The sequence below is a fragment of the Fistularia commersonii genome, chromosome 7 (genome assembly GCF_037954325.1).
Source record: "Fistularia commersonii isolate RoL2024-O1a breed Wild chromosome 7, RoL_Fcom_v1.0, whole genome shotgun sequence".
In the NCBI taxonomy this organism is placed as follows: Eukaryota; Metazoa; Chordata; class Actinopteri; order Syngnathiformes; family Fistulariidae; genus Fistularia; species Fistularia commersonii.
Window position 1 is genome coordinate 6,240,883 of NC_141290.1, and position 71,218 is coordinate 6,312,100.

The 71,218-nt window shown below is 52.1% G+C and overlaps 2 protein-coding genes and 1 long non-coding RNA gene across 4 annotated transcripts in view; 2 read left to right on the forward strand and 1 right to left on the reverse strand.

Annotated features, from left to right (window-relative positions):
* Window positions 1-3,198: 3,198 nt before the first annotated feature.
* wnt7bb (wingless-type MMTV integration site family, member 7Bb) lies at window positions 3,199-25,956 on the reverse strand. Of its 2 annotated transcripts, none has more exons than XM_086149359.1 (4): window positions 25,818-25,956; window positions 21,714-21,940; window positions 9,095-9,366; window positions 3,199-5,048 (listed from the first exon to the last, which is right to left on the reverse strand). In XM_086149359.1, the coding sequence occupies exons 1-4, from the start codon at window positions 25,871-25,873 to the stop codon at window positions 4,569-4,571; spliced, it is 1,035 nt and encodes a 344-aa protein (XP_086005485.1). In that variant the 5' UTR covers window positions 25,874-25,956; the 3' UTR covers window positions 3,199-4,568. The 2 variants fall into 2 exon arrangements, with proteins under 2 accessions (XP_086005485.1, XP_086005486.1); XM_086149360.1 differs by lacking the exon at window positions 25,818-25,956 and adding an exon at window positions 24,106-24,400.
* A 26,871-nt stretch (window positions 25,957-52,827) lies between these two features.
* Window positions 52,828-60,372, forward strand: LOC147232504 (uncharacterized). Its single transcript, XR_015106366.1, has 2 exons — window positions 52,828-53,379; window positions 59,482-60,372. It is a non-coding gene; the product is annotated as an uncharacterized LOC147232504 (long non-coding RNA).
* Window positions 60,373-66,217: 5,845 nt separating this feature from the next.
* pparab (peroxisome proliferator-activated receptor alpha b) overlaps window positions 66,218-71,218 on the forward strand; it is a 17,519-nt gene continuing 12,518 nt past the window's right edge. The window contains exon 1 of the mRNA XM_086149374.1: window positions 66,218-66,386. The gene's annotated coding sequence lies outside the window, so the exon portion shown is untranslated. The remainder of the gene's footprint in view (window positions 66,387-71,218) is intronic.

A 71,218-nucleotide genomic window follows, 5' to 3' on the forward strand; every position in this document is an offset into this window, starting at 1 on the left:
ATATATATATATCTGCATATATTTATATATATATATATATGTATATAGCCAGAGGTTTGACTGTGCTATCTGTGAATCAGAAGTTGTTTACAGTTTCTGTAATCGACATTTTTTGACCCTGTCTAGTTAGAACCATATGTGGGCTACGTGTTGCTTGTGTTTGAGTTGTATTGGTGTTTCGCTGAGGGTGGGGTGGGGCGGGGTGGGGATTCGCTTTAAAAAAAAAAAAAAAAAAAAAAAGAATGAAAAACATCCAGGATATCGGCGAGCGCCTCGGCGAGATACGTGAGCGCGTTTTTTTGCGAAACCTCAAAGAGCGCGGCGGGAGCGCGGAGCTGGCGCTGAGCGTTATTTGGACAATGCAGCGGCGGACGGATGGAGGCGGTCAGGTAGTGTTCCGAGTCCTCGGTCTAGGGGTCTTGACGATTCCCACTTTGCCTTGTGGTCTATGATGTCACGCGGGGCTCTGCCTTTGAATGGCCATGTGTTCCTCACCACTAATATCAAACAGATGATGAGAAACCTCCAAATGATGGTCTTTCACTAAGACAAGCAGTCAAAACAAAGTTAAAGGAACACAGAAAAACACCACTCTAGAGCCATCACGCGAAAGAAGGAGAGAGAGAGGGAGAAAAAAAAAAGACGATATGTTAGCTTAATTGCTGCAGGCTGTGTTGCGGGCGGCGTTTAACTCCATTGTGTGTGCCTTCCCCTTGTCCAAATCTTCAGAACGTAAACATTTTGAGCCCGCGTTTCGCCGATGTGAAGTTTCTTTCCCCCGACGGGTGTCGCGCGTCCGCGTCGTCCCGTCACCTCGACCTCAGCCTTCGCGTCCCGGGATAACAGACCGGACTCCGAGGGTCGCCCGGGAATTCGTCGTTTTCCTTTTCGGCGTGGCGTCCGGCGAGTCTCGGCTCGCGGCACCTTCCCCGACTTGCAGCTCTCGCCCTTCGTCGGCGCCTCCCGCACGCGTCGCCAGGTGAAGCCGGCGCAGCAGGATCTGATCTGGGGTCCGATCCGCTCTGCTAACACTTGCTTTTCCTCCCGGAGTCCCTCCCTGTGTGAATTAGACCAGAAGCATTAGCTTGCAGAGTATATCCCAATGAACTCATGATCCTGACACCCAAACAATAGCCGCTTTAGAAGAAGGCACACACAGCAGACTCTGTTTTTCTATCTCATATTTTTTAATGACAAAATGTTTGTCAGAAACAAATGGATTTATTTTTCCCAATCCGGGGGCCATAGTGCGGGGAGCTTATGTGGTTCCGGTCCCCGGGGCTTCAGACAACTAACAAAACACATCTTACTTCTGCTCTGCTGCTCGCCCACAATGCTTTTCACATGCGGGAGGACGAGTGGGAGCGTCGGGCGAATGAATTAAGTAGCGCCCGTTTCGTTTCCGCCGAGCGAGCCCCCTCGCGGCGAACTTCCGGAAACCGACGGCGGGGGAGAGCGAACCGTCCGAGGCGAATCGTCCGACCGTCCGACCGGAAGGCCTCCTCGAAGCGTACCGCTTCCGCCGTTGGGAAGAGACCCTCGTGCCGTGCTTTGCGCATAGCCCTTAGCTTAGCACAGCTGCCGCTCCCTGCTCCTCCACTGAATCCACTCTCAACTAGCTCCTCTCTTCTCCTCGCCTTCTCGTTGCTGCGCCCCCCCAAAGAAGGGAACTACGCTCTTGTGTGTCCGGAAACAAGAGGTGCACTGAGCCACTTTCTATTCAACGGCGAGCCATTCGCATTCAAAGTCCACGCCCCCCCCCCCCCCCCGTCGCGCCGGTTACCCCGCCAACCCCGCCGACGCCGCCCATGGCGCAGCGCCGCCGGTACCGTCTGCCGTTCCGACCACGACAGAAACAAACACCCCAAGCGATGAGGTGAGGCGGCGGTGTCGCGAGTCGCTGTGACCACCCAAGGTTAGCCGTTGCCCGACTCCTCTGGAAAAACCAATTCCAACTTGATGAATAATCACATTTCGCAGGGTTTTTCTGGGGGATTTATTTTGTGGGGGGTATTGAGATTTATTTTTAATGGGAAGAAAAAAGCCACTTTCCATAATCTTCGTTACTCCTCACCCCTCTCTCCTCTCCCTCTCCGATCACGTCTTTCTCGCGACGCGGAATACAGAGGAAGCTCCCTTTCCATGCCGAGCGAGGCGGTCGACTCCTGTTCCATGCATGCCACAATCAAGACGGGAGACCGCAGCGTAATACCAACGTGCACTGTGTACAAAATAAACGTCCAAATCAGCACATTGCTCAATTTATTTATTTTACCCTTCTAATGATTTACGCCACGCCAGTTTCTGTATCACGCGTTCACGGTGTCCGACCCGAGCGTTATCGGGAGGAGCGGTCGACGCAGGCGACCCGGATGCGCTCGCGCCGACGGACGATGAACGGTAAATCGACATCTTTGGCTTCCGAGGGAAGATTGATGATTAACTCTCGATCAGTAAAGCGACGGGATTGAATCGAGTCCAAAAGTTGAGTCATTTATCCAATCGAAAGCGTCCAATCGTGGAAATGTGTGGCGACGAGCCACATGCTAGCGTGGCGGTAAAGGTAGCTTTGCCACTATTGACCACTAAAGCGATAGGTCGGTGTTTTTACCTGTTATTGACGACTGATCTCTGAGGTACCTTCCTCCTTGTCGGGACAACAATGAAAAACAGCACCGACGGATCCTGTCGCGAGCACGTTTCGCCACTTCTGGATCACCGTTTCCTCTCTTTGGCTAATTTCAAGTAGCCGTGCCGTTGTCCCGGGCGGTTTGCTCCTCTCGCTCGATGGTCCTCGGCCGGATTCCCGCGTGGAGTCTCCCCGTGTCTGCGCGGGGTTCCTCGGGGTTCCCCAGGTTCCTCCCGCGGTCCAAACATGTGCAGGAGGTTCTTTGGAAGCCCAACTTTATCCAGATGTGTGAATGAGAGGATGAATGGTTGCACGTCCCTACATGAGGCCCTGTGATTGGCCGGTCCAATGAGTCCAAGGGTAAGCCAATGAATGAATGACATCATTGGTATGATAAGTTGTGACAACTATTGAAGTTTATTTGACTTCGGTATACGTATTCGGAGTCTTCTCCCGTGCGGATTCAGGAAATCGGGGTGTTTTTTAGAAGCCCCCGGTGAATTCCATCCGCGGGGTCTTCAAGTAACGAAGCGGCGTCGTGTCCTGCCCGATGGAAAGGACAACACAGTATAGACCATATTTATCTTTTAATGGTGTGGCAGTACAGAGCTAATATAGCCAGGAAATAAAATCACACCACAGACAAGATAAACTAAAAAGAACAAGCTGAAGTATGAAACCCCTCTCCCGTTTCCAAACGGAACCCGCGGTCGCTCCGCCGCCCGCCGCTCCGCGGGCGTTCACGATGAACCAAGTCGAACGGGAAGGAAATATCGGCGTGGCCGACAGCAGCACATCCGGCGTTAGCGTCGTGACCCTGCCTGCGGCGAAAAACACTCGGCGGCCCCGCGCCACCTAGAGTGCAACAAACACCCGCGTAGATGTTAACTTCCTGCGACTCCAAACACACACACACAAAAAAATAAAAAATAAAATAAAATAAAACGCTACAGTTAAATAGAACCGAGGTGTTGGAACGACAAAAAAAACGCGCCGCAGGCTAACGATAGCTTTACGTACACCAGTAGCAATGAAATCTTTTGTCTTAAAAGAAAGGATGAGGTTGAGAACGGGGCCGGGGGAGGGGCTACTCTAATAGAAACACAGCTTCAGTCAGAGTTTCTAAAAAGGATTTTCTTCTTTACACTTAGTACAAAAAAAAAAAAGACATCTCTACCCGTTAGTGCTTCGTTTTTAAGATACTATTACATAAATAGACAATTTATATTCAGTGTTCAGAACAGACGGTTCCAGTGTGACTGGAAAACTAACACGCTCCATATTCCAGTTGGCGGCGGAGAGCCGAACAAGAGTTCTCCGCTCCGATTTCGGCGCAAGTCGTCGCACCTTACTTACACAATGTTCTTCGTTTCTACGAGCCTCCCGCACGCGCCCCTCCGCCCCCGAACCTCCGGGTGGCCGCGGCGGTGCCGGTTCACTCGTGTCAAGATTCGTCCGACGATAAGTTTCCGCTCCGCGCCAAGTCCGTCACCCCTCTTCCGGCTGCTCCTTGTTTGAACCCGGGTTACCGCGGTCGGGTCGGCGGTGCTGGCGCCGGTGGCGGGCGGAGGGGGCCGCGGGCTCTCGCGATATTTCGTCGTCGTACCCACCGCCGGCGCGCGAAGCACAGTTCCCGCCGGGGGCGCCGTCGGTTACCCGCGGCCCCCGAAGTCGACGGCGAAGCGTCGGTATCTCTAGGTGATAGTTCGTATGTGGGGTATCGCCTACTGACAGTTAGCGTTTACTTTCCGAAAAAGCAATTAGATAGATTCTCCTGTGCAAAACAATGCCACGAAGAGGCGATCGCGTAAATGCCGTCCCTCCGTGTCGACGTCTCTTCGGTCCCGGACATTTATCTCTCTCTCTCTCTCTCTCTCTCTCTCTCTCTCTCTCTCTCTCTCTCTCGCTCTCTCTTGGGTCTTCCTCGTTCCTGGCGTCCTTATTTGCAGGTAAACACCTCCGTCCTCTCGCTGCACGTGTTACACTTGACGAAGCAGCACCACTGGAACTTGCAATTGCACTGCCACACTTTGGTATACTGGTGCGTGTTGTAGCCCCGGCCGCAGCACATGAGGTCGCAGCCGTCCGTGTGCGGCGACGTGCGGTTGCACAGCCGCCCCTGGGTGCCCACGCTTCCCGTGGCCGCGTCCTCCTCGCAGTAGTTGGGCGACCTCTCGATGTAGACGAGGTCCGTCTCCATGGGCTTACGGTAGCCCTGAGTCTGCTTCACTTTAAGGTGGGTGGGCTGTCGAAGTCTACCCGCGCGCATGACCTCCACGTGCACCGCCTCGTTGTACTTGTCCTTGAGTACGTAGCCTATCTCGCGGAACTTGGGAAGTGTAGTCCAACAGGTCTTGGTGGTGCAGGAGCCCGAGACGCCGTGGCACTTACACTCCAGCTTCATCCTTTCTTCCAGAACCTGCAGTTGGACACATGGAGAAGGCAGAGGGATAAAACCGCCGCTCGAAAGACGATAGTCTACCGAACGTTAGCGGACGGGACGGTTATCGGTACGAGGTCGTTGGCGCCCGTCCCTCCCAACCCTTGTTCCCCGCCCGCTTTGAACGGGGATCCGCCCAAGGTTCCCCGCCCGGCGAGCGCCAGCGTTTCCTCGACGCCGTCGCCAAGCGCTCGCTCATCTCAAAGCGGGTGGTCCGGACCTGATCTCCCGGGGAAAAGTGTCAGCAGCCATCTTTTTTTGGGATCCGGCCCCGTAGAAATACGAGTCGAGGCCGAAAGACGAGGCGGGTTTACTCGATCGCTCGATCGTTCTTCTGCCGGGAGACAAACGGGAACTCGTCCTGTTTCCCCTTCGAACGGGATCGGGGGATAACACTTTCCGTAATGTTCGGTATTTCTGAGGTCGGGAGTCGGCCGGCGCCGACAGCGCTGCCGACATCCCCGCCGCCGTCGCCGGCGAAGTGAAGATGAAGGAGGGCGGGAAGGGCGGCACGCCCTCGGTACGACTTGCGAGGCCGTTAACGCCGGCTGAAAGCGGTTATAGCTGTGTTTGTATCCGCTCGTGTCTTTCCTTCGCTTCCCAATTGGAATCGGTATTTTCAGTCTTCGCCCCGCCTGAGCGAGGATCCGAAGGCCTCTTTGTTTTCCGCTCGTCAAAGGCAAGCGAACAAAGGGAAAGGAGGGTGGGGTTCGAATGGCTCGCAGTAACCCGACTGTAAAAGTCCTGATGTGACCCCTCCAACCCAAATAGGGGCCTCTGACTTTTATTTATTTTTATTTTTTTTTTTTAGTATAAGATTAACATTTGCTTGGCGGGGTGTTTTCACAGCGCAGACGTTTTTTTTTTTTTCCTGGCAACGCGTCCCGCGGCGCATCGTGGCACGAGTCATCGCTTCGGTCGGGGGGGAGATGCGCGGGGATCGTCTTGTCTCGTGAACTGTCTCCTCGCATTGTCCTTGCGGTAACGATTTCCCGATTTGAGGACATGGGATCGAGAAATAATGACTTTTCCCAGCTTCGTAAAAGCTGGATTCGGTTGTCAATCTAGCCTCTGATGTTGATTAACAATGAGCATTTCCAAAAAATCTTCAACCACAAGGAATGCCTGGCATACGGGGTCTGACAAATAGATGGAAACATCTACTTTAACTGTGTCCATCAAAGCGTCCGATCTGTTAGTAATTAGCACAACAGGACTGGATTCACATCCCGAAGACCACTTGACAAAAACACATCCCGGTCGTACGTTCAAAAGGACCCGATGATTCAGTGTTGCCTGGGTCCAGACCCGGAACCCGCCCGTTCAACCCGCTTGAGTTGACTGTTTCTGGTCTGGCGTCGTGACACGAACCGGCGGTTTCTCGGTCGAGAAATCGATTATCCAATGAACTCCGTCGAGGGGGACTGACGATTAACCGGTCGGCGGTGCGGGCGGGACTGATGCGCCGTCGGTTTATAGAGGGAGACGGGCCGCGGGGAAACGGGTCGTCTCCGATATCCGTGCATCTTCATCGATTTATCCTTTCTTGAGAAACAACATGTCTGAACCCAACGGAGGTCCAGAAAATGTAGCAAAGTTTCCAGTCGTGAACTCTAAGTGTGTGAGTGTGTGTGTGTGTGTGTGTGCACGCTGTTATATATATTTCAGCTATTTGAGTTGTAAGCTTGGTTTAAGAAATCCAAGCATCCTTGATTCCTGATGTGGACGTCCCAACTTCCTGTACTCTGCTCCTTCGCAAGGACTACTTGAGTGCTTCTTTGGCTCGGTTGGTAGCGCAGGGAGTCCCTCCGATGGGACGGCTGGATCCCCGGCTCCTTCCGTCGGCATGCCGAAGGACACCAAAGACCCCCTCCGGTGGTCTGAGCAGCGCCTTGCACGGAAGCCCTGCCGCCATGGCCTCGCAAGTGTCCCTGTGAACTTACTCCAGCGCCCTAACAAGCGGGTAGACGTGACCCGTCGCCTTGTCGTACCCCCGATGCCGTGACATTGCGCGACGGAACGCGGCGACACGTTTCGTTTCAGCGGGAGCCGAAAGGCCGAGAGCAAAAGCACAGAAGTTTTATCCGTGGGGAAATGTCCCCGTTCCATATGGGGTTTAGTCGTTCCTACCGTTTCAGCAAAAAAGGGAAAAGGGACTTCCACCTCCTCCTCCTCCTCCTCCTCCTCCTCCTCCCCCCTGGTTCCCAAAAGCCGGCGACAAAAGTGCCGATCCCGACAGTCCGTCGTGCCAACGGCCCGGCGCGCCACACGGGGCGCTTGCCACTCGGCTGCACTCGCACCTGAATCGCCAGCTTGCTTTCACATCCAGAATAGACACGCTGGATTTGCGGTGACGTGCTTCGCTCTTGTCCAGAGAGCTGTGACTCCGTCCTCCTCTGGTGTCTCTTCTTTGTTTGCTGACTTCATTCTGCCCTCCGTCAAACTCTCCCTTCAGAAAGCCTCCCTCTCAAGAAGGATAATAAAATAACCCCAAGCCAAACATGGGAAGTGAACGGGGTTTATCAATCAGCGGTTTAGTTAATCCTGAACTTGAGCTTCCTGTCTGTTTAATCTCCAGATAAGAATATATTGATAAGAACGTGCCCCAAGAGGGCACCTGCTGGCACTCCTGTTGAGTCGGTCGCCAGCTCGGCTGAATATCGAGTTAAACCTGTGCTCGACGTGCGATACGTGCCAATCAAACGCTACGACTTCCAAACCAGATCGATTGCGGCCCGGGTTAACGGCGACCGCCATCGGCGCTGAAAAGCTACAGGCCACCGGTGACAAAAGGACTACCGTGGGCCGAAGAAGGAGAGGAGGAAGGCGTGTTCAGAAGCAGAAAGACAAAAGGAAAGGAGAGTCTAGGGACTTTGAATATCGGGACTGTGACAGGAAAAGGTAGAGAGTTGGTCGACACGATGCAGAGAAGGAAAGTGAATATACTGTGTGTCCAGGAGACCTGGTGGAAAGGTAGTAAAGCTAGAAGCTTAGGAGCAGCCTTTAAGTTGCACTATCATGGTACTGACAAGAAGGGAAATGGAGTAGGAGTTATCTCGAAGGAGAAGTTTGTTAGGAATATTCTGGAGGTGAAAAGAATGTCAGATAGACTTATAAGTCTGAAACAGGAAATCGAAGGTGTGATGCTCAATGTTGTTAGCGGCTATGCCCCGCAGGTGGGATGTGAATCTGAGGAGAAGGAGAAGTTCTGGAATGAGTTTGATGAAGTGATGCAGAATATCCCCAGAGATGCGAGAGTGGTCATTGGTGCAGACTTCAATGGACATGTCGGTGAAGGCAGTAGAGGGGATGAAGAAGTGATGGACAGACTTGGTATCCAGGATAGGAATGCCGAGGGACAGATGGTGGTAGATTTTGCAAAAAGGATGGAAAAGGCTGTAGTGAACACCTTTTTCCAGAAAAAACAGGAACATAGGGTAACTTATAAGAGCGGAGGTAGGAGCACGCAGGTAGACTACATCTTGTATAGACGAGATAACCTGAAAGAGATCAGTGACTGCAAAGTCGTTGTAGGTGAGAGTGTAGCCGGACGGGATGCTGATAGGATGGCGGTTTGTAGGACGACTCTGGTGACAAGGACAAAGAGGACAAAGGCAGAGCAGGGGGTGACGAAGTGATGGGAGGTTAATTGGAACGCTGCGGTTTTCTGGGAGGAGTTGAGGAAGAATCTAGGTGGTCAAGAGGTGCTTGCAGATCAGGGAGACGGTTAGGAGAGGACTTGGTGTGTCGTCTGGAAGGAAAGTAGATAAGGAGACTTGGTGGTGGAAGGGCAGTTAAGAAGTAGTGGGACACCGAGGGGACTAAAGAGAGTCGACAGGAGTCCAGGGAGATGCAGCAGAAGATGAAGGTGGGGGTGGCCACCTGTATCCCAGATAATATGAGCCACTTTTTACTTGTTACTCGGTATTCTTTTGGAGAGCAACAGCCAGGAATATTACTTGCAAGGTAAACATTCAAATAACATCTCTGGAAGTGACTTGCACGTGCTTAGGAACTCTCTTTACCTTTCTCCCTGCCTCATTGTTGTGCAAGTTCATCAGGCGTCGGGGCGTCTTCTTGATCTCGCGGGCGTCGACGAAGCGGCGCGAGAAGTCGATCCCGTACTTGATGTCGGCGGAGCATCCTCCCCACTTCCAGCCTTCCTCCTGGTTGTAATAACCCTGCTTCTCTCGGTCGCAGCCGCACTGGCTCAGGTTGCCCTGGCTGCACGCTGCCGTGATGGCGTGGGCCACCCCTGCCGCCGTGATGGCGTAGGTGAATGCCGCTTCCCGGCTGCCTGGAAGAGAGAGAATAGATGAACGCGTTTTGTTTCTCTGTTAGGAATCGGACAAGAGGTGAGGAAGGTGAAGGTCATTTCTGAAACCTCCTCCCAGGTTGTCTGGTATTAAGCTAGGTCATAGCCTCCCCGTTCCCGGTAACACTGACATCGCCTAAGGGACGGGCACGTCGCCGTGACAACCAGAGCAAACGCTCAACCTCGGCGACGTAGCCTGTGAGTCACAAATAGATGACTCGAGGCGTCTACGAACTCCCGGGTCTGCGACAAGAAGAGCAAAGCTCTCCGGCTGTGACATTTTGTACTTCGCAAGAAACTCAGGTGCTAATCTGCAGGGAAGTCCTCACAGGCTCCGCCCACATGCGACATCTGACAGAGTCCGACTCGCTTGGGCTTCGGCGACTCTCTTACGGAGGTGTCGCCATCTTTGGAGACATACCGACCATTTGTGCGTCTTTATAGAAAGCCGTGCCCCATCACTGTACGACTGGGGAAAGCGCGAATGACAACACTTCCACTTCTCCGCATTGACCACGCCTACTTCGGGTGTCTGGCCAATCACATACCGGTTCTGGGACGCTCCGCGCGAAAGAGTACCGCCCGGGTGATGCGTCAAGGACGGGCTGCGAGAGCTCCCGAATCGAGGCCGCGCGAACAGATTGTCGTCATACACTCGGGCCGTGATCCCTCGCCTTTCTGCTCGAGAACTTTTCAACCTGACGTTATTTAAGACCGGACGCTTTGATATTTAAAAAAAAAAAAAAAAAAAACAGTCACAGTCGTTTCCATTGTCTGGGTGAAGCGGCCGCATTTTCCTCACCCCCGCTCCACCACTTCCCTCCTGCACCTTTATAGAAATGTGGTCTCGTTTCTGACCGCAAAGCCCTTGGGCCCAGCCAGCGAGAGTGCAGCGTTGGAATGTTGGTGTGGGGAGAGCCGGCCTAGGTGCTGTCCAAAGTGCTGAATTCCTCCGGCGGGAGCACCTTGTGCTGCTTCCCGCGCTGGGAAAAACAACCAGGGGTCTGGAGGTCTCGCTACCTCGGCCGCCGGACGGGACCGGGCGCGGCGACGACGGCGGCGACGACGGCGGCAAAAACGGGACGGCGGCGGGTTCGGCCGAGCGGGAGGGAGTCGGTCGAGCGATTCGCTTTCCTTCCGTCGTTCATACGTTCACTCGTTCATCCATTCATTATCTAAACCGCTTGACCGGAGTCAATACCAGCTGACACAAGGCAAGAGGAGGAGCCGGTCCTGGACCAGCGGATCGCACCACCACATACAGAGACGACCGACAATTCACCCTCTCATTCTCAAGTCCGGACTATTCGGGGTTTCCGGTGAACCTCCTGCATGTGTTTAGAACCCTGAGGAACCCTGAGGAACCCTGAGGAACCCTGAGGAACCCCGCCGCAGACACGGTATCCAACCGGCTACCTCGTTGCTCTCGTCGAGTCGTATCTAAACCGAAGTCTGATTCCGCTTATGTATCCGTTCCATAAGCGGATACCGCATAATCTTTAGCGGGCTGCGCCAAGGACATCGGAAACTCCCGATGTATTGCGTCTCGTCATTCCCACAAGCTTTTCTCTTGTAAATCGGGATTCGGTTTTCGCATATGAACCCCGGATCACCGTGTGCTCGTCGGCGGGAACCAAATTTAGCCAAAGATCACTGGCCCGTTGTCGATCACGATGCAATACCACCCCCCCCACCCCCATCCTAAATATCTCCCGACTACTCTCCTAATGGCCGTGGAGGGATCTTCCCTAAAAAGCCTCTCCCGGCCTAAAACAGACCGTGGGCTAGTCTCCCTTCAACTGGCAGTAATCCGGAAGGGGCAGCGCAGCAGAAGCACTGCCAGTGTTTCAGGCCCTTTCAGCCTTCGGAGAGAAATGTTTCGTAAGTCTTTTGATGCAGTTGTGTAATGCAATTACACGAATCCCCGAGAAGCATTTTTTTAACCCCCGCCGCACCGCTTCGGAGAGGCCGAGGCATCCCGCGGTGGCGCTCCCGACGTTAGCGGCCGAGACCAGTCGGGTTTCAAAACCGAGATAACACCGGCAGGGGAGTCCAGGCCGTTACGCTAACGGAGTTAGCCGTTCTGGAGAAGCGACGGCGCTAAACTGATACGGAGACGCTGAAAATCCCCCCAAAGTCCGGCTTGCGTCGGGTCTAATCTTTGCTCTCCAGAGCGAACAATCCCGGGGTCACTCCCTGAACTCTCGGAGACTTTTTCACCCCAAAGCCGCCGTTAATTTCCTATCCTGGCACCGGCGCTGCAGAACTAATACCGCGGCCACAGGTTTGCCCGACGGGGCCTGACTCACCACCGCCGGCTGCTCTGGTTTAGCAGCCCTAGCTGCGCCCCGGCAGCCTGCGGTAACATTCTGCTACCCCCACCCCACACACATCCAGGCACACGACCATAGTGTAAGTGCATACACAGGCACGCACATACTCAGTGACCGGCCACATAATAAAAATACACAACCCTCACACACACATCCACTGTTAGAAACAATTTTGCACATAGGCGCACAAACAGAACGCCACTGTAATGTCTAAAAGAGGATACGGCGGCTTTCCAGAGAAAGGGTGGTTTCCAGCGCTACAGACGTCTGCCCGCGAGCTTCGCCGCTCACGGGGGAAAACGATGACGACGGGGCTCGTCGCCGGCCGTCGCCCCCCCCCCCCCCCCCCCCCCCCCTCGCCCGTCCGGCACCGCCGCCCCCCGATTTAAACGCCTCCGATGAGGCCTTTTTATTCCCGGCGAAGCGGCCAGCGGTACGTCGGATGTTTTCCCCCCTCGAAAAAATGTGTTGCCTGGCGGGTTTAAACGGCCAATTTAATTTGGACGTAAAAATAATTACAGATGCCGATGTGTCTTTTAATGCGGTGCGCCGGCTTGGGGTTTAAACAGCTATTTGGGAACCCCTAATTGGAAACGAGGAGAGTACGGCTAATTTTTTGGCCTTTTCTTCCCCTCGCCTCTACCCTATCATCCAAACACCCGTTGCTTGACATGTTTTTTTTTTTTTTTTTTTTTTGCGGTCGTTTGGCGTCGTGCCCCGGTGCGATTTCTTCAAAAAAAAAAAAAAAAAAAAAAACTTTTCGTGCTCAGCAAGTACCGAACGTACTTCGAACGTCCTTCCGGCGCTTCGATGGATTCGATGCGATCGGCCGCGGGACGTCGACCTTTAACGGACGGCCGGAAAGTCCCGAATCTCTCCGGCGTACGTCGCGCGGCGGCGACGCCGACGATGCCGACGGGGGAGGAATAAGAAACAAGCCGCTCGGAGAAAAATCACCCATAACAGCAGCAGAGAGCTCTGAAGAGGCTGGCCCCAGAGTTCTGACAGCCCTCCAAAAAGGAACCACCCTGGGATTGCCTCTCGAGCTGCCAGTGGAAAATTGGAGTGACCAGAAAAACCTCAATGAACTTGGAAACGTCGAGGAGAGAAGAATGGGGGGAATATTAAACCAGATGTCTAATGGAGTTTAGTGGCAAGTGTCTGCTACACCATCCAAGCGGGAACAAAGACGGGAAGGGGGCTGCCCTCGCCGCGCTCCGAGCAGGTACGGGGACGACGGACCGGCGCGGGACGTGAAACGCCGAGCGGACGGCGGAGAAGAACGCGACGGGAGCTACTGACTCAGTGAGCCTTGGCCTTCACATGAGACCACACCGCTTTGGACACCAGCCTGTGCTGCAATGCCCAATGTGTCTTTTGATGATCTACAGAAACTGAGACGCAAAAAGAAATCTCTGGATGTAGCGGCTCGCCACTAAAACGGCACTCTGTGTTTAGAGCCGGAGGCAGGCGCACCGCTAGACAAATTTCACATGACACAGCACGGGAGATTTACAACCGACGACACCGTACGGGCAGCGCTGGTGTAGTATAGGTTAGCTGATGTAGTAACTGACTGACCTCAACAGGCCTCGCTGACCTCACCGCTAACAGGCCACGGTTAGGCTAGGCTGCTGACAAGAGAGGAAACAGAGTAGATATACAGGAGCCCGCTGCACAGTCCGTTCCTGGAGGTTCCAGAGAAAAAAATAAATGCATTCGCTCGCTTCGGATTTTATTTTTAAAGGCAAACACAACACGCTTAACAAACTGTATAATTTGGACCTGCAAAAAAAAAAAAAAAAAAAAAAAAACACGCGATATGTGGAGCGAGGTCAGGGCCGTCGGCCGCCGCTCCCCAAGATGTCGGGACATTAGCGCGCCCGTTATTTATGAATGAGCCGGGCGGACGAATCGGGCGCTCCCGTTTGGGCGTTGAACGCGACCCGTACATTTTGCGAATCCTAAAGCGGGACGGCGGCGGAGCGGTGAGCACCTCACCGCCAGGAGGTCCGCGTCCGGATCCAGGAGGTCCACTGGGGACCTTACAGGGTCCGGACGTGTGAATGAGAGGCCGATCGTACGGATGACGGCTCCAGGGTGCGGTTAAGCGGCAAAGATAACCGATCGATCGATCGATCGATCGGTCGCGTATTTCCTGGTTCCTTTTGTCCAGCAGAGCATAGAACCGTTGAGCTCTTGTTTGTAACAAATCATTCAACCCCGATGCCCCGGGGCTTCGGCGGGAAATCGGCCGGCGGTGTTTTTCGGTTTCCTGTTCTGGAATTTTCAACGAACCGGAAAAAAATAAACCGAATCGATAAATCAGGAATATAAACAACACATTCATCCAAATGGAAAATGGCAGGCAGAGCGAACCCGGACGACGGCTTTTGATTGGCTCTCCAACGCCGCCGGGTCGCGACCATGGGAATGATAGCGGCTCGGCGTGGCGCCGGAGAAGCCTGTTATTGGGAGTTGATAAAATCCAGACTTTTTTCCCAAAACACACGAAGGAACCAATTAGGAACCAATGAAACACCTCCGTTCAGATTATTCCGGATTATTGGAATGAAAGGTTACATGTCTTCCTCTGCTTGGCAGAGCGTCTGACAGTCACTCATTTGGCAGAAACTTTCTATCCCAGCAAAAACACAGTAAAGTATTCTCTCTCTCTTGCTCTCACACACACACACACACACACACACACACACACACCGCCCGAGCCCCGACGGTGCGGCTGAATGGCCTCTCCACACAAGCCGAGCCTGATGGGTGGAGCAGTGGAGGGGAAAGCTTTTTAAAGGCCTTGTCATCCCGGATGTGCACTCACCCCCCCCCCCCTCCCGGTCCCCCCACCCCCACCCCTGGGATGGGGGGGGGGGGCATATGTCTGGATTGCATAAGAAATCACATTTTGACGAGCCGCATTTTGGAGCCTCGGAAATCCATTAGGCGCGACACGAGGACACCCCCGGCGTGACGTGGCGGCGGCAGAACCCCTAGCATACCACGTGAGCGACCCTATTTTTAGCCATTTGGAACCCTATGCTAACGTAGCGCAACCCTCCCCAAAAACTAGGGCGAAGCCACGTTGTCGGCGTGGATACGTCTCCAGGGTCCCCCCTCCCCTCCCGCGCCAGACTACTGTTTTCCGTTCCGCTTTATGTCCCGTTGCTATGAACGCCCCCCCTGCAAATTAGAGTCGGGGCTGCGGTCCGTGAGGTCCGCAGGAATTAGCGCCGCCGTGTTCCTGCACGATAACATAATATTGTTTTTACCAGAAAAGCGGGGGCCCTCGCGTCGCAGAGGCGGGGGAAGGGCTGAGGAGTCGACCCCCCCTCCGGGTAAACAGTGAGCAGGGAGGAAGGTGGAAATCACCCTGGAGGTAAACGGGCGAGGCTTGCTAAACCTCCGCAACGCCCTCGCATCCATCGGAGGGGTTGTCCGAGGACGCCGCGGATATAAGACTCGTTCATTCATTGATTATCCGAATCCAGGATCCATCGCAAAACCGTAGCTTAGCATCCGCACGTCTGGACCGCGCACATTCTTCGCTGAACCTCCCTGCATGTGTTCGGCCTGAGGGAGGAACCTGGAAAAACCGGACGGCTAACCGGCGCGCCGCCGCCGCATTTTGTTTTCGTGACCCGCCACATCATCGTCTCACTGGTTCATCTCCACGGAAACACGCTCCGCCCGACATCCGGCGCCACTGAGCGCGGCCCGGGCCGGCGCCCGCCCCTCTAGCGCCGCACATCAGCCTGTGATTGTTGGCACATGCGAGCTGTCCGGCGGCCTGGAGCGCACAAAGCGGCCCGTGAGATTACAGTTGATCCTTTCGCATCCTGCTTCCCCCTGTGTCCGGCGGCGCTGGCGGACACAGTCGGGCGCAGATCGACGGCGATAACACACACCGACGGGGACGGGACAGCTAGCGGGCGGAGGGCGGAGGGCGGGGGGGGGGACCGGGGATCCCCGCACGCCCACGCCGTCTGAGGCGGCGCCCGTGAACGCGCCTTCGCACGAGAGGCGGCGCCCTGGACACAGATACAGAAGTGGGCGAGGGTGGAGAGGAGGGTGACCTTTTCCAAAGCCCACACACACACACACACACACACACACACATATACTGTGGAACAACACGGCATCAGACTCCCCTATCTGATAAAGTCGGGGGAAAGATTCCCCGCCACACACACACACACACACACACACACACACACACAGGCGTGGATGTACGGCCTTTCTGTTTTCTCTGGACGAGCACAGAGGATTACGACTAACCACATGATGACGGGCTGAAAGATAGGCCTTTTATCCGCCGCCGTTCCGCCGTAACACAATGCACGCGTCATTTCCACACGTTTAGCCGCGTGCTAGCGAGGATTTAGCTGAGGGGGGGCGGGGGGGGGTCGGGCGCCGCGTTTCTCATCGCCGGGTTGCAACTTTTATCAAGCTAGCAGCCACGCCGCGGGGTAATTCTTCACAAGCCGACCCGACGTGATAACACAGCTGCGAAGATAACCGCGGATTCACATGAAGGGTGTGCAAACCGGAGAAGCTAATCCCGCCGGGGGAGGAACCTCGGCGGCGGCGTGATTGATGGCGAGTTCGCCGGCGTCCAAGTGTGCACAAGAGAGCTTTTGAACACCCACCCGCCAGCCGGGTTTGAAGAACGGCTTCTGATGAGCTGGTCTTTTGGGAGGGAGCGAGGAATTTCCACTTTGAAGCTCGACTCCCGGATGGCGCTAGCGGGTATTTAAGAACCCGACCTCGGTTCGCGGAGTCACACCGACGGCGCGATGAGATCGCACGGCGGCTCGGACTCGTCGGCGTTCGCGCCCGCCGACTCGCAGAGTCTATTTTTAAGGGCGCAGCTTGTCGGGGGAGCGTTTCAGCCGGGGGCCTAATTCAATATTTCAACTCACATTTCCTTCGACGTCGTCGAAACGAGAAAATAAAGCATGAACGGAACCACATGGTCATTTGAACGGGTTTTTTTTTTTTTCGGGGTCCTTTCATTATTAGCCCTCGGTTGGACTGCGACGTCGTACTCGGCATTCTGCGGGGATATGATTTCACCACAAATGACCATCAACTGATTCCGAGAAGGGGAAGGAGCTCCGCCAGTGCACTTAGAAGCTGCACTTATTTAGTTGTCCTCGAGTCGCAGAGAACGCCGGGAAACGCGGATGAACGACCCTGAACGTCATCGGAACGCGGGGACGTCATTAATTATTCGGACGCCCGAGCTGTTTGCGCTGTAATTAGCCTGTGATGCTAAACGCTTTGCGCGAAAACTTACAAATCGTCCCGGACGGGGGGGGTTTCCGCTCCGGACGAGAACGTAAAACAATCGGCGAGGTTCACTTCCCACCGGGGGGCCTACAGGTGCGGAGTCTCCGTGTTCTTTCCGCCGTCCGGTACGTCTCCGAATGAGCGATGCGAGCCCGACTGCGGGAAAAGCGCTACAAATAATGAATGAATGAATGAATGAAGCCGTCTCGGCGGCGCAGACGTTCTCAGATATGCTCCCGGATTTCTTTCCACGGGGGTGTGTTGTCTTCGCTTATCTTGGACACGCCGGTGCGGCCCGGCGGCGCCCCGGCAGGTGGACGGCCCGACGCTTCCGTCCGACCCGGCGGATGAAAGGCAGAGGCGGGGAGCTGGAAGCTGGTATTATCAGGGAGGATGGGAAAAACACCGAGGCGAACACACCCGCCATTGTGTGACCGTGCTCCCGGTCCCACGTTCCCACGGGGAACACCTTCGCTGATATTCTTAGGAAGTTAAAAGTCTCGCCGCCACGCTGGAAAAAGATAATAAACGGGCACCTGAGCGACATCCATGGGGTGTTTTTTACCGCGCTTTAAAACAGGAAGCAAGTCGTCAATTTGAAAAGAAAGACAAGACAGAAGAGAGACTCCAGCGCTCCGAGTGCTTCGAGTCCGTTCTTGCGCAACCGGCTGAGTGACGACAACAACAACAACAACAAAAATCACCCCTTCGGTTGCAGACCGTGACTCAGGATGGTGACAAACTGGCTGGAAAGGCGAGCGGTGAGTAACCGGAGCAACTTTATGAGCGGGGATGTTTGAGGCCGGTCGTTGATGCCTAGCGTAGCCGCCGAGAGGTGACCGTTTTGCTCCGATCGCAGACGCTGCTATTTTCCCGCCTTTAAAAGGGCAAGGCTTCAGGTCGGACCCGCCTGCATCATCGCACAGGAGGTCCCCTGGCGTGCGAGAAGGGGTTCCGAAACTCCGACGATGCGAGCGGGATCCACAGGAGTCCGAGGTTGAGCTCATCGGCGTGGATCTCCGAGAGGCTCCCGCTTAGCGACATGCTAACGCGCGAGAAATAGAACGGCGGCAGAACCGAGAGGCAGAATCCGTCCCGAGACGACGACCGTCGCCCTCCCTGTCCTCCGCTCGCCGACGGATCCCTCGCTCACGTTATTACCGCTCCTTAACAAGCCGTTGCATAACACCGGTTTGTGTTAGCGCCCGCTAATCCGTCCCATAATGGACTGGCCAGGGAGAGGAGCGCTACGTCTGCTTCCGTAAAGACAAACTTAATTAGTCGGTTGAGAAATCCCACCCCGCAGGTTTTCGGCGTTGTTAGCGCGAGGAAGCCGGAGGAGAGAGAAGCGTTTGTTTCTCCATCCGGCGCCGAATCTCGAATTCAGCGCACTTACGTCAGACAACAAAGAAGGTGGCGAGCGGAGCCCTTCCTGAAAGCGCCCGTTTGTTTGCGCCGCGGAGGTCGGAAGAATTCCGCAGCTTAAAAGAGTCGCCCCTCTCGACCGAAGACATACCGGGGGCTCTCCGATGCTCAATAACCCAGCTATTAATGTGCGCTCTCTTGGAAAGCAAATGTAATACCGTGGAGCCGCTCCAGAGCAGAGGCTCCGGGAGCAGCCGGCACACAGAGGGTGCATTAGGCTTGCGGTCGACTGATCTTTAGCTCTTGAAAAAATGCCGACATCTCCTCCTCGCAGTCCAAAACTAAGACTGGATCACAGGGAGGGGGGAAAGGTTTAGTGTTCATAATTTGAGGGATTTGAGTGTAAAACTCGGAGCGGAGCGGGAATAGCTGCTCCCTTGTACTTGATTATGATGATGTGGGAATTCGCGAATTCGCGGAAGGGGTCGGAACATTCTTTTTGAAGAGGTGTATTCCATGATTTCATATGCCATGTCCGAGAGTACCGTAACGCGTAGAGACGTTGTCAAATCACGAGCAGTAAACACTGGAAACTATCGCAACTGAGGATGCTGTGTGTTACTTCATGGCAGGTGTTGAGAGAAAAACGCTAAATGGCCACTTTTCCACAGCGTCCGCCTGCCGAGGGGATTCTCCAGTGGCTGCGGCGGCGGCGGCGGCCTGCGATGACCCGCCGCCGGCAACCGACGGGATCCAAGACTGCATCGCGCATTCCCCGTAGAGCGTTCAGGGAACCCAGGAAAAACCGACCCTCTGTCCTTTCCCAGAACTAAAACCGTCAACGTGAAACATGGTTTTCAACCAAGGTGTCACGGCGACCAGGAGATCCGAAAAGACGCCGTCGGACAGAGAGTATCTTGGAAAATGGCCGACAGGGTCGCCGGGGGTGACGACGTGAAAATGAAACGAGACGCAAACGGATGATTTTGAGACAATAAACATAAAGCTGGAGTCTCCACGTTCTTCTGAAAGAGCGAACGATGGCCGAGCGCAGGCTTCCCAGAGGCGGACGCAGGATGTTAGCCGGCCTCAAGCTAGCACGCCGATGCCTGGACGACCTAAACGGCGGCCAAACGGGGGCCAACCAGCAGGGAGTTCTAGCCTCGGCTCTCCGCGCTAAACTTTGTAGCGGCGTGAGCGTCGTTGAATTTCGAGCGTGCACAACCTCTATTTGATGTGTTTGAATCGTGTTTAATGAGCACGTGAACAGGAAACACAGCCAAATCCGAGAGAAATGACCGCTGGATAGTTCCATGAATATCAACCCAAAGACCCGTCGGATGTCACTGAGGGGCCGCAGCCTATCCCGGCTGTGATTGAATGAGAGGCGGGTTCACCCTGGACCAATCACAGAGCCGCATGTAGAGACATCCGACTATTCACGTGTCCGGACAATGTAGGGTCTCCAAGAAACCTCCTGCGCGGGAGGAACAGTTTGGACGCGGGGAGAACATGCCAACGGAAAGGCTCCTGTCGGAATCGAACCCGGGACTCCCCTCGCTGAGATTTGGAAACACCGACGACCGCGCCACGTGCCGCCCGAGCCACAAGTAGCGGCGGTGAAAAGACGGTGAAGTGAACTCTCTGCTGTCATCCCCGTATCGCAAAAATCATCAGTGAAGAAGGAAAACATCGACTCTGAGAAAGAAACCGAATTTTCCTTCGGCGAGACCGTCGGGGAAAAATCATCGCCGTCGTCCTCGCGAGCCGGCGGGCGTCAGCCGTGAACCGGCGCTGTTTGCCGACTCATCATGGAAAGAGGAAAAGCAAAGTGAGCGCGACACTCAGGTGAGGCCATTACTGAATTAACGGAGATGGAGCAGAAAAACGGCCTGTTTGCTTTTTGCAAGAAACACACCGGCGCACACACACACACACACACACACACACACACACGGGGTCGGACTTCACTCGTGTGCAAGGCATGAAGAAATAATTGACGACGGAGATCACTAGCATTAGCGACCCAAACTCTCCATTCCATAAACCCTAACGTACGTTAGCTTAAGAGCAATTCCGGCCGGACGACTCCACGGGAGCTCCGCGGATGCTTTGAAACGAGACATTGTAGGAATCCTCCTTTTCCACGCGGCCGGGGGGACGGATCCAGGCGGCTGGGGGGGGTCGGACGCGGACCTCGAGCTAACTCCGCTACTTCTTCGGTAGAGTGATTGCTAGCGGGGCTACCGGATTAGACGGTGGCTAGCGACCGCAACGTGACGGCAAGCTTCCAAATGAGAAGGAACGTACGAAAGTCGGCGTCGGACCGAGCGATGCGGGCGGGGGGGGGGGGTCGTGGACCGCGGCATCACCGGCTCGGATGCGCCTGGTCTTCCTCCGCGGGTTTGCGCTCCCTCAACAGGATTTTCGCGCAATGGAGACCAGATGTTCCGGCCGGCGAAAACGAGTTGCCGGTAGCTCTCCTCCCGCAAAAACACTGGCGCGTCGCTAACCGAGTAGCTCGCCGCGGGACGCTTCTGCCGGGGAAACACGACCCCCGTCGGTTTGAAATGAGACGGGCCGGGATCGGCTTTGGAAGCCCTCCCGAGCGAAGCCAACAGCGACGGTTACACAATAGGAGAGCGAAAAAGAGGCCGCGTTGCTGGTTTGAGTTTTGACCGTGTGATGTGTGCAGCTCGGGTTTGGCTTGCGAGGAGCCATATTTCATGGGGCCGGGAGGGACTGGTACCAATTTTTAAACTCCTCCCGTTGTGTTTGAAGGAAAGAAAACGGAGACAATGGGATGGCTTGAAACGCGCGTTACGTAACTCCGGCGTGGAAGCCGGCGGTATGGCCGCGTTGCCGGGTTCATTATCGTAACCGAACGGCAAGCGAGCGGCGGTCGCAGACGCCGAACGAACGCGCCTCCCGACGTCTGTTTCGCGTCTGAAATGTGTTAAATTAGCGGTGGAGGAAGCGGGGAGGCAAGTTCACGACCGGAGACGGCTCAGGCGTCATCGTTTGCCTCTTGGTGCGTTGGATTGGAACCAAAAAAGACAGGAATTGAACAAGGAAGTCAACGCTGTCGTCACGGAAGACGAGAAACTCCACTTTTAAAGGGAAACCCAGTGTGTGGCGGGTGAGACCGGAAAGTCGCCGCTAACAAAAGGGCGCGTTAGCTTAGCTCCAGCGCTGGCCGGAGCGAAACATCACGTCGCGCTCAGAGAAGGATCGTCCCCGACCGGTCGAAGGAAACGCGAGCTTCTTCGTGGTCAAGATCCTCCTTACAGGACCTCCTACGCGCTCGGCGAGGGTAGAAGTCGGACTAACCTACACGCAGCTCCTGGCCGAAGACCGTCCTCTCTCCCAGCGCCGAGCAGTTCCAGCGTCCGTATCGAAATTGGTACTGGCACTCATTGATGCCCATCTGAGCGCCTTCGCCCACCACGATGATGGCGTCCGGGCGGCTCTGGCAGATGGCCCGCTGGCGTGGAGCCAGCCCGGGAATCTTGTTGCAGATGATGTTGGCGCCCAGAGCCACTACCGAGGACAAGGCCCTGCCAGGGGGAGCACACACACACACACACACACACACACACACACAAGAAGAAAGTCGGTTAAACTTCCAAAGTGACGGTCAAACTGACTCACTTGCGTGAAGCTCTCCAGAGCCGGATCCATTTCAACCAGTGATTGATGCGCGTTCTGTCGTGAGGTGAAGTATCGCATATGGCGGGGAGGGGGAGGCAAACGGTTGACCACGCGTGCACAAACGCATGGACCGCATTTTTAACCCGCGCTTCTGGATTTCAAAACAAGAGCCACATCCAGAGGGATGCATCATGAGGATCTCATGTCTGGGTCACCTATTTTATTTTTTTTTAATTTTATTTTATTTTATTTTATTTTATTTTATTTTTCAATTTAATTTAAATAAATATCATTTTATTTTATTTTATTTTCAAACCTAAACATGCCTTCTTTCTAGTTAAATTATTTTTATTGGGAAAAAATATCAACATATATACATGTATATGTGTACTGTACATATATTTGTATATATAAATACAAATAGATAAAAAAATTGTGTTTCTCTGAAAAGGTCAGGTGCATCTGGATGCGACGAAGGAAAAGAAAACACGCACGCTTCTAAAATTGAACTTCTCTGACCGACTGTGACCTCGAGTGTGTACGTCTGGTCGCTCGTGGCAACGGCACACACACACACAGACACACACACACTTTGTGCAGTAATATGGGCAGGTGTGGATCTGGTTCCCTAAATAATTCGATCCGTGTGATATTGTATTATTGATTTTCAAGCGTGTCACACTCCTACACACACACACACACACACACACACACGCGCGCACACACACACACGCACACACACACGTCAGAATTAACCACAGGAAGTGCAATGGGTCCTCGTTGCTTTTAGTTTCCCTTAAAGCCTCTCGTATTTGTGGAGGGCGGCCTTGGCGCAGTAAAAAAACACAGTACTCTTTAAATACTGCAGTTTTATACCCTATCTAAAAATAAAAAATCTATATAATCTGATATCTCGATACTCGAACCCCCCAACCGAACAGCAGCTCCAGAAAATATTACAGGGCTCAACACTTGAAATGAGGGCTGAAACGCTATTGCACTACCTTCCCAAATACTACAGTGTAATAACAGTGTAATAACACACATCCTGGAACCTTCTGTGCACGCTGCCGCCATACTATCAGGGTAGTACCGGCATTGGAGCACTTTCTGATGTACTACAACTAATAACAGTTTAATAACAGCTAAATAACATCTATATTTTGATCATTTGAACCTAGATGTACCATCCATCACTATGCTCAGACACCCCCCTCCCACACACACACACACACACACACACACACACACACACACGCACACTGCTGAGCAGCACAAAGTATCATATTTGAAATTGGACAGTATAGCAGTATTTCCTGGAATGCAGTAGTGTAATAACAGTGTAATAACTGTGTAATAGCAGTGTAATAACGTATATAAGCGGTAATGCGCAGACCGTCAGTGACCGCGTCTGTTTCGGACGCGGGTTCGGGCCGTCCGTGCGGGAGGCGGAACCGGGGAACCCCGCACCGGTGTCGGTTCCGGGGTTCAGCTGCAGGAGAAGCCCGAGGTCCTCCCGGGTGAGTGGGTGATTCACGCCACGGTGACAGGTTGAGCGTGGGGAGGGAGGAATGGTGGGGGGGGGGGGGCTCCTTGCGGGGAGAAACCCCGCAAGAGCGCCGGCATCCGATTGCCTTGCACGCCTCTGCCGCTCCGTGGCCGAACCGGAGTCCCGCCGCCGGACCGCTTCGCCTCTTTTCCGGTCCCGTCAAAAAGACGCGTCTCGTGTCCGTGTGGTCACACGCACGGAACCACCGCCTCTCACGCGTGGGAGAGGAAGGAAGGGGGTTGTGTAACACCAGGAAAACAAAAACGCAAGAAACGCAAGAAAAGAAGGGGGGAAAAACTTCCGCCGATGCGCGCGTTGTAATCCCAATCGCGGATTATGAGATTATAAAAGAAGAGCGGAAGAAGGCACCGGGAAGGCGCGCACGGTGGAGGTACGGACGCGCGCACACACACATGCACACGCACCTATATTTATATATGATCGCGTTTGTGTTCGCGTTAATTTGAAGTTAATTAACGGGGGCGTTAATTGGTCGGGGGGCGGGAGGGAGGGGGGACTTACAGGTAGCTGCCGCTCGTCAGGATGAGGAAGATCTGCGGGTAGTAGACTGACAGCAGCACGCTGCGTGACGAGAAGATGATCATGGTGACATTGAGCGTGCGTCCCCACGCACGGACTGAGCGAGGCGACGCGGAGGAGGAAGAAGAAGAAGAAGAAGAAGAAGAAGAAGAAGAGGAGGGAGGTAAAAAAAAAAAAAAAAAAAAAAAAAAAACTCCCTTAATCCCGGTTCGGAAGGGGTCCCCCCCTTCCTGGAGGTGCGGGGCTCCGGGGCCGGGTTGCGGGTGCTGCTGCGCGGCTTCTTGCGGGATCCAGAGCCGGACTGGCGATGCGTTCAGGGACCGCGCATCGCCGCGCTCTGCTCAGAGTCGCTCCCCCTGCCATTGGGCAGGGAGAGCCGCTGCAATCCGCCCACCCCGCCACGGTATAGGACAATGGAGCGACACGGAGCCGACCCCCCACCCCACCCCACGCCACCCCGTGGGTGGGTGTGTGCGGGTGTGTGCGGGTCTCCCATTCATCACCGTCATCTGCAACAGGTTGCCGGTTCGATTCCGACCCCTCCTTTATGCTCGCAGGGTTATAGCAGTGTTTTTAGGATGCTTGCACCCCCCCCCCACACACACGCACGCACGCACGCACACACGCACACACGCACACACACACGCAATCCTGGGGGGTCAGTAGTTCTGGTGTGGATATGTAAAAAAACACACACATACACGTCTTGTGGATCAAATTTAAACACCGAGGTGGACGTGTGTGTGTGTGTGTGTGTGTGTGTGTGTGTGTGTGTGTGTGTGTGTGTTCGGGGGGGTTATCGCCTCGGTATCGGAGCCTCAGTCAACACCTGCAGGCCGTGAAGGTGGTGCAATGAAAGATCCAGTGAGAGTGAAAAGCGGGTGGAAGGAGTGAGTCAAACACACTCCCGCACACACACCTCCACGGCTGAGATGTGAACCGAGCATCCGTGGACCCGCCGGTCGGTTACACGCCGCGGATTCTCCCACGGACGGCTGACAACTTGTCGTGTTGCATTCATGTGCAGCGGGAATTTCCAAAATTCGTCTCGGTTCCGCCCCCCCCCACCTTTTTTTCACCATTCCAAACCGTAAACCCCGTACCACTGACCCCCCCCCCCCCTGCGCACACACACACACACACACACATACACGCGCGCGCACACACACATACACACACACACATACACACTCACACTTACATGCGGGTTCCAGATATGACATTTCCCATTTCCCAGCATCGCTTGAATCAGACCGGAAAGTCCACAAATGCAAGCTAGAAAGTGTGTGTGTGTGTGTGTCTGTGTATGTGTGTGTGTGTGTGTGTGTGTGTGTGTGTGTGGTGCAGGGGGACTCAGAGCATCCAGGTGGAGCTTGTGAGAGCAGCTATCCAGGAAAGAAACCCCAGAAGAAGAATGGCGTCCAGCGGTGGAATGTGCCCCCCCCCCTCCGGGCAGGACCTCGAAATCGATCGAATCGATAGAAAAAATCGATCGCATTAATTGGACCTTTACACACACACACACACATACGCATACACTTCTATAAGGATTTTTGTTTTTCTTCATAAACAACTACCTCGCACACAACCACACACACCTGAGGTCATGGTGGAGCGGGAACCCCACCCCCCATCACACACACACACACACACACACACACACACACACTTTTCCTCCAGTTCCGTGAACTCACCCCAGTCCAAGGTACAGGACGCAGAGACAGCGGAGGACGTGGAGGCTTCCTCGCATGGTCGCCTGGCCCCGGTCCCGGTCCCGGTCCCGGTTAGGGGGTTCTTGCACCGAAACAGAGACCCGTTCCCGCTGTCCCCCCTCCTCCCCCCCCCTCCCTCCTTCACCTCACCGCCTGGATCTCCATCGCGGGGGGTGGAGGGGTGGGAGGGGAGGGGGGCGCAGGTGAACGCGTTCTCGGAGGAGGAGGAAGTTCTCGCCGGAGGTTCTGGACCAGACCTCCTGGTCCTGCGGGACACCGTGCGTGTGTCAGCGTGCACGGCACGACCCCCGCCCCCCTCCCGCGGCCTCCCCTCCCGGCTGCATCTCCGGCTCCGCTCAGCCGTCCGGGTTCCCCTGCCCAGGTGGAGGAGGGGCGGGGCGGGAACGCAGGGGCTGGAGGTGGAGGTGCGGGAGTGCGGGAGTGCGGGAGTGCGTTCCGAGCTCAGCCGCCGCGGAGGAATCCTCTGGATGGGCTTGTTTTGCGGGGACACACGGCCCTTTATAGGCCCGCGCTGCGGGGGCCGCGGAGGGTCCCCCGGATGCGCTTCAAAAGAGAGGCTTATTACGCAGTCATAACGGGTAATAACGACGTCGTTACAGTTTGACGCATCGCAGTAAACAAAAAAAAAAAAAACATCAGAAAGAAAAGAGAAAAAAAAATGAGGGGTGGGGCGGTGTGTGTGTGTGTGCGTGCGTGTGTGTGGTGTGTGTGTGTGGGGGGGGGGGGGGGGGGGTCTGAGCAGATGTTGAGGAGAGAAGACTCCCTCTGGTGGAAGCCTGACCCTGCTGAACACACACTCTCACACTCACACACACACTCACACACATACACACACATGCGCACACGTACATACACGTACATGTACTGTGTTTTGGGGAGGCAAAAAAATTGATGCGTTCAGGAACAAAATCGTGTTAATTTCTATTATCATTTCTTATTTACTGTATTTTCTCTATATATGTAAATTGTATGGAAACATATTTATATATTCATTATTTATCTATGTGTGTGTGTAAATTAATACAAATATGTATAATATTGTTTCGTTTTATTATTTTCTATCTTTATTCATCGATTCATATTTGTGATAAACGTCTTGATTTATTATTTATGTATAATATACATTAATATATTCATATATCATTTCTATTTGCTACCATGCACTATATTTATTTATTTACCATTGTAATTTATTTGTATTCATTAAGTATTCATCCATAACATGTAATATTTACATTTTTGTTTTTTTCCTATTCCTACTTCCAATACTTAACATGTAGTATTTATAAATTTACTATTTAACTGCTGTGCCAATTTAAATGTCTTCGTTGTGGGACGATTTAAGATGCCTTCTATCATATTTCCATTTGTTTTGTTTATTATATTTATAATCCATGCTGGCCTGCAAACTTTTTTTTTTTTTAAACACCGTTCCCCGTAGAAATATCTGATCATTTAATTCACCAATATACAGTGTGCAAAAAAAATGAAGGGAACCCTTGGAATTACATTGTGTTGCTAAAGTGTTCCCTTTATTTTTTTTGCACACTGTATGTTGGTAAATTTAATGCTCAGAAATTCCTACAAGGAACAGCATTGAAAAAAGAAAATAAAAAGTTTGCAGGCTAGCATGGATTATATTCACAGAACATATTCTGATAATATTCTCGGAAGTGGTCTCTGCCCCCGTGGAGGTTGCGCCCGTCGTGCAGGGCTCGGAGGGTCATGTCTTGGCGAGTCATTTTGAATATTATTAAGTAGCTCCCGAGCGAAAGCCAGCGGCCGGCCGGCGTGTTTGCATGGGAGCTGCTTCAGCTGGAAATGGCTGCGCGGCACCGCCGGCCAAAACCATGGTGGCGTTTGGAGCCACTGGATCCGCCCTGGGACCCGAGCGAGGGGGCGGGGAAGGGGAGGACCAGATGTCTGGAACAGAGGGGGCGGGGCTTTGCGCCAGCGGGGTCGGAGGTCATCCCCCCCCCAGCACCTGACATCATCGGTCTCCTTCTCTGGTGGCTAATTAGCATTAGCCTCAGTGCGAGCCTCAATGAGGCCGCTAGCATTAGCTCAAGAGCACGGCGGTCGAAGTTTCATGCCCGTAGGTTCGACAAGATGGGCGCTTGTTGTCGCTTCGTCCCACGGGTGTCTGGGGAGCGCTTTTACCGCATGTTTTCTCAAAAAAATAATACTTCCAATTGGTGTTTGGGGTTGGGTGGGGATAAATGCAGTCCCGGAGGAAAGGCGTCACAGCGCCGCCACGCACGCAACAAAACACGACCGGTCTGTTTTTCGTTTTCGCCGCGCTCTCTCCATGCAGCCTCTTTCCGCGAGGAATCAAACGTGCCAAAAACTCAAGGCGCCAGATGAACGGGGGGTCCCTAACCCCCACCCACCCCACGGCGCGTTGATTTATTCCGAGACGTGTTGACATTTCAGTTACGCGCGCACGTGGATGCGCGGCGAGGAACGTCAACACTTCCTCCCTGTGTCTGTGTGTATGTGTGTGTGTGTGTGTGTGTGTGTTTCCCACGTCATTCACTCGCCGCGTCACGTTTTTTTCCTAGCGGTTCCCAATCGCTCCCGTTGCCGTGACGCTACGTACATCCAGAACCAGCGGGATTTCTTGGAAGTGATCATTTCCGTGTAGCCACATTCTAGTAGCCGCAAGAACGCTAATTTCCAAACGCTAGCGTCCCTTCAGCGGCCTGACGCGAGGCTCGCTACGCCTCCCGAATTGGAATCAGATGAGCCGAGGGGACCCGCGTCGCACGGTTTGCCGTCGACGAGCCCGTCGTTTACAATGAGAATGAGTCGTCCGAGAAGGGAATGTGTTTCGTGGCAAACACGGGGAGCATCAAGGCTTCATTAGCGCCGTTATTGCGCTCTTATGGAAACAATCAGTGTCGACTTAATGGGATATGAGAGGCAACGTCGGGGCGCGGCCATGGCGGAATATAGAAACCATAAATTTTCGCCGCTGGAAAACAACATGAAGAAGAAAAGGGAATAAAAGAAACTGCCGTCGGTCTCTTTGGTCGGACGATATAACACAAACATTTACATTGACAATAAAATCTGACAGGCATATGGCTTGTGTCTGAGCGGAAGGCCCGGAACTTTGTGTGCTGCGTAGTAAACGCGAGCAGAACTCCGCGCCGCCCGCTAATAACCCTCGAGGATATGAGGGAAAAGGGTCCGAGGAGAGCGAGGCTCCGCGTTGGCTCGGAGCTTTGGATGGGGTTTCATCTGAATACCGCCGCCGGGATACGTAGCCCCGCGTCCAGAAGCAACACGCTTCAGCTGGGTAATTGCTCTTTGGTTTCTCAAAGGAACTCGACCATAGCCGCTTTCACACTGGAGGAACTTTTTGCAATTCTTACAACCTTTTCAGGAACGAGGCCCTTTCTCGATGCGTTCAGACTGCGGGGGAACCGAGGAACGTGGAGCTCCGGCTCCGAGGCAGGGTCTTCTCAAGGTTCCTTTGGAACTCCTAGGTGCTTGTTGATCGGTGGCTCTCATAAGCAACGCCCATTAGCGGATACCTCCTGCGAACTGTGAAGCGCCATTTTTAAGAACTACCGCGGTCACCGGTCGGATGATTTCTTGGGACAAAATGTACAGAAGCGGCGGGCAATGGTCCAGAGAACCAGAGGAACGTCTACTGTCCGGACCAGAATAAGTGCAGAGTCAGCTAACCGCTAACTGGCTGCTTCACACGGCGACTTGGTCTTGTTCTGTGGGAAGGCGGCTAATGAGAGACCTTTAAAATGGATGGAAGACTCGAAAAATCCCGTCCCCCTCGATGGTTCCGTCGGTTTGCAGAGAGCTGTCGGGGACTGGCATGTCTCGCACGAATAGTCAGGGATATGAATGAGATAACGCTGGAAAGCCGAATTAGATATTAACTATCCGTCCCTTTTTGGCAAACTTTGCGGACACATCAAATGCAGGCTCTGACATTTGAGTTTACCTACCCAGGAAAACTAAACAGAGAGCGTTGACACAAGGTGTGGCGCCATATTTGTATCTGACCGCGGCGGTGGACGGGCGCAGGCGCGCGCACACCTTTCCTCGGACGCGCGTGAATGCGCGCAAAACCGCGCCCCAAGCCAGATGGAAGTGTTTGCTATGCAAATCGTCCGCGCACAATGACCCCGTGCGCAGCCCGTGTTTGCACAGCGCCTGCCTCAAACAGGTCGCGTTTCCGCCCCCCCACCATCGGCCTCAGGTTGCACCGGGAAAAGGAAAACAAGGGCCAAGTTCATTGACAAATCGAATAGAATGTCAGAAATGCACCTGGTACATTATGACCCCCCCCTCCCCGCGCTCCTCCTCGCCCAACCAGCCGGTGATAATGTTCCAGCATTCCTATCAAGGTCACCGAGATACTGGTCTCACATTCACGCAGTCACGAAGACAAACCCGCCGGCGGGTGGAAGCGAGAAGGCCGAGGTTTCAGGACTCTTTCAGCTGAGGCACGGAGTTTGGAAACTTTTATCGTTCGACCCGAGCTGTTTGTTGTTAGCGTCGGAGCTGTGGTCGGCGGTTCTAGTCCCCCGGCTCCTCACGGCCCGTCCACCCCACTGGGAAAACATCCAAGCGTCCAGTTCGCTCCGGTAACTATGACTCAGCATGATCTTATGCGTGTAGCTCTCAGCGAGAAGGCCTTGCGTGGGGTTCCTCACGTGGTCTAAAAAGTTGGAGGAGGTTCACTGGAGACCCTGAATTGTCCAGGGTCATCCTGGCTCCTAAGCAGACGCGCCCCGCCAACCGTGGCACTGACGTCCCTCGCGATGAAGACACTCGAGAGGCTCACCCTGGATCAGCTCCGGCCCACGGCGAGACCACTTCCGGAACTCCTCCGATTTGCCTATCGACCCCACCTAAGGGGGGCGCGATGCCATCATGTAGCAGCTGGATGGCATCCATGTATGCTCTCTGACTTCTCCAGTGCATTTGGCACCTTCAGGCCGTCACCACCTGGTGCAGAGTTGTGATCCATGCAGGCAGTGTCCCGGGTGGCGGACCACCTGACAGGCAAACCCGGCGGTATGTGCGACTACAACACTGTGTCAGACAGGGTGGTCTGCAACCCTGGACCGGGGACGGTCCTCTTCTGATGTTCTGATGACTGGCCAGTGGTTGGATGCATCAGAGGGTGAGGAGTCAGCATACCGAGTTGCTGCGGACTCCTTTGTGCTCGGTGCAGCTTCACGTATCTAAGATGAAGGAGGTGACTGTGGATTTTAGAAGGTCCACATCACCTCCAGGTCCACATCTCCCCGCACGGGGGTTGATAAGAAGATCCATAAGAAGGGGCAGCACCGTCTCTACTTCCTGAGGCGGCAGAGGTCCTTCGATGTCTGCCAAACGCTGAGGATGCTCTGTGAGTGTTGTGACCGGCGCCGTCTTCTAGTCGGGTTACAGGGTTGGAGTCGGACTCATGAGTGAATCCTCGCAGGAGGTGCTTCAGCCGCGGACCGGCTGAAGCACATCACACATCACACCATCTCACCTCCGCTCACCTGATGATCCTTCTGCCTCCGTTTATTTGTAAGTTGTTTATCTAGCATACATTTTATCATCAGGCAGGATGAGGAAAGAGATGAAACGAAGGCCAGTTCCAACTTTACGAACCGCCAAAGGAGCAGCTTGTACCAGAACCCCCCGGGCCGTGAAACCCGCCCCAGCCAGCCATCCATTTATTCCTCCCATCACTTCCTATTTATTCCTTTACCTTCTTCCGTATGGCGCTCCGGAGACCGCTCAACGCCCTCCGGGATCAATAAAGTATTTCTGCCTCGGCCAATGGCGGCCGGGATGGGCTCCAGCCCGCGCTGCAGGATAAGCCGTATCAATAATGAATGAGTGAACGCATGAATGGCTTTTTGTCTCGGTTGGACGGCGGCCGTGAATCACCGTGACGACGCCGCGTGATAATCCGGAGCTTCAGGAAGTCCGGCGGCGTCGCACCGCGGGTGATTGAAAGTTCAGAAGGCACTGATGCCTCCACAAAGGCTATTTGATCATTTTATCAACATCGCCCACGACTCGGATTTAACGCAAGAGCACAAATAATTAACTTTTTAACTGTTAATCTATCGATTGCGCGAAGCGATCGACTGCAGGAACTTCCACGGTTATTCCCACGGGGCGGAAATGTGATATAACGTTGCGTCTCTAAGTGCCGACATGGCACGGACACCACTTCCTGTCTGCGCGGCGCCCGGCGGCCTGCGGCTAATGCGCCGGCGAAGCCCATTCCTTATTCTAATGGCGTTTAGCTCCGGCTCCTTCCGGGTGTCTCCCCGGCTGCGGACCCCTCCCCGATGGACGGTCAACACACACTCTCTTTCAACTCTCCTCGCGCCGCCGCTGGCCTCCGGTTAACCCCCGCACACACACTTTTCTCCCCTTGTGTGTGTTTGCGTCTGTAAAAGCCCACTTTGTTGTGTCTGAGCAGTGAAGCATCCCGGTGAGCAACGACTTCCTGTGAGAGGTGACTTCTGTTTCAACCCGGCGCTCGGCCCACCGCGGTTTGTCTGTGTCGGGCTTGGCGTCTGGCCTCAAGCTCCGCCCCCTCCCCCCACCCACCCACCCACCCACGGCGGGAGACGTTTCCACAGAAGGGAAGAAGAAGAGCGGCGGCTAGCTCGTGCCGGAGCTTCCCCCCGATTCCCACGGAGGCGTGAGCGGAGTGCATTCTGGGGATTCGACCTCCCCTTCCTTCCCCCGGGCGAAGACGATGACGGCAGCTGGCGGCGGCGGCGGCGGCGGCGACGGCGGCGGAGCCATGACCTCAGCCGCCGCCGGCATCTCAGTGATGTTTTCCGTCAGAGCGCAAACCTCATTAATAGCCCGAGCGGTGACATGAAAGGCTCCCATTTTGTTTTATTTCGCTTTTATGCCGCCCTCAAAGAAGGGCCCCTTTGTTTGGGCGCCGAGGGCGAGGCTGAGAGTTTCGCCGGCTCGGCGGCGTTAAACACAACAATCTGGGCGGGAAGATAAAAGGAAGACGCGCTAAGACGGCGCCGTCGCTCGCGGCCATCTGACGAGATAGTTCCGGCGCGGGAGCTGATTTTAATTAATAGCCCGCAAAACTCGAGGCGGCGGCGGCGGCGGCGGCACGGCAGCGAGAAGGTCCTCGCTCGGATTCCCACAGGGTTCCTTCCCGTGTGGAGTCTCCGTGTTCCCGGTGTGTTCACGAGAGGGCTAACGGTTGCGTAGGCGATCGGCCTCTCGTCCAATCACGGCTGAGATCGGACCCCGGAGCGCGGGATAAGCGGCGGAGATGATGAATGAATGACAACACCCTCTCTTTCTTCAAATCCCACCCCGACTAAAAGGGACCTCAGGAAGTGGAAGCCAAAGTGTTCTCCGATTCCCCGCGCGCCGTTCCTCTGTTTGTTTAATCCCTCGCTGAATTTATTTACTTTATTGGTCGAACAGGCCACCTCCGTATCTCCGGAGCCAACTTTACGCCCGGGAGCGGTCGGACGGCGGGCGGATTAGGACTTTTCCGTTGACCGGCGGTTTGCAGAGGTTATAATCTTGCACCCCGAAGACAGATTTCCCGTTAGGCCCCGGAAAGTTGTCAGACACGGCTTACCGGAATGCGGTGGGGTTCTGCAAAGAAGGAGGCGGGTGCGGCGGACAGAACCCGAGGGTTGAACGTGCGCGCGACGCCTTCCGTACGCTCTGACCAATGGAGCACGGAGGCAGTAAATTCGCCCTGCCTTTATCTCCGCGTAGCTCGGACGGAATAACGGCTCCCAAACGCGCTGGCGCCGGCGCCGCGTGCTGTCGGACGGATAAATCATTCACGACCGTTGCGATTAAGAGCGTCGAGGGGCCGTGGCGGCGGTTGACGGGGCGGTCGGGTCCTGGCAGGCCCGAGCGGCGTCCGGGAGCAGAGACGTAACCCCGGCGTCCCACAGGGAGCGGTACCGGGACGTTTCACCATCCAAGTTTCTTTCTTTTTTTGGGGGGGGTCCTGTTTTGCGTCTTTAGAACGAGCGACAGGAACCCCCACCCACCCCCAAACCCACGCCCTCCTTCCGAAGCATCTGGTGAGCGCTCAGTGGTGACAGCGGGGACTTCCCAGTAGATGGAGACAAAGGATAGAACATGGGAAACCAGGCGCCCGCCCATATGTGGACTGGGAATGAAAAGCTTCCTGAAGAAGAAGAAGAAGAAGCTCAAGAAGAAAATGTTTGAGTGTACTTTACAAATGGGGACGCTCTAACAGCGTTCCTTCGAATTGAAGGCTCCCAATTAGCCAGCTTTGCCTCTTTAGTTGAAATGTTTAAAAGTCGGTAGTTACATTTGCTGTCTTTTTTTTTTTAACTTGAATAAAAACCGGGAGGTGAAAAGAAGTTTTGCTCCTCACGGAGGATACAGCGCAGATACTCATCCAGGCTCTGGTCTTCTCTCGTCTGGACGACTGCAACTCCCTCCTTGCCGGTGCCCCTGTGGTGACCATCAGGCCTCTGGAGCTTGTTCAGAAAGCGGCAGCCCGCCTGGTGTACAACCGTCCCAAATTCTTCTTATGTCCCTACACTGGCTCCCGACAGCCGCCCGCATTGAGTTCAAGTCCCTGGTGTTTGCCCGAATGGGACGGCCCCATCTTATCTCCAGGATACGGTCGAGCCACTTGTCCCTACCCGTCCCCTGCGATCTGCAGCCTCTGGGCGACCGTCCGCCCCATCCCTCAGAGCCCTCGGCTGCAGATCGAACCCGTCTCGGCTCTTCTCGGTCTCGGCTCCTCAGTGGTGGAACGAACTCCTGAAAAAGGTCGGGAAAGCGGAGTCGCTGCCAATCTTCTGAAAACATACCTCTTCGACAAGCACTACCCCACTCATCGCACCCCCATCTATATGGTTTTGAGATGGCTACTTGGTCGAGTGGTCACTTCTGACTTCTGTCACTTCTGCGGTCACTTTGGATCTTCGATGACAGAATTGCACTTTTTGTAGGTCACTTTGGATAAAAGCGTCTGCCAAATGACTGGAATGTAATGTAATGTAAAGACCAAAACATTTGGGAGGCCAGAAAGAACGGGGACTATCACCACAGTTCTTTGGTTCATGGCTTTCATTTGGAGACAATTCGTCCGCGCTGTTCCAACAGGATGCAAGATTTCAACGCTCGAACATGCAACCGTCCGTGTCCCCTCCGAGACGAGATCAGGAGGTCCTGCGAGGAACCTCTGAATGACGCAGGACTGACGGTGGCATCCTGTGCAAGCTATTGCAGGATAAGCTGACCATCCTGGTCCACCTGTAGATGATTGCATACCGCCCCATGCATAGTTGAGAAGCTACAAGGTTTTTTCAAACCAACGTCCTGCTCCTGGATGACATTTGGGAGTGCAACCACCTCCACCTCGCCACTTGTTCATCGGGCTCCCTTGTGAGGACTTCCCAGCTCTTCTCCAGAATGTTATCGTCTCTGAGGAACCGATTGAGATGTTCCCACAGGGAGGCCTACGCACCATTCCCCAACGGCAGGGCCTTCACCTCTGTCCGGCTGGTTTGCTAGTGAGAAGAAGAAGAAGAAGAAGGGGAAGAAGATGGGGCTAACTTTTCTGTCTTGCACTTTCCAGTGTGCCAGACCCCCAGCAGAGGGAGTCGTGGGACAAGCATTGGGGCAACAGTGGGAAGCGTCACTGCGGGCACGGGTTGGGGGGGAACCGATGGAGAAGGAGCAGATCCAAGCTCCTCCACCGCCACCGCGCTCCGTCCGCCATCTTGATTCCTGCCTATCTTTCTTAGCGAGCACATGTCGTTCGGGAAATAAACCTAGCATACCAGCTTCTGGAACCAAGCTCGCCGGGATCAGGTCGGCGCCGTTGTCCGTCGCCATCAACCGACCTGCCCACCTGGACATGGTGGTCATGATCTATCAATGGCCGGTGAAGCCAGCAGTGGGCTAATGGCGGTCTGGTCCTCACCGCCACGCCTGCACGCTTGAACATCGAGGATAACATCATTAGCACTTCCTGACTGCGGCCAGCACCACACTTGATTAGATTGCCAAGTCGTCCGTGTGTGTGTGTGTGTGCGTGTGTGTGTGTGTGTGTGTGTGTGTGTCTTTGAGTAGAGGTCCTCTGACTCTTGATTGCATACTGCTTCATGGATTGCGGTCAAAGTGTGTTGGCGGCAGTGCACCATGTCGTAGCACATTGGCTTTGGCACACACACACACACACACACACACACACACATGCATGCACACATCAAACATATGTAAATTCATTTGGTTTGAGATGTCAGACGGCCTCCCGGCAGAGCGAGCGGTCCAAACTGTCTCCTCTGATCGAGCAAAGATGGAAGTTAAGGATCTGGACCGGAGGGGGGGAGTACTCTGATTACTCCGCCGAGAGGAAACGTCACGCGTGTCAGGGATCAACTTCTTTTCCGAGGCCCAGAGGTCGGCCGCCGCATTCGCCGGAAAAGAGAGGTCTGGGGTTCTATTCCATCATGGAGACCACTGGCGTCCCTAGAAATAAAACCTATGGAGTCTCTATGTTCACCTTGTGTTCCTCAGGGTTCTCCAGGTTCCTCTGACCTTCTCCCATCTTTTATTTATAGTGATTATTATTATTATTATTATTATTATTATTGTTATTATTATTATTATTATTTTTATTATTGTTGTTACTCTGCTTGGAATTTCAATATGAGTCTTGTTTATATTAAAAAAATAGGTCCATTTTGTCCATTTCTGCACACTTTTTATCATATTTGTATAATTTGTGTTTTTTTTTTGTTTAAAAACTTAAGAAAGGTTGATGGTTTTGTATCTGTCAGATCAAATTAAATTTTTTTAATGAGTGACTTTTAACAAAAGTAAATGATTTTGATTTAATTTGCCAATGACATCGCCGGCGCTGTCGTGTGGTAGGAACGTGGCTGGCAGTGCTTTTCCTTGGATCCCCCCTCCCTGGGGAGCACCAAGGGAACCCACCGAACCCTCATAGGGTCTCATCTATTTTACTTTGGGGGGGCTCAGATGGTAGAGCAGGCGCCCCTTCTAATCAGAAGGTTGGCAGTTCGGTTCTTCTTGTCTTCATGCTGAAATTCCCTTGGGAAAGACACTGCTAGCGCTTCTGTCATTATTACTATGAGATCCAATGTGCCAACCCCATACCCTACTTGTCTCTAGCTCACTCTTGGTCTCTTGATCTTGGTCGAGACAGAAAGCTGCCCACATTTAGCTGGGATCTGTCCCGGGTGTTTCCTTGCCACTTGGGTTGCGATTTGGCAGAATACACTGTAATTAAAATACTTAGCGCCTTGTGGGGGGTATGCCATGAAGACTTGTATGCTTGTAAGACAAATGTCACATGCATACATGCGGCTAATATATACATAAAGGATAATATTGAAGCAAAGGTTACCTCTGTGAGCAACAAATAGCGGCATTGTAGAAAAGCCGGTTTGTTACATATAAAATAACTTTTTAAAGTATTGCACAAGCAAAAGTCACAGCGATGAGCAATATGAGATCATGTTGCATCCTCAGATCGCCTGGAGGCAGCAGTTTCAGGACCCGCGTCTGAGGACACGACTTATAGGGGCCATTTTTTTCCACCCCGTCTTCCCACTGGGCTCGTTATCGGTTCATGATTGGGGTTATTTAATCTGCGCCATCGGGCTCAAAGACCACAGAGGTGGTTACGGTGACCGGATGATGGCGGTTTTGTTGGAAACAGTCGTATCTTGAAGGAAAGTCCCACATCGCCTTGACTCATCCACCCCGGTCCTCCTCCGGTTTGCCACATTTGAAATATCTTCATCCACCAGAGGGCCCTACTTGTCCCAAGGTTGGGTATTTATGTTTGGTGCCGGGACAACAGAATCCACTTCCAGCATCTCCTGGTCTAACATCTCCGGCTGTCACTCAGCCCTTTGAGGACCGAACTGCAGAAGCGCCGCCACGATGAATCGGAGTTATAGATCCCTATCACCTTTTTTTTCTACGTCAAAATACACGATTGAAAGTGTGAACAGGGTTTTGGCTATCCTCCAGAAGAGACGAGCAGCGCACTCCCGCCGGTACTTTCCAGGATGAGGCTGAGCCAGGGCTGAGGGCTGACAGCCAACACAGCAGCCAAACTGTCCTTTCAAAACCAGGGTTGTTCTGCTGCTGCTGCTGTTGCGGCTACTCGGCATGGGGGGGCTCAAGAGAACATGGGTTTTTGAACGTCTTGTAGGACACGCGAGTAAATTCAAAGGTAAATCACCAATCAGAGCATCGAATCACAGAGTCTCTGGGTTGTAGGACATTGCAATTCCTTCTGGACCCAGAGGTGGACCTCTCTGAGGCCTCAGTCGGCTGGAATTGTTCAGGAGTCTGGACAAAGATGGCTGCTTTACCTCAGAGAGTCCAAGGTGACGGCGCCAAAGTAACCTGAGCTGCATCAGGAGGCCTTCTATGTCTTTTCCACATGCTATTTCTTCTTTCTTTCCTCCTAATTAACTACCCACCTCCCCGCCCCCCAGCCAAAAACCTGCTTCCTGTCTTTTCCTTGTCAAACAGCGCCCAAGAAAACAAACCACAGGATTTGCATCCCAATCGTGGCCCGTCTGGGCTGTTTACATAATAACTCTATTGGGGAGGACAGACTCTGGAGTCTGGACCCCCTCCCCTTCTTTTTAATCTATACTTACATGGAGAGCCTCTCTCTCACTCGCCATATCCTCGAGATGGTATTTCTGGAAGGGGACAAAAGTGCAGAGCGAGATCTTCTGAATGTGAAGAGAACAAAAGTCGTGGTGGTTAACAAAGATAGGGAAGACACAAGTGCCTTCATGATCGGCGGTGAGCAGATTAAGGAAGGAGACGAGGTTGTCTTTGGCAAGAGATACGGCAAACCTGAAATAAGAAGATCAGCAATGGCAAGGGAGGCGGTACTGATGATGGCAAACATCTTGGAGGAGCAGCTTGTATGTCAAGCTGAGGCTACTCCATGCAACTGCCTTCCCCATTGCTACCTCCCGGAACATGCACAAGACCAATGAGCAGAGGGCGAAATGCGAGCAGAGTACAGAGTACTGCAGTACCATGGACAGAAAGACAAACACCCCGGGGTCGGACATAATCGGAAGGAAGCTGATGCTCCAGAACTCCATAAAAAAGCTATGTTGTTTTTGGACGTGCGAATCCATGGCAACATGAGAGGCCGACGGAGGAGAGGCCGGCCCCCTGTGTCATTGCTCGAGGAGATCAGGGAAGGGATAGGGATGAGTCCGACAGAGAAGGTCAGGGTAGCAGAAGACGGAGAAGGAACGGCAAGGGATGGCAGGAACCGTAGCGCCACATACTGCGACGACTGTCCCAGAACAAGAACACAGTAAGGGACGGCAAAGGATCGTGGGCGGAGCTTAGACAACCCTAGATTGTCTGGGGCAGTGCCAATACTTGGCACCTGGAGACCTGGGGACGATATCGCTACAGACACCACAGGGCTCTGATTCTCATGAAGAAACATCCCCAATAAGCACTTTAGCAAAAGAAGCTAAAGCAGGGATGAACAAGCTAACTGGCCATGAAATAGCCCCGCTTACTCACTTATGCCAAATTCAAACGGTATTCAGGTTGAACCCCAGAGGGATAGAATTTGTACGTCAGACGGAACCAGAACACAGGGGTGATGGGAGAATGAGTGCTTTGCGTGGAGACAGGACCCCTGTTCACACTGTGGAAACTCTTTGCGGTTCCTAGAAACCTTGTCAGGAACTAGAGTGCTTCTTGGTGCACTGGGACAGCAAAGGAACCAGCGACCATGGACCTGCCTGAAGCGCCAACAGGGTCTTTTTATGGTTCCATGGGCACTCCTGTGACGTAGGTGTTTGGTGATCAGTAGAACTCAAAAGCCATCATCTCACAATTCTTGAGGCGCGCCACTTCTGACAATTGTGGCGGTCCCTGGTCATCTGGACCAACAAAGAGGTCCAAGTCTTCCGGCCTGCTACACCTCAGAGGGCTTTCCAGAGCTTGCAGAGGAACTACTATATTTTGGCCAAGCAAAAGTGCGCAGTTAGCTAACGGCTAACGGGGCTCCTTACGCGGTGAAGAAGTGCAGGGAGAAGATAAAAACATTTCAACCATGTGATGGAGTGTTATCCCATGAACACTGGGGAAGCTTCCACCTCCAGGTACCTCCCCCTCCATGCTCTAGATCTCCATGCTAAGGCGCCTACTGTATTACCGCGGTTGCTAATTGAAAGGTTCCCCCGGGGTAGGGTAGTTCCTGGAACGCAATAGGCTTGTGTCTATGAAGCCGTGGGAAAGGTGAAGTCAGGTCCGCCCAACACGTCGCCACGGAGGGGGAGTGCGGCACGCCTCTGCCGGCAGATAATCCCTCGCCGACCGCCGTCTGGGCTCAGAATGAGGAGTGCATTTTGTGGAGCGACTCCCCCGGCAGAGCAGCAAAAACTGAGCGGCGGTCCCCCCCCCCCCCGCCCGGTTTAATGACCAGCGCGGCTAGCAGGTCTAGCAAGGATCGGGGCGGGACGGCGGACGGAGGTTTCGCAGGGCGGAGGAGGGAGGGCTGGGGGTGCCCGGCCCCTCTGACTGTGGAAAACATGAACAATGAGATTTTGCTCGGACTGAAGGCTGTGCAGCTCCGCCTCGGTGGCCATTGTCTCCCGGCTTTCTCTGGAGCTTTTGCGGGTTGCAAATCCAGACGTATTGAGTCGTTCGCACATCCGTCAATGACAAGGCGAAGCCCACGTAAGGGGACTCCCCGCTGGGAATCTAATGAACATGTTCTCCTACGTGTTCCCGGGAGCAAACAGACTTGTACAATGGAGAACGCTAGAGAGCTAGTGACAGCGGAACGTTTTTAGAGCCGGCGTCAGTTTCAGTTTCAAATCTTGTTAGATTTCATACAGCATGTTACGGGCGGTATTGTCTGCAAGGCCGGTGGTCCTCCGAGATCCCCCGAGGCCCGAGCTGAGCCACGGATACGTACGTGTCGGGGAAGTGCGCAATTTCAAGCAAATCGAGTGGACGCGTACATTTGAAGATAATAAATGCCGTAGAATGGCGTCTTCTGTTTACAAATAAGCATGACTTGCACAGCGAAGAGCCTCCAGACAGTTTGGGGTCAAGAGAGCCTCACTGGCAACCTTTGCCCCTGGAATTCACATTCCAGCGGGCGGACAGAGGACTCCGCTGGATCCCAAGATGAGCAGATACAAGCGATTCGCAGCCCTCCGTCTAAATATCAAGCGTTTTTTTATTCGCGTTCACAAGCACTCTCGAGCAAGCGGTATGAGAGAAACCATTGTCTGAAGCAGCGAGAGGCTAAAGGGGAGCCTGCATTCAGACGCCGGCGCCAACCGTTGCGACAACCGGGAATCAACTACCTTTTGGCTCGGCCGTCCCGACAAGGGGTAGAACGCGATAGATTCGATTTGGCTGTTTGATGCGGAAGATGGAGTTGTCTTGTGCTTCGGGTATCTTTGTTCATCTAATCACCAGTGTGTTTTTAGTGGTGCAGGAAGGAGCCAGAAGGGAGTCTCGTCAGCTGGCTAAAAGAGATCAGGTGGGGTCACTTCCAGGTGGGTACCACATGCAAGAAGAGAAGCCTATCCACCTTCTTTTGGGGGGGGGCGACTGTGGTTCGACGGTCGATGGCTGGATTCCGCGGCTTGTCTCGCCTGCATGCCGAAGTGTCCTTTGGCAAGAATCCCCGGCTACCGGCCTCAGCTCCGCGGGAATGGGTGATCCAGTGTGAGGCGGAGCGCTACATGTATGCTCTGAGTCAGAGGTACGTTGTGAACCCTCGTAAATGTTCGGGCGCAAACGTGGCTCCATCTGGGATTGAACCCGGAACCTACAATGTAACCGGGCCTTTCCAGACATCCCGTCTGGCGGTCTGAGACAATATTAGCGCAACTACCCAACGTCGGCATTGGATACCGATGGGAAAACAAAGCAATCAGTGGATTCCGGCGATCGCTTTCGACCAATTCTCGAAAGGCAGCGAAAGAAAATGACGGGAAAATCACGGCGTGGGAGTAGAACGCTGGCTTAAAGTTCAAGGAGTCATCCACGAATCATCAAGAGGCTGGAGTTCTCCCTGGAAACAGTCGGCGACCCCTCGCTCTTTATGTCATTTCAACCCCAGCGGAGCTTGCGGTGCCTAACTCTTGTCCTAAGCTCGCTGCTCTGTGAACCCGATCACCCCTGCCTTGTAATCCTCACCCTCCCAGCTGCGGTGATTTTGTCACATGAGCCCGAGAGCTGCGCAAGCGCAATCTGGATGGGGGGGGGGGGGGGTGCGCGTCACAAACGGCGGTCACACTCACACGGGGCTAATCTCATTAGCCTTGTCTCCGTGCGGCGCGGGGTCAACAGGGTTGTTTTGTTTGCGGCGGCGCACCGGCATCCCTCGCAAGGAAACATGAGTCGCTATCATGCGAGAGGTCGCTGGTATTAATAGCAGGCCGAGCGGGTTCCCGGTGAAATGGGTTGCCGGGTAGATGTTGGGTGGGGGGGGGGAGGGTATGTGCAGGCTGTGTTTACTGTCTGGTATGCTAAAGCGCTACGTGCGACAGGTGCAACATCAGATCCAGTGAGAGTTGGAGGAATGCGGATTGCGTGGGTACTAGCGGAGGAGGCTAGCGCTGGAGGATAGTGGTGGAGGCTAGCACAGGAGCCTAGCGGTGGAGGCTGGCAGTGGTGGAGGCTAGCAGAGAAACCTAGCGAAGGAGGCTAGCGGTGGAGGCTAGTGGTGATGCTAGCTCCAGGAAACTGGAGTGACTACATCTGGTAGCCCCCCCCGCCACTTGGGGTGTCCCCAGATTTGAATGTTAGCATTAGCATTAGCATTGCTGCACCTGGCGCTAGCAAAGACGGCTAACTTCAAATTGACAGGTGAGGTTTGACCATGCTCACCCCCACCAGATTATAATTTCACAGTGTGTGTGTGTGTGCGTGTGTGTGTGTGTGTGTGCCATAACCCAGATTGAATATTGACGTGTGTGGATCATAATAGACACACACACACATTCAAATGTGCAGCAGGGCGCGTCAGAGGGGGGGATTAAGTGTGTGTGTGTGTGTGTGTGTGTGTGTGTGTGTGTGTGTATGGGGGGGGTGTCAAGGAAAGCTTTCGCCTGAGCGTTTGCGTGCATGTTTGCGTGCATGTATGCGCGCGTAATCGCGCTCTCACGGCAGCCGCTCTCAGATTACGAACCCCTAATCGAGCTCACGCACACACGCACGGCACGCAAAGTTGAGACGCCCCCCTCCCCCTCCCCCTCCCCCTCCTCTTCCTCATTTCTGCGACGCCAACGCTGAGAAGCGACGCGCGGCTGCAAACGGCAGCGAAACGACGCGAAATGGTGTGATATTTAAAAAGTGCCAACCCCCGTGGACCCCCCACCCCACGCAGCCCCACTCCACGGACCCCCCCCCCCCCCACCAACCCACCCCCACTTCCGTTCTTCTTCATCCCCGAGATCCACGCAGCTGCGTCGTCCCGGTGAGTCGACTTAACTTTTTCTCCCCGCAACCCTTTAGAACCGGACAGAACCTCCTCCTCCCTCTTTCAAAAAAAAAACCAAAATAAAACCGGGGTTCATTTTTGCTCTCTAGAAACCCTTAATTGAAATGAAATGTCATTGAAATATGCGTTTTGTTTTTTTTTTTGTTTTTTTTGCGTGCTGGGAGGTTCACTGTCACCGTGCTGCGTTCACTGCAGTCCCCTCGTGGAGTAATTGTTTGTTTATTGGAAATTATATCTAAAATATGGATATATAAGGGTCGGCTTGTGCTGTGCAGGTTGGAGTACATGCGATATTTTAAGGGAAAAAAAATACCCCAAAAAATAGTTGGACTTGATGACGTCAGTGGGAGGAATCCATGGCAGGTACTTGAAGATGAACACGTCGCTTGGAGGTCCTGAGACCTTCTTCCAGTTTCCTTCTGAACAACATCCCGTAATGGGAAATGGACGTTTCCGCGGCGACCTTCCCCAATCCTGGGGTCGGGACCCCGGCCGGAGGTCACGGAGCGGTCTCCGTGTCTGGGGTTCCTCGGGGTTCTCCGGGTTCCTCCCGAACATGGAGGAGGATCGCGGAGAACCCGACGCTTGGAGCTCAGATGCTACCTGGATGCTAAACACCAGGAACAGCGGCTCATCCAAGTGTTCACGTCTGTGACCTAAATCTGCAAAGAGCGTGTGTGTGTGTGTGTATGTGTGTGTGTGTGTGTGTTCCCTCTCCTCCCCCTCCCTCCACCACTTCCTGGTGAGTTCATGTCAGGACAGGAGGACAGGGAAACGCTTTTCCTTTCCAGTGTGAATCATTTTGGAAAAATGAGCCTCCGGGTCCAATCACGCCGCAATTTGCCCCCTCATGTGAGCGAAGCGGATCTTCGCCGTGCACTTCCTGTGACTGAATTCTACTGAAGACACCCCGTGTGTGTGTGTGTGTGTGTGTGTGTGTGTGTGTGTGTGTTGTTCAATCAACTGACAGGTCCGTTGGAGGTCTGGTGAGGTCACTTCCTGTTCCAGGTGTCGTCTCAGTTCTAACGACACTTTGCACGTCTGTTGGTGTTTGTCATGGCGACGCTCCTTCTCTTCCTCCTCTTATTCTTCTTCTCTTCTTACTCTTCCTTCTTCACCTTCTCTTATTTGTCCTCCTTTCCATTTCTTCCATTTCCTTCACCTCCTTCTCTTCCTCCTCTTATTCTTCTTCCTTCTCTTCTTACTCTTCCTTCTTCACCTTCTCTTATTTGTCCTCCTTTCCATTTCTTCCTTTTCCTTCACCTCCTCCTCTTCCTCCTCTTATTCTTCCATCTTCACCTCCACCTCCTCCTCCTTCTCTTCTTTCTTCACCTCAACTTAATATTCCTCTTCATCCTCCTCTCCTCTTCCTTCTCCCTTTTTCACCTCCACTTTCTCCCCCTCTTCTTCCTCCTCCTTCTCTTTCTTCTTCACCTCCTCCTCCTCTTCCTCTTCCTCCTCTTCCTTCTCCACCTCCACCTTCTCCTCTTCCTCCTCTCCCTTCTTCCTTCTTCCTCCTCTTCCTTCTCCTTTTCCACCTCCTCTTCCTTCTCCACCTCCACCTTCTCCTCTTCTTCTTCTTCCCTCTCCTCTTCCTTCCTCCTTCTCTTCCTTCTTCCCTCTCCCTCCTTCTCTTCCTCCTCTTCCTTCTCCACCTCCTCCCCCTCTTCCTCTTCCTTCACCTCCTCTTCCTCATCTCCATTTCATCCTCCTCTTCCTTCACCTCCTATTCCTCTTCTTCCTCTTCCTTCTCCACCTCCTCCTATTTCTCTTTCTCCTCTCATTTCATCCTCCTCTTCCTTCTCCACCTCCTCTTCCCTTTTCACCTCCACCTTCTCCCCCTCTTCCTCTTCCTCTTCCTTCTTCACCTCCTCCTCCTCCTCCTCTCTTGCGCTGCTGGTTGACGTTGTGTTCTTGCAGTGTTGAATGTGCAGGTTGAGTCCGGGGTCAGGTGTCGGCCGCAGGAGTGTCCGTTCTTCTTTCAACCTGTTGACTTCTCTGCCCCGTCTCGCCCCCCCGTCCTCCCCCGCCGCGATGCAGGCCTTGAGAAAAGCCGAGGGTTTTTAATTGGCCGTTTGTGCGTGGTTGCCGCGAGGTGTGATGTGTGTGTTAAGTGGGAGCCGCTTCGGGTCGGTCCGGCCCGCTTTGTCCGACTCTCTGGCTTTTGTCCCCTCGGTAATGAACTGTGGAAGCCTCGGCTTGGGTTTTGGGGTCTCATAGCAACAGGAAAGGGGGGGAGGGGGGGTCTTTTCAAGGAAAGGGGGCGGACGTCGACTCGGAGCGCACTTTCCGGAATAGATTCACGATATATTCCGGCCGCCGACGGCTTGGGATTATCCAAGTCGCACTTGATGAGTTATTACACGGTAATAACCCATGTGGAGGTGAGACACGTGTTATTACACGGTAATAACATATGCGAGTTATCACTTATTTGCGGTATGTAAGCGGGTCATGATGGCGAAAAGGACCAATAAATTAGAGAATCTGAAATATTATAGAGGCATTTAATACACTATATGCACCTGCCGCACAGGAACATTATGGGATGCATTTTGGTGGATTCTGCAGCACCCCACTTCACCTTGACTACTGTCTGTCTGTGTGTGTATGTGTGTGTGTGTGTGTTTGCACTTTTGCACATGCCTCCAATTTTATTTTTTATTTTTTACGAGTGTGTGTGTGTGTGTGTGTGTGTGTGTGTGTGTGTGTGTGTGTGTGTGTGGAAGCCATGTTTGCCCTGTGACCCAGACACTACCTGTCTGCTGCCATGGTTACAGGGGCAGAGCAGGTTAGCTGCCCGGCTCCGGGGATTACTTCCCCCCCGTCTTAAGAACCCGTCCAGCGCCTCGGCGGACGCACAAATGGGCCGGACGCTCAGGAGAAGCGTGCACAGGTGGCCTTTAAGTGCGCCGGAAAAAAAAAATCTGGGGATTCCGCGCCGAAACAGACATCGCTGCATGACTGCAGGGCCATTCTAGGATTTTTTTTATTCTTATTCCTGGCCGTAAGCAGTAGTTATAACACAATTTAAATCTAAATATTGCTAAACGCACGTCTCCCGGAGCAGCCAGACGCTAAACACAAACGGCGCCCCTTTGATGGACGGCTCCCGGCTCGGAGAGGCCATCGGGATTAAATTGGAATTAAAAGAAATAAAAAGCAGATGCCCGGGCGTACCTGCTGGAGTTTGCAGCGCCACTTTCCCCGCTCGCCGTTATTCACGCCGCCTCAGATCTAGTGAATTAGTGAGTCAGTTATTATACACTCACCACGTTTGAGTGCAGTTATATTGTTTTCCGGGAGGTTTTTCTAGAAAAATCTGGGATTCATGTCAAGTCTCACAGAATAAATAATCATTCCTACTTCAATAAATGCTATGTGTATATAGTATAGTGTAGTATAGTATAGTGATATATGCATTATAAACACAAGGTACTATATTTCCATTATAATAAATGCACATGATAAATTAAAGATATTGTAAATGATAGAATTTTATGATGCGTGAATGGCTGAGAGCGACCCTAAGGCGGGGGATTGAATAAATGAATGAATCACACTGGTTCATCACCACGAGTGGAAATTCATTTTTTAAAATTTATTTCCAAAAGCACCCATCAATATCTGACATACAGTTAGCATTTAGCATTTAGCATCACAAACCCCAGATAAAGCCAATCAAAGTGAATGAGGAATCCTTTGTTGTTTTTTTTAAGGATGGTAATTTAATTATCATTATTAATATTATTATTACTATCATTATTATTATTATTTTATTTTATTCTTTTTTTTTTTTTAAGATAGTGGGTAAGGGTGCACTTTCCGTACGCAGTGTACTTGAGTACCAGCTATACACAAGTACATTTGCTCGTGCACAGCAGGTGCGACTCTCCGGACCCTCTCAGTGCACGGACCTGACCAGACCCCCTTCCCCCCCTCCTCCCCTCCCCGACCAGACACAGTGATGGCACTCAGTGCCAGACCCCCCCCCCCCCTTCCCCTTTACCCCCCCCACCCCTCTTCGCCACCCCAGGCATGGGCTCTCCATCTGTGCACAAAGGAGCCTCCTCTATCTGCATACGCTGCACATAAAAGGGCCTTTTGTCATGAGCTCTGCACACATGACCATCCCGCCTTTCACCCCACTGGAAAGAAAGAAAGATCCCTCTCTCTCTCTCTCTCTCTCTCTCTCGGTCAGGCCGACCCCCACCCTTCCAGATTCTGCTCTGCTGAGAGAGAGACAGAGAGGGAGGGCGAGCGAGATGGATTCTGACGGAAACTTTTTTTTTTTTTTTTTTATTGTTTGTGGAATAGAGACAAGCATCGGACCCCCCCCCCCCCCCCCCCCCCCCCCCCCCCCCGGTGTCCTGGCGTGCTCCCGGGTTCCAGCATCTGTCCCACTAAAATATGAATGTGCTTTTTCTTGGGGTGGTGTGGGGGTGGAGGGGGGCGTCTCCGCCGCCGTCTCTGACCTTTAAGGGACATTAGTGGTTGGTTCTGTGCCAGCCCCCCCCCCCAACGCCGCCAGACGCCATTTTTGCTGTCTGTGTTGGTGGGGGGGGTCGCAGGTGCCTTGCTCGCCGCTCAGGGCGCTGCGAGTCGCGCGGCGTGGAGGGGAAGGAGAAGATGCACGCTTCCCTCAATCGCCGTGTCCTCTGCGTGACCCTCCGTCCCTCTGAGCTGCCGCTCGGGTCTTGCGCTTGTCTTTATTTTATTTCATTTGGTTTTATTTTATTTTATTTTATTTTATTTTATTTTATTTTATTTTATTTTCTTCGTCTTATTTTGTTTTTTCTTTATATTATTTGGTCTTGATTGATTCAGTCTAATTTGATTTTATTTCATTTTGTTTCATTGATTTTTATTTCATTTTGTTTGTTTTATGTTTTTTATTTTGTCTTTCATTTTATTTTATTTGGTCTTATTTTGTTTTTGCTTATTTTTGTTTTTTCTTTATATTATTTGGTCTTGATTGATTCAGTCTAATTTCATTTTATTTCATTTAGTTTCATTGATTTTTATTTCATTTTGTTTATTTTATGTTTTTTTTATTTTGTCTTCCATGTTATTTTATTTGGTCTTATTTTATTTTATCATCTTTGTTTTTTCTTTATATTATTTGGTCTTGGTCTATTTAGTCTTATTTGATTTTATTTCATTCATTTTTATATAATTTTGTTTATTTTATATTGTTTTATTTATTTTGTCCTATTTCATTTTGTCTTTATTTTATTTTATTTGTTCTCGATTTATTTTGTCTTCATTCCATTTCTTATAAAAAAAAATCCTCCTTATATTATTTTTTTTAAACTCCATTTTAATTTCCCGTGCCTCCACAGTTCACAAGTACTTGCTATTTTATTCTGCCATAATTTCATGCGCATAATGTGGAATGTCACCCAAAATACAAGAGTGTGTGTGCCTGCGTGCGTGCGTGTGTGTGTGTGTGATACGACTTTCTGTAAAATAGGCCTTTGGAAATCCCATGGAATGATAACACAGATGAAGATGTTTATTTTCAATGTATTTTATTTAATATATATAAGTATTCAAATGAAATACACACACACACACACACACACACACACTCTTGTATTTTGAGTGACATTCCACATTATTCCACAGCAGGCTGAACATGTACTGTCCTCTGCATATCTATCACTCTCACCGTATAGTACTCTCAATATGTAGTACTCTGAGCCTGTGGTACTCTGAATGTGAAGTACACTGAGCGTGTTGCTTCCTGACCAAAACACCCCTCGTTGTTATTTATTTGTTGTTTTTTGACGACAGCAGGGTCATGAGATGCATCTGGACGTCGACGCCGTGCACGGCACCCGTCTGCCATTTTGTGAAAGGAAAACTCTCACACGGGCTGCTTCTTCCTCGGTGGAGGGAAAAAAAACATTTTGCAGTCACGGTGTAAAAAGCAGAATACTACTGTGTAATAAGCAGTGTAATACTGTGTAATAAGCAGGCACTATAATGTAATAAGCAGTGTGTTACGGCATGTTATTAGCAGTATATTGCATAGTAGTAAGCGTGTATTGCATTTTACTACCGTGTAATAAGCAGTGTATTACAGTGTAATTAGCAATGAATTATAGTGTACATTTCCACACGGTCCCAGTCAGTTGCCTGCGGGGTCAAAGGTCAGCGGGTGTTAATAAGTCGATCGGCGCCCCGTCCCGCGAGGGCCTCCCCACCCCGATCCCCGTCAGCGAGTGTGTTCCCAACCCCCCAAAGCAAACAGCGCCACCCGCCGCCTTCGACCCCGGGGGTCGCGGCCTTTGTTCCCGCCGCCTCGGGGGTGTCCGGAGTAATGGATCTGCTTAGACGCGTGCGCACCCGGGGGGGGTTTGGGGTCCCCAGTGGCCGCCGGCCTCCGTCTTTACCTTTATTATTATTGAATAGGTAAACCACAGGGGTCAAGAGGTCACGTGTCGGGGAGGTGCATGTGTAGTAATGAAACATGTAATAAGACAGTAATAACAGTGTAATAAGCACAGGAGTGTGTGTGTGTGTTAATCTTCAGAGTGTGTGAAGAGTATTGGCGTGGGTCCTAGTGGGGTTCTACGTCTAGAACATGGCGCCGTCCGCCATTTTGTCTGAGCGTTTTAGCCCCATTAGTCCGGCTCCCTTTATCACGTGGTGGCCACCGCTGCGGCGGCGGCGGCGGCGGCGGCGGCGTCACCCTGAGGGAACACCCGCTGCTTCACACAGCGGTGGCGGGAGAAGAGGCCGGTTCTGATCCGGAGCCTCAGCGAGGTTCCATTCATCCGCCCCGGGTTGGGAGTGGAACTAACAGCAAAAAGGCCGGCAGCTGTGTCCTCACACACACACACACACACGCACACACACATATTTTGTCTATTTATATATCTAGATTCAGATTTATTGAGAATTATGACTGTCACGCTGCTGTGACATAAGAATTTCCCCTATAGGGATCAATAAAGTTGATCTTATTTTATCTTATCTTACACACACACACACACACACACACACACACGGCAGGCCTCGATGAAGTCACGGGTTCATCATCGGGCGAGGTGTAACGTGCACGGCGCAGCCTAGGCTTGTGTACGTACCTCGGATAAATCGGGCAAGCGACGCTGTCTTTCCCCACGATACACACACACACACACACACACACACACACACACACACACGACCCCGATCCTTTGCTCCAAGTTGTTGTTCTCTTGGTTCGGCTCCTCGCTGAGCGTTCGGCGAGGGGCGGGGGCGTGATAGCGGCTTGGCGGCGGCGGCCATGTTGGATAAAACCTGCTAAATTCGCTTCGAAATGAGCAGAAAGTTTGTTCGCACAGGGAAGCGGGAAAAGTCGAACCTCCAGCCCTCTCTTTCTGTCTCTCTCTCTCTCTCTCTCTTGCGTCGGCCCCCCTCCTGCTCGGAGCGCCGCCCCCCCTCTCTCAACGCACGCCATTTTTTTTTTTTTTTCCTTTTTTAAGAAAAGCCAGAGCCAAACGGCTCCTCGGACACACTTTTACGCGTCCCCTTCCTCCTTTTCTTTCGTTGCTGAGGTTCAGGGCCGGGGTGTAGTGTGTGTGTGTGTGTGTGTGTCCCCACACACACACACCCGAGCAGAGAGCAGCAGGAAGTTGGCGTACAATGGCGTTACATTGAGCCGCCGCCGCCGTCGACGACTGGAAAAAAAAAAAAAAAAAAAATAGCGGCGGTGGCGGAGGAAAAAGAGAAGGGGGGGGTAATCGATACCATCCGAGATGGTGGATCCGGTCATGCTGCCCCCCCACAGCTGCTGGACCGGGTTGTCAAGGTGTGTGTGTGTGTGTGTGTGTGTGTGTGTGTGTGTGTGTGTGTGTGTGTGTGCAGACACCTTCGGGGATAAATTTTTTTTTTTTTTTTTTAACCTCTTCTCCCCCCCCTTGGAAAAAAAAAAAAAAAGCTTATCTCTCTTTCCATTCTTTCGGACAGCGGCAGGATGGGGGGGTTCTTTAGCACATGTTCCTGAAATAAACACTGGAAGCTTATCTTCTATGTGCATGTGTGTGTGTGTGTGTGTGTGTGTGTGCACTAAAGGGTTAATGTACTCCAAGAATGCGCCCCCCCACCCCCGTGGACTCCCCAGGACCGCCGGCGAGGAGGTCCCCCCCCCCCTCCCGCTCCTCTTCCTCCTTCGCTCCCGGCACCGGCGGCGGCGAGGTGACGATGTGTGTGTGTGTGTGTGTGTGTGTGTGTGTGTGTGTGCGCGCCTGCGCATTGACAGAGGAGTGTATTTCTGCCCTCCCTTACTGCGAGTGCAGTTCCTCGCCGTTCCCGACGCCATGAAAAAGCGTGAAAAGCTTCGCTCCTCCTATTTCATCATCACCGGAGGTCGTCTTCCTCCTCTTCCTCTTCCTCTCGCCCTCCTCCCTTCTTTCTCTCTCTCTCTCTCTTTCCGCCCCGGCCACATGCGAGGGGGGGAGACTTAAGCCGAGCGAGGGGAGGAAGAGGAAGAGGAGGAGGAGGAGGAAGGGAGGAGGGGGGGGGAAGAAAAGTCTGCTGCTATTCCTCCGCTCCGGGCCTCCCTCGTCCCGCCCCCTCCGCCGCTTTTTTCTTTTTTTTTCCCCCCCCTTCCCTCTTCCCTCTTCCCTCGCTCCGAGCTGGATTTTAACCCTCTGCCTGCAACCGGGCCGCCGCGGGAAACAAACAAACAAACAAAAAAAAAAAATGAAAAAAAAAAAAAAAAAATCAGCAACAAGTTGTTCGCGGCGTCCGAGTCTCACTTTTCGGCGGAACGCCGTCCCCCTCCTTCCCTCCTTCCCTCCCTCTCTCGCCCCCTCCCTATCTTTTCCTCCTCACCCGGCTGCATTTATTTGCTTGTTTTGTTTTTCCCCTCCCTCTCTCTCTCTCTCTCGCTCCGTCTGGGTTTTTTTTTTTTTTTTTGGGACTCGATTCCACCTGGTGGGGGCGCCGTCTCCAGCGGGTCGGGGGGGGGGGAGGGGGGACCCGGTGGCGGCGGCGGCGGCGGCGGCGGCGGCTTCGATCCCCAGCTTCGGCAGCGGAGCCCCGAACGGGGAAGCTGCGTTTTTAGCGACTTCTCCTGGTTCGCCGGCGGCCGGGGCAAAACTCCTCCGCCCCCTCGCTTCTACCCCTCCGCCCGTCCCGGCTCTGCCTCTCTCTTTCACGCTGGCTCCCTCGCTCGCTCTCCACGCCGGCGTGCCGAACCCGGAGGCTCTTTCTGGGACAGGTGCCAACTGCAGACAAAAGACGTTTTTGGGGACGAAGAGGAGGAGGAGGGAAGGAGAGGAGGAAGAGGAGGAGGAGGAGGAGGAGGGGGAAATAAAGATAACGATAACAGAAAGGAGGAGCGGCGGAGCCCAGCGAGTGGACGCGGCGCTTAAAACTCCTCGCCGGCCTTGTTGCCTTTTTTTTTTAATTTTTTTTATTTTTTTATTTTTTCTTTTTCTTCTTGCCCCCCCCCCCCCCCCCCCCGCCACCACGCCAGTCATCGGACGGCGGCGTCGGTTTTGGAAAAAAAAAAAAAAAGAAAGGAAGGGGTCGGAGTTCTTCGCCACACTTACTGGAGTGAAGGCATCTGATTGGAGCAGAGCGAGGGAGTCATGTGCGCGAGCGGCGAATGGACAGATGAATTATTCATGTTCCTGCCGCCGCCGCCGCGGACCGGTGGCGAGCGGCGGACGCTCCGCTCATCTTCGTCCGGAGCCTCCAGACGGCCTCGTGGCCTCCTATTGTTTCAGGCCCGGGGAGGGAGGGGGGGGGGGGGGGTGGCGGTCAGCCGGACTTGAACTTGGCGCCGGGGTCGAGGAGGAGGAGGAGGAGGGGCCAGGAGCTGCAGGGGAAACACCAGGTCCTCCAACCTCCACCTCCACCGCAACGGAAGCGTGCAGACTTCTCCTTCCTGAAGGAGATGCGGATCAAAGCTGGAGGTGTGTGTGTGTGTGTGTGCGGGTGTGTGTGTGTGTGCGTGTGGACAGGGGGCTCCGACCTGGACTTGGACGACAGGAACGGAGAAGGGTGAGTAGCACCTTGTTTAAGTCGTGTTCACCTCCTGGTGGTGGTGGTATGGTGTGTGTGTGTGTGTGTGTGTGTGTGTGTGTGTGTGTGTGTGTGTGTGTGTGTGCGCGCGCGCACCCCCCTACCCCAGCTTGCTGTGCAGAACCTCAGCTGCACTCGTAGCTCTCTCGGTTCCTTTTAACCCAAGCGAATAGAATGACCGCGTGGCTCGTCAGACACACACGCACACACACACACACACACACTGCTGTAATTTATAAATTTACAAAATAGCATTTTTGCTAACCTTACTCCTTAGTTATTACAGAGAAATAACAGTAATAGTGCGCTGCAGCCTGGGTCCGGCGTGCAGCTTCACTTTCCTGCTTTGTCGTTGTCTTTTTGTTTATTTGTGCGGAGCTGTGTGTGTGTGTGTGTGTGTGTGTGTGAGGACGGGACGAGTTGTTGCAGAGCAAGAATAAAATAGATTTGGAGTGACGAGGCCTCCGGAGCTGTAAGCGGTTCCAAAAGCGGCGCCTGCCGCCTCGCAGGCTGCGTGAGCGGCGGCGTGGGGCCGGATCGCACTGGGAAGAACTCTCCCTGCTCCGCGGCGCCGCTAACAACGGGACTAGAACCCCCGGCGTGGCCCGGGTCCCGAGCGAGCGGAGGGGTCACGCCGCCTCCTCGGGCCGCGGAGGGTCCCCGCCGCACCCCGAAGGCCTTTTCGCCGGGGTGGCGGGGGTCCAGCGGCGGGCCGCACGTCGCCGGGCAGGCGGCAGGACGCCGGCGGCTCGCTGTATTTAGGAACATCTGAGCGGCCGGCGGGCTGCTGACAGCGACAATGGAGCGCTCTGTCCTCCGCAGCCTGGGCTAGTAGCTGCGCAGAGCTAACCGTGACACACACACACACACACACACACAGAAAAACACACACGATGACACACAAATATGCAGACGTGCGCCTCGGCATGCTTCATACACCCTTTATTACATTTATACGAAACAAGGGTGCTATTTCTGTGTGTGTGTGTGTGTGTGTGTGTGTGTGTGTGTGTGTGTGTGTGTGTATGTGTTCTCAGCCAAGCCTCGCTCCATGTTTTTAAGGATATTTTGTTTGGTAGTTATTATCGTGTTATTATCGCGTTATTACCCAGCTTTGGGTATGCGGTATGTGTGTGTGTGTGTGAGGGTGTGTGTGTGTGAGTGTGTGTGGGGGGGGTTCCGCATAGCTCTAAAGCAAAACAAAAATAAGCCGGCAGGCCAGCGAGGACAACCAGTTCCAACTGTCGCCGGCCTCGGAACCGGGGTGACAAAATTCCCCAAAATAAGCCGATCGCTCCGAAAATTGAAACACACGAAAACAAAAATGTGTTGAAGTGAGAAATACGTCGGGAAAAAAATAAACATCCCCGCGGAAGCAGGAAAACCCATTTATTCATATAAAATCTGCATCCCATTTCATGACTTTAATTATCGTACAGCGACATTAGCGATTTATAATCATGTCATTTTAATTACAAGCAAATTTGAATGTGCTATTAATTCATTTCTTTTAAATGCATTTCATGCAGAGATTTAATTAAAAAGAAAAAAAAGAAATTATTTTCCATTTTCTCCGAGATTTTTATTTAATAGTTCCACACCGAGTACAAGTACACACCGGAACGCAGTACAAATACCGCAGCCGTCTGATTTGCACCACTCGTATTTTAAAAAAATATAATTATAAATTTGAGAGCGAGGATTGTTATTAGGTTGTGTGTGTGTGTGTGTGTGTGTGTGTGTGTGTGTGTAAACACATGTATTAAAAAGTCATAATCCATGTAATACAGTGGAATAACAAGAGACACCTAAAGAACAAGCAAGTACACAACTATAAATATATATATTTTAGGTACTTGTGTGCAACAGCATAAGTATTTAAAAAAATACTTTAATATTTACTACATATGCATTATTTTCCCATTTGACTATTTCTGAAAATGGCACTGTCGTTTCCACTTGTTATTTATAAAGCTATTAAAGATAAATAATGCGAAAAATAAATAAAACTTTATTTTAAATTACGGGACTTCGATGGGATTTCGACACACACACACACTCATACACACACACACACACACACACACACACACACACACAGCGGGGTTGGGAGTGTGTGTGTGCAGCGAGCAGGCAGAAGGTTTGTTTCTAAATAACACTCGCTCTCTTGTCGTTCGGTTGCCGTTTCCCCCGACAACGCGGCGGCGGCGGCGGCGTTATAAAACGCTTTGTTTGCCTGGGAAGTGTGGAATACGTGGTTTGGGTCACGTGCCAGTGTTATTATGCTGTTATTACCGGGGGCGCGGTGAGGAGGCTGCCAGCCGCCGACTCGGCTCCCGGCGGCGTGTGATTTCCACCCACGCGGATTACCACCAACTTTCCTCCTGGATTATAAACCCCCCCCTTTTTTTTTTTTTTTTTTTTTTTTAAGAAAAAAAATGCACATTTTACACAAAATCCCTCCGCTATGGTTTTTGCATCATTTCAAAACAGCTATAAAAAAAGAATCTATATTCACCTCTTATATGTATATGTTTATGTCTATGAACATATAATGGATTATCAATCCCAGCAATTTTCTACAAATGATCTCATCCCCGATAAAAGGGGAAGAAAAATCCCACGGCTTAATATGAGGCAGCGGTGGTCTTAACACCGTCATTACAAAATGAAAATGAAAAAAGGGGCAAATAAGGGAAAAAATCGGGGGTAAAAAGAATTGGGGGGGGGGTATATTGGGATGATCACACACCTGTAAAGCAGTTAGTAATACCACATCGTATTGCGTGCACTAGTACTCTTAGTACTTGGTTGAACTTATCGAAAGAACGCCCCCTGCTGCTGTGCGAGCACATCCACAGCGGCCACTACAGGCGGCGGTGCGCTACTGCACAGGAAGGGGCCGTATTCCGAAAAACTATTTAAAAAAAACACACACACACACACACACACCAGCATTTTAAGGGGCTGCTGAAAATGGCTGCACCAAATGGGAGTAACGTACGAGCCAAACACAGACGCCATTAGCCCTCGATGACCAAGGCTCTGTGTCTGTGTGTGTGTGTGTGTGTGTGTGTTTATTTTTTTTGTATTCATTGCCCCCTGAGTGTGACATCACTCTCTATTGCAACCCTGAGTGTGTTAGCATTGAGCGGCTAGTGCAGCTTCTTAGCAGCGTACCTGCCGGGCGAACCAACATTCCAGATAATGCCCCCCCCCCCCCCCCCCCCCCCCCCCCGCGCCCCCAGTATTTTGGCTTCTGCCGTTGCCAAGGTGATCAAGACGAAGGAATACTGCGGAATCAGCGAAAGCGCTCTGCCTTGCCCTGGCCGGCCTGTGAATCATCTCCCCGACCTCCTCCTCTTCACCACTCCGGGCTGCTTTTTTTCAATTGCGTTGGTTGCGCGATTCATATTTGCGCATGAGTCAAGTGTGTGTGTGTGTGTGTGTGTCCCTGGTGGTGCGTGTCGAGTGTGTAACCGTCGAGAGGAGCGGTCGGTCCGGGGCCGTGTTGCACCGGCGCTCAAAGCAGCATGTGAAAACTAAAAATAGGAAATGTGTTATTACATGTTAATAACTGTGTAATATCTCTTTTGTTTGCAGTGCAGGCTTCAATACACACACACACCCACACACACACACACACATGTGCTCAGGGTGCAGCGAGTGCACGGCTTGGACGCCCGTCTCGCTCTCTCTCCGGAGGAGTTGGGTTACTCCCGAGTCCATAAACCCGCGCTGGCGGAGCTCCAGGGCGCCGCGCTGGAATTACACACGGCCCAAACAATACGTGAAGGAGCCCCGTCCACGGCGCCGCCACGTCCACGCGCCGAATTAGCGGAATTATCACGCCGTCAGCGGCGGCGGAGCCAGCTACCTGCGCCGCTAATGAGTGCGTGAAAGAAGGAGGAGGGGGCGGGGCTTCTGCTAGCTTGTGAAAACAACAACATCTCATCATTCAATCATTCAAGTTAGCCGCATCGCTAACTAGCCGTTAGCATTAGCTTCACTCACCTCATCCCTCCATTATTATGTTTTACATTATTTTTAACCCATTCATCGTCATCTTCGCGTTTCCCTTTCCCGTTTTTTGCCGCTGGCCTCGAAGGCATCACCATGTTAAGGCTGTAGAGTGTGTTTGACGAGCCGCCGCGTACTTTCCCCTGAAACACACACACACACACACACACACACACACACACACACACATTTGGCTGTGTGTTTGCGTACGGGGGGGGATTGTGGAATGAATGATGGATAACGTTGCGTAACCGCGGCCTGTTTCTGGGACGTGTTACCTTGGCGACTACCCGGAGACTCAGGCAGGAGGACGTTCACCCAGAGCAGTGCCACACCTGTGTGTGTGTGTGTGTGTGTGTGTGTGTGTGTGTGTGTGTGTGTGTGTTTGGTCACACGGAGTGGATGCGAGGCCGACAGCGATCAGTGGTCAGACCTTCGAGGCCACCAAACGGCTCTCATGCTCACGTGTGTGTGTGTTTGTGTGTGTGTGTGTGTGTGTGTGTGTGTGTGTGTGTGTGTGTGTGTGTGTGTGTGTGTCTGTCAGCTGAACCTCATATCCAGGGAGAACGGTATTTGCTCCACCCTCTAAATATAGCCGTCGACAGATGCAGCTCGATGGGGGGGTCTGCCCTGGTCACCAGGGGCGGCGGCCATTGTTGTTTAAAAGGCAAGAAGAAAAGCTAAATATGTGTGTGTGTGTGTGTGTGTTTGTGTGTGTTTAGCGTATAATATCATCTGGGGTCATCGGCCGCCATCACTGTGCCGTCCCCCCCCACACACCTCATGGTTTGCATCATCCTTGTGTGTGTGTGTGTGTGTATCCACATGTATATGTGACTGTACACCGTGTGTGTGTGTGTGTGTGTGTTTGTGTGTGTGTGTGTGTGTGTGTGAGATGAGAAGCATCTGGCAAGGCTGGGCTGAGTGGACCCCCCCTTCTCCCTGTCATTACAATGATTGGGGTTGTTTTTCAACTCTTAAAGATCAGCTAACCCCCCCGACCCCCCCTCACCTGGCATGTTTATGGCTTGGTGGGTGGATGGCGAGCGCGTGCGCACACACACACACACACACACACACACACACACACACACACACCCTAACTGTTGCATCCAGAACGCCTGCATAAGCACAGACAGGTGGTGTGTCTCCACACCCGGGCCACACGTACACGCATGTGCACGGGCACACACTTTTCTCACACACACACACACACACACACACACACACACACACACTGGTGTAACTTGTGCAGGCTGAGTATCTGCCTCATGCAGAGGTGACGGCGAGGTCAGCCTGTCTGACTTTGAGCAGAATCCCCCCCATGGCATGTGTAACAGGACCTGCCCCCCCCAGTATAAATAGATGGGTCATGCCTGCTGTGTTACCCTGGGCAACCAGTAGGGGGCACATGACCCCCCCCCACCCCGTGTGTGTGTGTGTGTGTGTGTGTGTGTGTGTGTGTGTGTCCCCTTGTCCTTACTTCTCTGAGCAGCCTGCTCATCACCTTTTCTTTTTGCTCAACAAGTGCGAATAAGAGCCTGTGTGTGTGTGTGTGTGTGTGTGTCACACACCCCTAGGTAGCTGTGCACGTGGGCGTGAGCGTGAACTCCCTCCTGTCACCGGGTGATGGCAGCTGGCGTCACTTCAAAGCGGCGGCGCTCCGACACGCGCCGGCCGGGCCGATAAATGAGGATAGTCGTCATGGCGACGGCCGTGCCATCCCATTCGTGCGTTCGTAGAGAATCCGGAATCATCTCCGCACGCTGTTATCCTCAAGATAATACTTTACGGCCGATCCCACACTGGATGTTATTACTGTGTAAATGTCGTAATAACATAGTTTATTACAACCCGTGCCCCCCAACACACACAAAGAGAAAAAGGCTGTTTACGGTTTAAATGTGGAACAAAATAAAACTTGATTAACAAGATATATTTTACTGCTAGTGATGTAGTTACATTGTTATTACAGTGTGAACACATTATTACATAGTTAATACACGGTTATAAGGAATATTGTGTCACGTACGAGGCGCCATTTTGTTTTTCCCTCCGAAGGTTCTCGCCATGGAGGCCGTACGTGACCCCGGAACCTCCACGCCGTTTGCAGACGGACGCCACCCGACGGGGACGGCGCGCGCACACACACGCCTCGGCGAGAACAGGTGAGAAACGGCGGCGGACACACACTCATCTCTTTCCTCCTGTCCACATCGAATTCCGCGCAATGAACCCAACGCCGCTGCGGAAGCGCGTCAGCTCTAAAGGGGACGGAGGGGAGAAAGCCCAAGACCCGGCCCGCCTCACGGGAAAGGCTCCGCCCCCAAACGCCGCCGCCGCCGCAGACCGGGACTACCGACCCCCGCAGCGGATCCCGAACAGGACTTTGTTTTTAAAGACTGTCCTTTGGGGTGAGGTAGTAGGTTGTATAGTTTTGGGGTCCCGCCCCTCCTGTCAGATAACTATACAACTTACTGTCTTTCCTGAAGTGGCTGTAATATCGTCGGACGCCTCGCTCGAAGCTGGGGGGCGAGGAGGGGGCGGGGCTTGTGTGGCGCCAGGAGCGGGAACCCGGTTGGCGACACCCGACTGGAGTCCGGAGCCGATCCCGTACCTTCTGGCGGAAAATCGATGCGAAAATCGGATGCCAAAAAAAAAAAATGGCGGCGTTTTCAGACGTGATGGCGAAGCTGTGCCGATTGCGAGCGGCGAGGAGGGGGCGGCGAGGGGGCGAATCCCCGTCTGATGTTCGCACAGAGTGAGGTAGTAGGTTGTGTGGTTTCAGGGTAGTGATTTTACCCGATCAGGAGATAACTATACAACCTACTGCCTTCCCTGGAGGGCAGCGACACGACCGCCATCCGGCCGCCGCCGCCGCCGCTCACTCTGGGAGAGGGAGGAGGGGGCGGAGTCTGTGCCACTTCAAAGAGCAATAAAACAATAGGAAACATATTTGTCATCTGTTTGATTGACTGCTGATGCTAGCGCCACATGGCTAATTAACATGTAATAACATTCAGTTATAACATGTTATAACTGTGTTATTACACAGTTGGTGTTTTTTTTTTTTTGTTTTTGTTTTTTTCCTGGTTTCATTTTTTTTGGGGGGGGGGGTTGTTTTGGCCCCGACGTGCGCCGAGATCCTGCGGCGGAGAGCAGATGGACCGAAGAGCGACGACGGGGATCTGGCCTCTGCCCACGCGTGATTCATGTGCTGACAGATGACAGTGTGTGTATATTTATATACATATATATATGTATATATATTTATATATATGCCAACTTGGGCAGCAGACATGCCTCATGTCTGAGACCCGGCTCCCCCGTGTCTCATATCAAGGTCAGGTGTCGGGGACGGGGTTGTCATTCCACTCAACCGCCATCTTGGCGGCGTGTCGGTGTCATTTGGGCCCATCAAGGCGTCAAATGTCCCTCGCCGGTCTGTTATGGAAATGATGAAAGGCCTGGAGGGGCTATCCTGGGAAGCTAGTGGATAATAATAATAATAATAATAATAATAATAATAATGATAAATGATCGCTCATTCCTTCATTTTCATCCACCCTGCAGTCTGGAGGGGGCGGAGCCTATCTCAGCTGTGTTTGGGCGAGAAGGTCAAAGGGCAGTAGTAATAATTATAATAAAAGTAACAACTTTATTTTGAAAGTCGTTATTTCTGAATCGATATCGACCACACACACACGCACACACACACACAAACACACACAGACTCAGACAGACACAGGAAGTTGAAGTTCAAAGTTGAGGTTTTATCCAGAGGCCCCGCGTGGCTGCAGCAAAGCACTGTGGGAAAGAAAAGTCGCCACCCCCCCCCACCCCACCCCGCGGCCGCCGTATTGAATCGATGAGAGGGTTCGAAGCGAAGTGGAGTGAATACCAAAGCTGGTCGCACAATGGCTCTGTGTGCATCCTCTCGGAGAGGCCTTCCTCCTCCTCCTCCTCCTCTTCCTCCGCTGCTAATAAATTACATATTCTTCGACTGGAGCGCCTTTGACGGAGGGACTTTTACGAGGGGGTTCTTTGCAAGCGAAATGTCTCCGAATAAAACTGCAGCATAGTGTGCAAAAATGTTCCTTCTAAAATGTAAAAAATATTCATGTGGAATTTACTAAATTCATACTGAGCCCATAAGGATGAAAAAACAGGTTTTTATTGACTTCCCTTACTATCCATTGCTGTTAATGGGGAAATGGCGCCATCTAGTGGCCATTTTGTACTACATCGTATAGATGCCACATACATTCATTTGATGTTATGTATAATAATAATGATAATTATTATTATTATTATTTACAATTTTGCCTGTTGCTGTTGTGTTAGTGGTCATGTCTTACAGCTTGTAAGGGTAAACCAAGCTATAACGGGTCGACTTGACTCCAGGTGAGAACATTCTGATTTTATCTTCAAGTATTTGTGAATTAAACTTCTCAGATGCTTATTTGAAATATCATCCAAAATGATTTTTGCAGGTGACTCTGAGCAGCAGCGGCAGCTCGTGAGCGATAGGCGGCGCTAGAGTACCGCCGGCGTGATATAACCCCCGCCCACTGCGGCCTGACCTACTTCCTATGACCCCTCGGGGGGTCAGGCCTGCAGACACCCAGCGAGGCCGTCGTCCGTAGGAATAAAAGTTAACGCCGAAAGAACGTAACATTTCACGCATTTGGATCAAAATTTGAACTCACTGCATATTGTGTAGTCGTTTAAAAGAACACACACTGATAGGGTTTTTATACAAAGTACTCAGGTTGGTATCCAGGTTGGCACAGATATTTACATACATACAAACATATATACATATAAAATTGTAATCGACTGGCAAATTTGTTTTGTATTTATATTATTATTATTTTTATTATTATTATTTATTTGGAAGCCCTCCCACAAACCACAAACCACATTGCCTCACGTTGCAGAAAGTACTGGACCTTGGAGGACACCAGTTATATTGTTATATATTTTATAAAACACTCAGAAACAGCAGTAAAATACTATTTATATAAGAAAGTACCAGTACTAGTCAAACCAGTAATATGACATAGTATTGAAAAACAGTGAGCAGTAAAATGCCCTATATATACATACTTTCTATACACATACATATGTGTGTGTATATATATATATACATATATAATTTTTACTGGTATTTTTATCACGTTATTATTATTATTATTGTTATTATTATTTAGCCTCCCCCGATCCCTCATTAGTTCAAGTACTAGTACTGCTACTCAGTGCAGTGCCATTACTTTTTATGTATTTTGTATTGTTAGTATTATATATATACATATATAAATACAGTCAGCAGTAAAATACATATATATATACATATATATATACACTCTGTATATATATTGCTCATATATAGAATGTGAAATTATATATAATCACTATCACTATTGTTATTATTATCACTATTATTAGTAGTAGTATTAACATTGTTATTTTTGAGACGCATTCCCTCATGTGAACAAAAGTATTAGTGCTAGTACTACCTACAATAGAAGTGATATTTTTATACGTTTGATATTTTGTATACACACACACACACGCACACACACACATACACACACTAGCAGCCTGTCCCTCCTGCGTAGCGGCTTACCACATTTCCAATCTCCATATTTGTAAACTAAAATAACACTCTTTTCTGAAAATTAAAAATAAAAATAATCCAGCGGCTGATAAACTGCTGAGTGCCGCTGAAACATCTGGAGTCTGAGGAGCTCTCGGACGTTCCCCGGCGCTTAAATGGGAGCGGACGGCGAGGGCGGGGGCTGCGGCGGGACCCCGTGGGGGGGGGGGGGGGCGTTTCACCACGGCCCCGTCCGACCCCGGGGTCGGCGTGAGGCAAGGCGTCCAGACGCTTGTCTTCTCACGTCGTCCCGATGTGGAAAATCCTCCCCTTTGTTGGGAAACCGGCTCCAACTCCCGCCGGTCTGGAGCGGGTTCACTAACCCAGGAAATACACCCGTCCCGACGCCAGCTACCGCACCTCCTGCCGTTTCAGATATTCATCCATTCATCGGCTTGGACGAGAGGCGGGTCACCCTGGACCAATCGCGAGGACACGCCGAGAAACACGCAACCTCTCGTTCACGCTCTCCAAACACGTGATGGAGGTTGGAGACCCTCGTCGTCCAGATGTTTGGACGACAGGGTGAATGTTTGTCGAATGTTTGGGACGGGTGAAGGGGTGAGAGAGGGAATGTTGCGCGAGTGTTGAACGAGTGGGTGAACGGTTGGAGGCCTCCATATTGGAGGTGAATGACAGGATGAAGAGGTGAACGGCTGCATCTCTTTATATGACATGTGAATGGAACGGTGTATGTCATGCATGACGTGTAAAAGAGAGGGGGAATGTTTGGAAGTCTATTTATGATGAATGAATGAATAATTGCACGTCTATATATGATGAATGAGTGAATTATTCCTTGTCTATGTCATGAATGAGTTAATTATTGCATATCTATATATGATGAATGAGTGAATTATTCCTTGTCTATGTCATGAATGAGTTAATTATTGCATATCTATATATGATGAATGAGTGAATTATTCCTTGTCTATGTCATGAATGAGTTAATTATTGCATAGCTATATATGATGAATGAGTGAATTATTCCTTGTCTATATGTCATGATTGAGTTAATTATTGCATATCTTTATATGATGAATGAATGATTGCATGTCTATATGTGATGAATGAATGAGTGAATGATTGTATGTCTTTATATGATGAATAAATGAGAGGGTGAATGATTGTATGCCTATATATGATGAATGAATGAATGCATGCATGTTTATATAAGATGAGTGAATGCATTTCCATATGTGATGAATGAATGCGTGAATGATTGTATGCATGTGAATGATGAATAAATGAAAGGGTGAATGATTGCGTGCCTATATTATGATCAATGAATGAATGATTGTATGTCTATATATGATGAATGAATGATTGCATGTCTATATGTGATTAATGAATGAGTGAATGACTGTATGTCTATATATGATGAATGAATGAATGCATGTCTATATATGATGTATGATTGCATGTCTATATGTGATTAATGAATGAATGAGTGAATGATCGCATATCTAATTATGATGAATGAGTGAATGATTGTATGTCTGTATATGACATGTGAATGACAGGGTGAATGTTTATCTCTATGACTCGTGAATTGGTGAGCGAGTGTGTGGCCGGTTGTCTGTCCCTCCATGACACGTGTGAATGGTTGTACGTCTGTAGAAGGTGTGAATGTTGGACGTGTGTTTTCATGAACTGCCTTTGCAGCGCTTGAACGTTCCTCCTTGTCCGGGGCAGAAGGTCCGCTTACAACATCTGGACGTGCAGCAACCCACCTCCTGGGAGCTGATCTGCAGGGACGCACACCACAGTTCATCCAAGATTACCACTCGCAATATTTCATACCCATACAGTGTGTGCACACAAACACACACACACGTGTGCATTTGTGCATATATGTAGATATATCACGTGTCTGTGTGAATCTATATATCTGACTGCATATATATATATATATATATATATATATATATATATATTTATGTGTGTGTGTGTGTGGGTGTGTGTATATATGTGAGTATGTGTCTATTATGTGTTATATATATATTATATATATATTTATGTGTGTCTGTTTGTATATATGTATGCAAGTGTGTGTGTGTGTATTTATATATACCTGTGTGTGTGTGTGTGTGTGTGTGTGTGTATCTATATATATGCATATATATATAGTTGTGTGTGTGTATATATATGTGTATATGTGTGTTGTGTGTGTGTGTCTGTATATGTATATATTTATCTGTGTGTGTGTATCTATGTGTGTATTTATGTGTGTGTGTATTTATATGAGTGTGTGTGTGTGTGTGTATGGTAGTTCTAAACCTTGTCAGGGGTTAATCAACCTTTTTTTCATTTTTCCAGGAGACAGTGTGCAGGTGGAGGAACACCTGCATGAAGGTGGACTTTTGCTCCTGGAGCATGAGAGGAACCCAAGGGGACGCGTGAGATGAAGACGGTGGACGACAACAATCCAGAGCAACAGCGAGGGTGGAGAAGAGGTGGACAAACAAGCAGGTTGGAACGGTTTGTAGAAAAGAGGCAGGAACGGTGGAGAAGATGAGGAGGTTCCTCATGCTAGATGCTCTGGAGGTCAGGTCACCTTGAGATGGTTTGACCGTGGACAGAGGAGGGATGGAGGAAGACCAGAGAGGAGGTTTATGGATGGAGGAGAAGAGGACAGGCAGGTGGTTGCTTGTGGAGACCTCAGCTATAACATGATAATTACACTGTAACAACGCTGTTATTACACTGTAATAACAGTGTAATAACGCTGGCACGCTCACGATCCGGAACTTTTGGCCACCAGTGACTTCATTGGGTAACGGAATGTCTGGGGGTGGAGGAGGAGGGGGGGGGGGGGTCCGGGTGACCCACGGAGGTCATGTGAGGACAAGCCGAGGAACCACGCCAGGCGTTCAGCTCTGCCTCTTTGTGTTCGATTAGCACACTTCGATCGATTATCAACCACACACACACGCACAAAAACACACACACACACTCTTCCTGCGATTTGTTCCCGCTCGGTGAAGGGGTCGGGAGGAGGGGGGGGGGGGTCCCCATGCTCTGCAGGCGGCGGCTCCCATTGGCTGAGAGCGTGGGTGTGTCGCGGGGGAGGGGGAGGGGCCGCTGCGAGCTAAAGCACCGCCGGCTGTCAGTCATGAGGTCACTTCCGGCGGGCGTGTGAGCTCCGCGGCTCCGCTTTGCGTGGACGCGGTGGGGGATTTCTGACAGGCGCCGCTCGGGAACCACGGACGCGCCGGGGAGCCGTCCCCTCCCCCCCCCACCCACGCCGTCCACGCGGCTCCGGACGGCATGGTGGCGTCGGACGCGGCTGCAGCTCCACACCGAGGTACGTGATTGTTTTCTGTCTTTTCACCCGGGATTTCAACCCACGTCCGCCCTGCAGCCGTGGGTAGCCTCTGACGTCAGAACCCACGGTTGTGTTTATGTGTGTGTGTGTTGGGGGTGCGCACCTGCACCGGTGCGTCTCCTGGCGTCGTCGTCGCCAGCTGAGAGGAAGCTAAGCTGAGCCCGCTCTTAATGCGCATGCGTGGTGAGGCCGGGGCGACGTGCAACCCCAAGCCGCCGCGGTAACGGCTTGCGTTTGACGGGAAAAAAAAACGTGCATGCAACCCGCAGCCATTGCTGCTGTCCGCTGTTATTGTTATTATTATTATTTTTATTATTGTTTTTGTTATTGCATGGGTTAGATTCCCTGCCTGCGTGCCGACGTGCCGTCGGGCAAGGCTGAATCCCCGCTCTATGTTGTTGTTTTTGTTGTTGTTATCGTTATTCTTGGTTGGCCGTTAAATTCCCGGACCTTCTCATCTGCACAACACCGGATCCCTGCAGCTGCTCCGAGTGTGTGTGTGTGTGTGTGTGTGTGTGTGTGTGTGTGTGTGTGTGAATGAATGAATCCCGTTGAAAGGGTTATATAAGTGGGGAACTTTCATGATTGTTATTGGAAAGTTGATTGTTCAGTTCTTCTCCAGTCCTGAAGTGTCCATTCGTGTGTGTGTGTGTGTGTGTGTGTGTGTGAATGCAGTGTAAACCATCTACCATTGCTGTTATTATTATTATTATTATTGTTAGAGGTGGTCAGTCCTCAGGGTGACTCCTCTCCCATCAGAAGGTTGCCGGTTCAATCCCCGTCTCCTCCTATACGTCCCGCTCCCTCCGGCGCCAGCTGTGTTTTCTTAGCCGAAGGCGGACAGCAACTGCCCGGGTCAGCCGGAGGCGCCGGCGCCGTCCTCGCCGAGGTCCTGCTTCTTCTCGAGGTGTTTGGACCCCCTGGATGCGTGGAGGTCACATCTGGCGGCGGTCACAGAGCAGCGTGACTGCTAACAAGACCCTGGACCAAACACACGTGGAGTGGGTATCGTGCTAGCCAAATGCACGGATGGACGCGAACCTGCTGAAACACACACTCACTCACACACACACACACACACACGGCGACCCGTTGCATTCACTAGCAACCGATGCATGTCGATACAAGATCTCAACACACGCGTGTTTTTAAGCTGCCTCTAGACTGGTTTGAGCTGTAGGCAGACGAGAATGTATGCGGCGCTCGTGCTCAGGAACAGGACTTTCAGGTACACACACACACACACACACACACACACACACACACACACACACACACACACACACACACACACACCCTGGCCTCACCATTCATTGTTACTTTGTTGTTCACCGTTTGTGCGCTCCTTGTTTGCTTCCAGCCTCACGTCGAGCCATAACCAGGTGTGTACTCTAGCAGCGCATGCTCAGGGCTGTTGCTATGGAAACGCAAGTACTCAGGAGTATCTGAGTAGTAATGATGAGTTGAGTTTGCCCCCCCCCCCCACCCACTAGTTCACCATTACATGGCGACCTGCAAATATGTAGCCGATTTGGCAGCCTGCGCCTGTGTGTGCACGCCGGTGTGTGTGTGTGTGTGTGTTTGTGGGGGTCAGGGGGACGTGTGCGTTTGTTGCCATGTCAGTAGAAACGCAACATATATGTGATTGTGGGAAATTTCTGGTGAAACATTGTGTCCCCCTGAAGGTCAGTCTTGGAGTATAGCTAGTTAGCATAGCCGCGACCTCAACCGCCCTACACCGATGGAAATTTATTACACATTAATCCAGTGCTTCTCAATTATTTTCTATTACGCCCTCCAGGAAGAAGAAAACATTTTGCGTACACCTCTGCACAACATCGTATCCTTATTAACATGAAAGAAAAGAAAAAAAGACAGAAATATAGATCAACTTGCAACAAAGAATAACATTTATTAACATAGTGCTCGCTGCTTTACTGAAGTAGCTTTCACGATGTCAATATTTGGCATGTGTTTCGCTCAAATATCTTAAGCGGTTTATCAGGGTAATGTCTTTAAGTTCATTTATTTGGCTTCATGCATTCATTTTTAGACAGTAAACATCCCGATCTAGTCACACTGAAGCCGAGCGCTTCGTCATATTTCCTCGTCTTCGCTTTCGGGTAAATTTCTTTTGTCTCATTATCTCCGTCTTTCACCCCCTTTATTAACATTCCTGTTAAATATTTTTCCATGGTTGAGGTTTTGTTGACCGTACGTCATATTTCCTGCCCTGTGCTGTGTGTGCAAAAAACTTACACTATAGAGCTAATGCTACACCATAAGCACGTTCCCCAGGGTCGCATGCATGCGCGAGTGAGTGTGTGTGTGCGAATTGTTACATTTTCAAGCGTCACACTGGCGTCTAATCATGCACACACACACACGCACACGTAATTTTGGATGGAGAGCCGAGCCTTGGAAGTTTCCTCTCCAGCTCCTTTATTTATTGGTTATCTTTTAGCCCCGCCCCCTCCCAACCAGGAAGTACTCTACAGTTGCCATGCGTCCCCGTGCCATCTAAGTGTCTCGAGCCTTGGCAGCGCCTCGGAGCAGCTGGTCGCCGAGGTCGGCTGGAACGTTCACCTCCCCGCCGTACGTGCATGAATCCCCCGCGCACGGCGGCGCTCAAGGAACGGCGGCGTCCGTTTGCCTCGTGAAGGCGACCGTTAGCGTCGACGACTCAACTTGTGAACTGTACAAAAAAAAATAACGTCTCTAAACGGCCGCCGCTTCCTGTTTTTCAGTTTACGTGTAGCCTATCGGTGCATCCAAGATGTGGGAAAAGTGAGACGTATCACTCTTAGCTACTTCGATCGGCTACGGCGAAACACTGGCGTGCAATTTTGCGGTTGACCATTTGTCGACGAGTAACCCCAAGGCACTCTAGCTGTGGCGGCTGCCTCAACCGCCGTTGAAATGTGATTGGTAGCGTTGGCCGTTGTGACTTCTAATCAAGAATCACGATTCCTGAACTCCTCTGCCAGGCCTCTCTGCAAGGACCGTCGCAAATTTGACTTTTCTCCATTCTGAAAGGAGGCCAAGTCATCCGCGGCGTCCGTACAGAGTGCTCGGGCCGCCGGACGGGATGTTCACTCGTCGTTCGAGCCCCCATCGATCTGCTCCGCTCGGGAAGCGAAACAGGGTCAGTTGGACGCCGTCCCCTTTGGTAGATCTTCTGTTCAAAATGTCCCCTCGCCCCGTTTGCCCGCTGTCCTTGCGCCACTCCGTTTGCAGAGGGTGAATTTATTGCACCTTGGCAGCGGCTCCGGGGTGGCTGGGGCAGATCAGCTGGCGAGGCGTCACAGGCGGACTTGAACATTCCCTTCTCTTTGACACCGCCGATGACTTTGTGGCGATCACATGCGCCGGAAGCACTTCTCTTACATGGAGGCGGTGCACCGCCGTGCTCTGAGTGCACGCCAGGACACAACCCGGACTGTTCCTGCTAAATAGGGAACAGCACCGATACCCCGTTTGGACCAGAAAGTGCACCAGACACGGATCTTTAAAATGAAATAAAGTAGCCCACAAGGCCACATTTAGGTAATCTACTAGAAGGGTCCAACTCGAATTTGTTTAAAGGAAGTAGCTTCCCCCAGGTGAACCTTTTAGCTTAGCATTCTCACAGGCAGCGAGGGACCACGGTAGGGATTGTGGTGACGACCACCAGCAGTTCCCCCCTCAAAAAACAAACCACTGAAGGTTTTTATCTTCTCCCTGCACTGTTTTGCCGGGTGGAAACCCCTGTCGGTTGTTAGCTAACACCGGACTCGTTCCTCTACGAGCTTCTGTCCGTTTTGTCCAGAGAAAACATTCGACCGTCGACCGTACTAGTTTTTCCAATATGGCGCTCTGCGGTCAGAATTTTCCATTAATTGCCGTGGCTTATGAGCTCCGCCGACCACCTACGTCACACGACTTCTTGGGCTGGAGCTAAGATGGGTTCTAGGAAACAAAGGTGCGTGGTCCGTGGCTGCTCATGGAAAGGATCTCGACACGAAACTTGTTGAATTCTACGTCGCCTTAGAGCGGACGAACTGCCACTGCAACGTAAACGGGTGAAGCGTCGGGTTACTTTTGACCGCGTTAGAAACGGAGGTACACGTTCACGTACGGAGCCTGAGCACGAACCAGCCTCCGCCGACCTCTGCTTGGACGGCAGCCGGTGGGCTGAGGCCTCGGGACCAAAGCAGATTTGCGAGCCCGATTGCGGCAGTGTGTCCCCTGGCGGGTTTACAGACTGGACGGCGTGTTGTAATCGCCGTCCCGGCGTGTCCAGTGTGGAAATAAGCGGCGGCAGTAGCCAGGAGTCGTCCTTTTTGGCGCAGAGGTACTCCGTTGCTCAAGGCCAGAGTCAATATTGACTTGCAGTTTATAGCGGCGAGGGCCGGGCCCGCCGCCAGCTCGACGGACCGACCGGGCTCCCAAAGCGCCACGGCCGCGGCAGAGGTCAAAGTCACGCAGACACCGTCTCGTCCCTCCACCCGACCTCGCCCTTGCTCGCACGTCCGCTCGGAGAGCCGCCAAAACCGGGCCTCAAGGCAGCCTCGGTTAGCGCTATTGCTATGACCCCGGATGTGTGAAGGGGTCGAGCCCGACCCGCGGTCGTGGTGCACCTTCTACGCTTCGCCGTCACACTCGGCATTTTTCTTTCTTCACCTGTAGGTGGAAATGTTGTAAACCCCGTGTCCCCGGACACGCTGTCAGCGCGGAGGTCGGAGTCCACCTGGACTTTATGTAACACTTCCCCATCGCGTTTCCTGACTCACGTGCCGATATGCTCAACGCATTAGGATTTCTGTAACATA

Coding starts and splice junctions, on each gene's coding strand:
- wnt7bb (XM_086149360.1), bottom strand. CDS start 24,188: ATGATCATCTTCTCGTCACGCAGCGTGCTGCTGTCAGTCTACTACCCG. Junction 9,367..21,713: donor CGGCCAGGAGCTGCGTGTAG/GTTAGTCCGACT, acceptor TCTCTCTTCCAG/GCAGCCGGGAAGCGGCATTC. Junction 5,049..9,094: donor ACAATGAGGCAGGGAGAAAG/GTAAAGAGAGTT, acceptor GTCCAACTGCAG/GTTCTGGAAGAAAGGATGAA.